The sequence below is a fragment of the Terrapene carolina genome, unplaced genomic scaffold (genome assembly GCF_002925995.2).
Source record: "Terrapene carolina triunguis isolate 2854851 unplaced genomic scaffold, T_m_triunguis-2.0 Scaffold18, whole genome shotgun sequence".
Taxonomy (NCBI): Eukaryota; Metazoa; Chordata; order Testudines; family Emydidae; genus Terrapene; species Terrapene triunguis.
The window spans coordinates 3,567,814-3,639,902 of NW_020664369.1; the positions used below are offsets into that span (position 1 = coordinate 3,567,814).

The 72,089-nt window shown below is 43.2% G+C and overlaps 1 protein-coding gene across 1 annotated transcript; it reads right to left on the bottom strand.

Moving 5' to 3' along the window:
* Positions 1-29,038: 29,038 nt before the first annotated feature.
* On the bottom strand, positions 29,039-50,518 carry LOC113406572 (tumor necrosis factor ligand superfamily member 11-like). The gene is made up of 5 exons (XM_026651940.1): positions 50,288-50,518; positions 43,673-43,840; positions 35,292-35,340; positions 35,112-35,210; positions 29,039-29,460 (listed from the first exon to the last, which is right to left on the bottom strand). Exons 1-5 carry the CDS (start codon positions 50,516-50,518, stop codon positions 29,039-29,041), a joined length of 969 nt encoding a protein of 322 aa, XP_026507725.1.
* Between the last annotated feature and the right edge of the window lie 21,571 nt (positions 50,519-72,089).

Consider the following 72,089-nt stretch of genomic DNA (forward strand, 5'->3'; position numbering starts at 1 on the left):
ACCAGCTGAGAGGCTGTGTCATTTAATGTAATTTAGCCTGTCAAGCAAGAGTGCTCCTCATCTGGGGGTGTTTAAAAGGGAATAAAGCTGCTTGTGATGAAGCAGCAAGGTCAGAGATTGCCCTCCCACTGTCTAAGCACTGGATGCAATTCCATTATGGACCCTGCTGTGACAAGGAAGCCTCAGAAAAAGCCAACAGTTGTGTAGGGCTGAGGTAGCCTTGTTGCAGAAGCGGAGACAGGGCATATGCCAACATGAAGAGTTTTATTTTCCCTAGGATAGCACCGAATTCATCAGATCTTAATACATTGCCAGCCAGAGTGGATACCTATGGCATGCAACTACTAAATTGGCTACTTTGGGAGATTTCGAAAGGCACAGTGGGAAGCTAGGGTGGGATCTATGAAGAGTTGGATCCACAAAGGTATTTAGGTATCTAAATCCCATTGAATTCACTAAGTCCCTGTGTGAATCTCACCCTAAATCATCTACTGCTGGAGATTGTGGGGGAGATTTTCAAAGGCACAACAGCTCCCACTGAAAGCTAATGGGAGTTGGGGACCTACGTCACTTTTATGCCTTTGAAAATCTTCTTCTAGAGATAGATATATGTGGTGTGGGGGAGAATCAAATCAGCCAGTGTTGTTAATTATACCACCAGTATGCAGCAAACCATGGGTACTACCTCTTTAAAAAACAGTAATTCAGAGGGGGAAATGCCCTCTTAAATTATGGTTCTATGTTTATAAAGTGGCATCATATTATTGCCCAGATCTACTGCCTGTGGGATAAGTTGTCAGTACAAACATAGTCATACAATTCCCATTACTGAAGAGTCTTGTGGCTATGTCTCTGCACATTACACTGAACATTTACTCTTATGTAGCTTCCAAGATGTATCGCCTCAGTTTACTGACACAATCAAATGTTTACTGCTTTCAACATGGCACAGCCCATATAGCTGCTGAACAGCAAGCTGTATTCTAATCTACCTTTTGCAGCAGCATCAAAATTGCAAGCTAAATTCTGATTTCAGATGCTTCATTATCGACAATGCAGATGTATAGAACCAAAAGAAGAAGGTTTGGTTTCCAGAGGCCGTCATTCCAAAAAATCATATTTTTTCTCAACTATAAATTGAGCACATTTCATCTAAAAGTCATTGACTAAACATGGAGCATCCTGGTGCACATTGGTCTGAATGATCAAAAACAGTCTCCAATACTGTGGGCACAATTAGTGGCAACTGTAATTCCAGGCAGTTAGATGCCCAACATCCTCATTGAGCCTACAAATCAGCTCGTTAGGCATCTTCCTGTGTGTGTAGTTACAAATACAAATGGTTATGTCCACAGTTTTATCTATGCATTTAATTATGGGTGCCGATTGTGCAACCAATATGGGGTAGGGTGGGGTGGGCTAGGTGAGGCCTGATTAAAAAATCAGATTTTCAGAAATACTAGTCTAAAGGTAGCCTCTTAAATACACATTTAGACACATAAATATTTAGCCTGCTTTTCACCAGCATTGAGCATTCAGCAGAGCCCAATAGAGCGGGCATGGCATGAGGAGAGAAAGCAGGAAAGACAAAGAAATGGACAATGGCCATCAGGAGCAAGAAGAAAGGGGGAAGGATAGAGAGGCGGATGGAGGGTAGGGAAGTTTCAGCTAGAAATGACGGACCAGGAGTGGGAATCAGAGTGAGTATGAACAGCCAGTCAGCAAAAGAAGGAGATCTGTGTGTATTCTCACACTTTACGCATGCGGTATATATACCTGAAACAGACACCAACACCAGCCAGCCATTCTGTGTTCCACACCTACCCATCAGTCTTTGCACTGCTAAACAGCTGACACATTCTGCCCCAGGGCTGGATGCGTATCAATGCTGGGTGAAGTGATTCCTGCATATGTTTTGAGAAGAGCTTTGGGATAATACAGTAGGATGTTATTATTTATTATACTGCATGCCATCCAGTTTCACAGACTTGGAAAAACATGATCATTGACAGGCAGATTAACACTGTCATTTGCTATGGTTACCAGCAAACATTGCATTAGATTCATTGCCGGGAGGTAAACCACATTACCACAGTTTCACTTGTTCTATGGCTATGAAATGCTATGTAGTAGGACTTCACATACTGGAAGTTAAAACAAACAGACCAAAAAAGTGGCCGGCTGATTAACTGTAGTTTGTCCATCATGGCATGTTGGGTGATTTTTCCACCACCTCAATACAGTTCTTAGTGATGGGCCAAAGAAATGAAGTTTAGATCCAGAAAACAACTTATCCAAAGTTTAAGGGGGTTCCCATTTAAGGTTCCAGTTCTGATCAAGCTCTAATTAATAATCCTTTCTGCCTACATATAAGTGATCCATATTATTCAGTTAACAGGTGAACAGAATAAGTTCAACTCTTCTAAAGAGAAAAATTTGTGTTGATAATATAAGGGCAACTGCATTCTGGTTATAACATTAAACAGTGTCATTATGTTAATCTTTCCAAAAATATTAGGCATTAAAGGTTCTGAAAAAGACCACACTGCAGCAACATTTTGATCTGTGACATCGCTAAGTACAATATGCTAGTCCTATCTTAATTGTGTTAGACAATATGCCAGCAAAGTACAGTGTGTGCAATTAAGAATGACAGAAGTACAAATAAACAGTGCCATCTTTTGGCCATTGCTCAAATGCCACATTTTAATATATAACCTATTTATATATATATTTATATATATATTCATTTAGGGCAGTGGTTCTTCACCAGGGGTACGTATACCCCTCGGGGTATGCAGAGGTCTTCCAGGGGGTACATCAACTCATTTGCCTCATTTTACAACAGGCTACATAAAAAGCACTAGCGAAGTCAGTCCAAACTAAAATTTCATACAGGCAATGACTTGTTTATACTGCTCTATATACTATACACTGAACTGCCAGTATAAGATTTACATTCCAGCTGATTTATGTTATAATTATATGATAAAAATGAGGAAGTCAGCCATTTTTCAGTAATAGTGTGCTGTAACACTTTTGTATTTCCATGTCTGATTTTGTAAGCAAGTAAGGAGTACAGTAGTCTGGAAAGGTTGACAGCCACTGTAGTAGGGTACTAACTTTATAGCCATGGACAGCCACTGTAGTAGGGTACTAACTTTATAGCCATGGAGAGGAAGGATCATAACTCACAGGAGGTATGAGCCAATGAGGATGAACACATAGAATCCACACATAGAATCATAGGGTTAACAGGGACTGCAAGGGTCATCTGTTCTAACTTGTTTACTTAGTTCCCAGTATTAGTATCTTTGTGTTTTGACCCATGAAAAGTATTAGAATAAAGCAGAAATGGGTCAGTGAGTTCATTTTTTGGCTGGCAAGGAGGTCCCCTCTGTTTAATAGAAGCCAGTGCAAGGAGGAACTGGATAAGTGTGTTGTCAAACTACTAACATTCTGGGTCAGACTTTTAGTGCAAGAAAGAGGTGTGCATGTGGGAGAGAGAGAGAAAGACCCTTCTGACAGACTGGATTTGCCCAGCGTGGTCCACTCTTTGTCACTGTCAGACCTGACTATTGTAACGTGCAAGAAGCTCCGGTTGGTTCAAAATGTGCCTGCTAAACAACAAAGAACAACAGAGGCAAATCACCACTGTGTTGCAGATACTGCACTAGCTCCCTAATGACTACTACATCAAATTCAAATATTTCTAAAGGGCCACCCCCACAGTATTTAGGTACCAATCTGAAAGCAGACTGAATCACACGTTACATTAGGGTGCCTTTTAAAATAGTTTCTAAAGGGTTAATGCTAATTAAAAGCTGTATAAGCATGTTACAGACATGAGTAGTGTATATGTGCACTGGATGGTTATAAGCACATCAACAGAAAGGTTATATAGAAGGTTCTATATCTATATAGAAGGTTATAAGCAATCTATCACTCCCCTAGATGCTAACACTTGATTAACCATTTAGAAAAATATCTATTAATCACTCATTAACCCTTTGTAAGCTATTTAGACATAGAACCTTACTGTTAAGTGATTATTCAGTATAGTTACTGAAGACTTGACCTAAATAAAGCTAAATGGACCGGGAAAAACACTGGCTTCCTATGCTGCGTTTTGTGCATTCAATTTCCAATGGCATAAAGCGACCTTATTTACTTATCAGGTCTTTGTAGCCTGAATCCTTTATAAAGGTTAGAAGTCAGAACCTTCAAAATTTCCCCATCTCTGCCCATAGTGCAATTATATTACCTCGCACAGAAGTGTGTGTGTATATATATCACTGCCACTGCAGGTTTCTTGCCCTGGGTTACACAAGTGGAAGCACTGACAGAAAGCTAGAACACTAAAAAAACAGTGGGAGATTAGGCATTAGATTCTGACAAACAGCATATGAAACTGAGGTGGAAGCAGAAAGGGACAATAGAAGGAAAGAAAGACAGAGAGTGAACCCTAGAGGCAGAAAATTGAAGGCAAGGGAGAGTGACCAGAGAGTTCTAACAGAAAAAAACAGCTGTATGTCTGCAAAATAATGTGTGTCTATTTTGCAGCCATAGCCTTGTCTATCAGATCTCTCAATGCTCCTATGGACATTGTCTCACTTTCTGTTTTCTTTTACGTAACTGCACTGGCCAGAGAGACAGGGGATGCATTGCTTCTTTACAGCCCCAGACAGCCTCTTCTGGTGAGCCCCAACAGCAAGTAAAGATGCCTTGTCCCAGGTATGACAGCTATTACAACCCTGTGCAGTATCTTTGAGGGTCATTTACTACATTTATTAATTGTTTGTGTATGATTGTGTTCTACTCCATGGGGGAGGATTAGCACAGCTCCTCCACAAATTCAAACCAATGAAGGGTGATGAAGGCTAAACAACTCTAACGAGGTACCATTTCTAAGAGAGGGATGCATATCCTGGTTCAAACTGGGTTTTCCAGAGACTCTAACAAAAAAGGGGCATTGAGTATAAAAAAGGCTAAGTTTGAACTGTCATCGGGCCTTCTTTCTACTCCAGCAGGACCCTCTGTCCACGGGAGGGCCACAACCCTTGTGGAAGGTTTGGAAGACTTTTGCTCACCTGGGGCCTCCTGAGACTAGTGGGTGATCTCTGGTAAGCCCTTAGGGTGACCAGATGTCCCGATTTTATAGGAACAGTCCTGATTTTTGGGTCTTTTTCTTATACAGGCTCTTATTACCCCCCCACCCTGTCCTGATTTTTCACACTTGCTGTCTGGTCACCCTATAAGCCCTTAGCGTGCGTATAGGAACATTTATTGTTTGTATGTTTCCGCTGTAATGCTTTTATCCTATGAATAAATGTATTTTGCTTTGTGAATGCCAGTCGGTAACTGGTAAACACTGCTGTAGCCCTGGAGAAAGTGTTAACCACAGCTGCTGGACGGCGGTCAGACCTGCTGGGGAAATAACAGTGAGGTGAAGAGGGACAGCAAGCCTAAGCCACTGGGGTGGAGGAGGAGAGAGATGCTGATTTCTGTCTGAAAGAGATGATGGCTGGGAGGCTGAAAACCTTAAGTGGGTGCCCTCAAGGAAGAGTGTGGGGAGAGGTGGGGTGTCAAAGGTGCAGTTAACCCTGAAACTGTGACACTGGGTAAGAGGAAATCACCTTGCAGTGCAGCATTTTCACTGGAGCAGGTGTTGTGAACTGAATCAACCTCCTTGAATGGCCAACACTGGTAGCAGAAACGGACAGTCTGACAGCACCTGAGTCACTCAACAAGCCTTTGCCTGAGATATAACCTGAGTGATGCTTTTCTCCGTGCTACCATGTTCTTAGAACTTCTTGCAGGACATTATGGCTGCCTAGCCTTCTCTAGCTAATACCATTCAGCATCCCCACACTCCCCTCCCCAAACCCTTTCTTTAATAGTCCCTTGTGGTTGGATTTTATATAGTTCCATAAGAATCCATTAAAATGTGAAGTCTGCTTGTACAAACTATTCTTTCAAATTTGTATGGTCCATTCCTTTAATTAGAATAATTTGGCAGCAACAACAACAGCCAAACTGTGCATGGTACACATTGCATGCACCAGAACACAGCCAACTTTCCTGCTCTTACCAAGCATATCACATGCCGCTTTGTGAACAATAGAAGGCTTGATTGGATGCAGATGCCCTGTGTCTGCCACCCCTGCTTTGAGCTCAAGCCGTTTCACTCAAGTCTCCATTAAAGGGCTGCTACATTCACAGTGGACCTTAGACGTGGTGATGCTCAGTGTCCCAACCCCTCACTTGTAGACGCCTCTGTCTTTGGCCCAATAATTCTTTCTTTATTTATCCACAGTGGAGCAGAGTCAATAGCAGAACAGAGAGACAGCAAGAAAAGAGAACGAGCAAGCCAGAGAATGACTTTGTAGCCTGGTAGTTCGTGTGCTCACCCTGCAGGTGGGAAACCCAGGATCCAATTGCTCTGCTACAATGACTTTTTAAAAAATAGTTATACAAAGTGGAGCAGCTTCAACAGGAGAGACTGAGGGAGCCCCACATCAGAATATACGATTTTCAGTGGCTGGCACATTCACATGTGAGATAGTTGACCCAAACTCAAATCCCTGCTCCCCCTCAGGTGGAAGGGGGACTTGCACAAGGGGGTCTCCCACACCCCAGATAAATACTCTAACCACTGGGCTACAGACTACAAGGGAGGGTCTTCTCCAGTCGGTGAGTTCTGAGCACGCTTACCAGATTGGGCCCCACAAGTGAGTTAGGTGGAGAAACACCTGTCTTCTCCCAGTTTGTACATCGCTCTGGGGGCCTAGTCATCCCGCTGCAGTGCCGCATGCTCAGAGGCAGAAACACAGGCACTGAGGGAGTTTTTACTGCAAAAATGTAGGTGCTGAGCAACTTATGGCGCAGAGCAACTTTGGGGAGTTGAGCAGAGGCTTTGTGAGTCCCAGTGGGGTCTGATTCTGGGATTTAGGTGCCTAAAGTGGCAGTTAGGTGCCTAAGTCCTTTGGTGAATCTAGCCCAAAGTGTAAATTAAAAAACACTGTGACGTTGTGCAGTCTATATGGTTTTATAAAAATGTAAGTGAATGTAATGTAATTGGGATATGCTTCATGCAAAAGGTCTCTTGTAAGGTATCATTACAAAGCTCATAATCTACTGAGTGTGATCATCCTATTTGTAGAAATGTACCACTCTTGTATCTAAAACTAGAAATATAAAACATAACTCTGAGGGCCTATTGTAATTATGTAAAGTGTGGTCCATTAATGATGGTTTGGAATCTTGATGACTCCCATTAACAAGGACCATTGTCTGCAGATGACTGTGTTTACCTGTGAGTCTTCCTGTATATGTGTGTGCTGGCAAGTGAGTAATGAAGTCTTGCAGTGACATGTGATCATGTCACCTGAACTGGAATCCATCTTTAACCTGGTGCTTTTCCAGTGAGGGGGGGTGGAAACCCAGAGGGACAAAGGATTCCCGCCTTATGCAAAAGATATATAAAGGGGTGGAACAGGAGAGACAGGAGAGGAGCCATCATGGAGAATCCCCTAGATAACACCTAAGCTGGAACAAGAGCTGTACCAGGGGAAAGAATTGTGCCCAGGCCTGGAAGGTGTCCAGTCTGAGAAAAACTTACTGAAGCATCTCTGAGGGTGAGATTATCTGTATTTAGTTTGATTAGGCATAGATTTGCGCATTTTATTTTATTTTGCTTGTGACTTACTTTGTTCTGACTGTTACTACTTTGAACTACTTAAATCCTACTGTCTGTATTTAATAAAATCACTTTTTATTTAATAATTTACTCAGAGTATATATTAATACCTGGGGGAGCAAACAACTGTCTGGGATTTAGGTGCCTAAAGTGGCAGTTAGGTGCCTAAGTCCTTTGGTGAATCTAGCCCAAAGTGTAAATTAAAAAACACATCAGTATCGTTTTCATCAGGAGACTCTTTGGATGCCATATACCCACAGATTCTTTTTGCTAAAACTTGTATTTGAACTTCTCCTCAATGGCAAACAGATCTGAAAGAAAACACCTTGGGTGGTTTTCCAATGACAATGAACCATTGGTTCGACATGTACTGCTTAGCTGTGCTTTCAGATTGCTCTGTCCTTTGGCATTGTTGTTTGTTAACCTGTTTAAAAGTTCCTCAGAGCAAGCCTGAGAACACAGGCCTCAGAATATTTTGATGGGCAATTCTCTCCTCAGCCTGAGGAGAACCCTTACCCTCAGGGGTCAGCACCATCTCTCCTCTCTTTCAATGGGGCCTCTAGAAAGAGTTGTGAGGTAGTACTGCTCTCTGCCAGCAACACACTGATGACATCCAACTTTCTCTCGCTTTTGCAGAAAATGTGATCGACACCATCGACATGACAAAGATGTCCTAAGCCCAGATCCTCAAGGTGCCTAACTCCCATTGAAATCAAGTCAGGCACCTAAAGACCCTAGTGCCTAGAAGGGTAATGAGAACCTGAATGAAGAGCAGCTGGTCCAAAAGCTGAAGTAATGCTAAGCAGGAAGAAAGAAAAACTCTAGCTTGCACAGAACTCTGCAGCCTGCCAGCGCACCACTCCTATTCTCCACCCCCTCCCTTGGCTCTAATTTCTTCTGGTGGTGATTCAAGCCCCTGATCTTAATCTTCAAGACCCACAATAGAAGCGATAACAGAGACTGCCTGACTAAATCATGACCTTCTGAGTCTGAGCCACTGGAAGATCCCCTGCACTGGAGTGATCATCCCATGGCTGATTGCAATGATGATGTAGTACAAATTAGCTGCCCTTCAGCACTGAATCTGGGCCAGAGAATATTCCAGACCAACAGTGCCTAAGTGTGCATATGGGGTTGCACATAGAAGGCAGAATCCAAGCAAATACAAACCCTTAGGTGATAAAATACCCTCTGGCTTTATAGATATAGCCATAGCTCTGAATAGCCACCTAATATCAGCAAACACTTCTACCGTCCTGTAACTCCCCAGCCACATTGAGTAGGCAGGCCTTCGTGGTGTGCCAGGAGTCACTGAAGTGATTCTGCAGCAATAATATAAGCTATTTCCGCATGGAAATATATCATTCAGATATCAGGTCACATCATGTTGCAGGCTTTAGCCAGATGCCTAATATCAGGTAAAATTCACCTTTCTGCAGAGAGACAGTATAAGACCTATGCACCTCCTAAGTCCCAATGGGTGTATTTCACACATCTTACATTTGAAAAGCACAGGGCAATATGGGCAGCCTGTATATACACTGTCATCACATAAGTCAGAGCAAAGGATATCCATGCCTATTTTATCTACCTAATCTATTTTAGCATTTTAGCTAGCCCCTAATGCTGTAGTATCTAAGCACTAATTTCGGTCTGGTATCTTACCAGCAAAAATGAAACCTTGCTTGTACCTTCCAGCACTTTGATTAACGGTTATACAGTGGTGAGCTGGAGCCGGTTTGCACCGGTTCGCAAGAACCGGTTGTTAGATTTAGAAGCCGGTGTAGAACCGGTTGTTAAAGGGGCCGGTGGGTGGGAAAACTCCATCCTGTCCGGCCCACCTGAGCTCCCATCTGAGGAGGCTCCCCCGGCCTCTCCCCCGCTTCCCCCACCTCTCGCAGAGCCCCAGTGCACTGCGCCACCATCGCCAGTGCTCTGGGCAGCTCTGCAGCTCCTGCCGCTTTGAGCAGCATGGTAAGGGGGCCAGGGCTGGGAGGAGGTGTTGGATAAGGGGCAGGGAGCGGTTGGAGGGGGTGGAGGTTCTGGAGGGGCGGTCAGGGGATGGGGGGGTTGGGTAGGCATGGGAGTTCTGGGGGTCTGTCAGGGTGGTGGTGGATGGGGTCAGGGCAGTCAGAGGACAGGGAGCGGGGCAAGTTGGGTAGGGGGTGGGGTCCTGGAGGGCAGTTAGGGTGGGGGGTCTTGGGAGGGGGTGGTCAGGGGACAAGGAGAAGGGTGGTTGATGGGTTGCAGGTTCTGAGGGGGGCAGTCGGGGGCAGGATGTGGGTTGGGGTCGGATGAGTTGGGAGGGGGGAGACAGGAACTTGGGGCTTGTACTCACCGCGCGGTTCCCTACCGGGTCTTCGGTAGCACTGTGGCGGCGGGGGACAGGGGGTGTCTTCACTCGCTCCGGGTGAAGGACCCGCCACCAAAATGCTGCCGAAAACCTGGAGCAAGTAAAGGCCCCCCGCCGCCGCCGAAGTGCCGCCGAGGACCCGGTAGGGAACCGGTTATTAGGATTTTGGGAGCTCATCACTGTGGTTATGCCTACGTTGTTGTGGTTCCAGGGGATGAAAGTTTAATGAGGAAAGTATCATATTTGCAATATAAATTAATTAATTAATTAATTAATTAAATAAAAGGGTAACATAGGCACAGTACTTACTTACATTCATGTTGGCTCTTGTTCATTTCAGCTGCCAGTTTAGATCTAAAAGTGGCATTTTGGAAAAAATGAGTTTAAGGTCTAGCAGGCTATTTAAGTCTAATACTGCTTTGATGGGACATTTTTTTAAATGAATCACAGATTGATTATTAGGAATGATTTAATTATTTCGGGCAATTACAGTTTTAGCTACTGAATTCTAGCATGTACTGCTGTTACTCCCTATGTCAGCATAACTTGAGACTTTGCCTGTTACTCCCTATGTCAGCATAACTTGAGACTTTGCCAGACACTCAGTTCTCTGTTTCTTTCATAGTGTATGCTGCTTAGAGCAAGGAGGAAATTGTACATAGTGCAGTGCAATGCATTAACAGTTATGCATTACACTGCTCCATATTACTGCTGTCTGGTGATGCCAATGAATTGCCAGGTGCAGTTTAGTGCTGTTGATGTTGACCTATAATGCCATCAATAGTTTGGATCCTGGCTAACTTGGAGACTTGCTCTACTCCCTTGTGATATGACAGCAATTGTGGCCAAGTAAAATACTCTAGATCTCAAGTTTACATGGTATGAAGAAGCTGCTAGGGCATTAGCAGTGAAGCGTCTTTAATTTTAGACTCTCTCCAACACCTTGGTCAACTAACTGAGGGGGCCATCATGCATATGTGAAGGGGGAGGTTTGAGTGGTTGGAGGGGATGGTTGCAAAACACATATTTGGTAGGGATTGGAAGGGTTTGGACATTGAAACAATGTATAGGAATTTTATACTATTATTTGTATTTGTAGGGGAGGAATGTTTTTTTTCAGGAGACAGGGCCCTGGGCTGGGAGCCAGGAGGCCTACTATTGTCTTTTCCACTGACCTGTTGTGTGACCGTGGGCAACTCACTTTACCTCCTTGTGCCTGAGCTTTCCCATCTGTAAAATGGAGATGATACCTACAGTGCTTTTTAAAGTGCTTTAAGATCTATGGATAACGGCTTAGTTTGAGCTTTTCCAAGCCAATTAGGAGATTTCACCGCACAACTCCCATTGAAATTAATGGGAGTTGTGTGGGAGTTGTGTGGCTAAATCCTCTAGCTGACTTCTTAAATCCTCAGCCCAATTATTCATCATTATTATTATTATTATTATTATTAATAATATTTTGTATGCTGAACTTTTGGCTGGGCACATTATTAACTATCATAAATAATGAATGCCCATGCGATTGTTTGCACTAACACATAGGCAGAACATTTCAAAAGCTACCCTCAAATATCAACAATTTCTTGTACCAAATCAATACTCACAGGTATCAGCACACAGATGTCAAAGTTTCAGACCCTTGAGTTTTAGTTAATTGTCTCAATGGATGTGGTGTGCAATTAACCCTACTTTTTCCATCAGTGAGTCTAAAGACTCTCTTGAGTAGCTTAGTTTCTCTTGAATAATAGCCTATAGCTGGCATCTTACACACCTCACAGGGTGGTGCTTATTTTCAGTGTTTGTTAGGCTAATTAGTTATCACTCTTACAAGATGAAGGTGTAAATTCCTCTCCCACCCATGCAAATCCGGTTGACTGCAGAATCTTGCCCAGAAAGCACTCTCTATATTGTGACAGGTTTCAGAGTGGTAGCCTTGTTAGTCTGTATCAGCAAAAACTATGAGGAGTACTTGTGGCACCTTAGAGACTAACTTGGTAAGGCAACTCCCATCTTTTCATGTACTGTGTATATATATACCTGTCTACTGTATTTTCTACTCCATGCATCTGATGAAGTGTGTTTTAGCCCACGAAAGCTTATGCCCAAATAAATTTGTTAGTCTCTAAGGTGCCACAAATACTCCTCGTTGTTTTTTCTCTATATTGTGCATTTTATATGAATGGACACAGAAAAGGCTGCATTAATTTTCCTGTTCACATAATGTTAAATGACTTGATGGCAGGTTAAACCACAAGCAACATAAATAAATGTTTGCACCATCAATTATTTTGAAAGGGAAATACATTTCCATTTTCATGAGACAGAGGAAGATAAAGTGATGTTTTGTCAGTTTCCTCTTATATGTCTAGCTGGCTTTGTGGAGTTTTTGGATAGCACTTTATCATTATTGGGGCTTTTCCAGGAAATGAACATTTACCAGATTTTGAAACATATACTCCCTCTACTAGTCAGTAAACATGACCTAGTTTAAGTTACAGTATGAAGATGTGACCTAGTTTAAAAAGAAACCTGTGTCCATTTTACTCAGCATAATATTCTAAAATTTGAGCTGTCTTGTTCCCTCAAAGTATGGATCTCCGACTTGTGTCACCACAGCTCTTGATCCTGTTTGTCTTGATGCCTGCATACCTGAAAAGAGACTTAGGCTACGTCTTCACTACGGGGGGGGTCGATTTAAGATACGCAAATTCAGCTACGCGAATAGCGTAGCTGAATTCGACGTATCGCAGCCGACTTACCCCGCTGTAGGGACGGTGGCAAAATCGACCTCTGTGGCTTCCTGTCGATGGCGCTTACTCCCACCTTCGCTGGTGGAGTAAGAGCGTCGATTCGGGGATCGATTGTCGCGTCCCGACGGGACGCGATAAATCGATCCCCGAGAGGTCGATTTCTACCCGCCGATTCAGGCGGGTAGTGTAGACCTAGCCTAATATATCTGCCAGAAAGCCCTGGGTGCTTCTTCTGTCTGTGACTGACAGGAGGAAAGCCTTTTGGGGACCATTGGTAGGACCACTTCAACCCTGAAGACATGGGTAGAAAATTGACAGATTCAGGAACTCTGGCATATTGAGAGGTGCTGCAAACAGGCAAGCAGCATGAAAGAAATACAAATTAACAATAGAAAAGTTGAATGTACCATGGTTTTTCTCATAGAAGCTTTGCAGCAATAGAGGGAAATTTTCTTTGCTTGCAACTCCTATACCCCAGCAATCCCATATTGCTCCCACCACACTTCTAGCAGAGGAATTCTGGGTAGACTTGCTTTTTAGAACCCATCTATGCCACCTTTTAACTATCTGGAGGATTAGGGCTAGATCAGCAAAGGGACCAAGCCTCAGTGTTGCAACACCTAACATTTAGGTACCCTGCCATCTACTGGAATCCACATCCTTGAGTTAGGTGCCCAGGCTTTCCATACAACGTGTGGGGAGAGTTAGGCACCTGAGGGTATCTCAACACTACAGGGGCTACAGCAGCACAGCTAAGGCACTGCATCTGTGCTGCCTTCACACTGTAGTGTAGACACTTCCTCCATCAATGGACGTGGTGTTTCCATTGATGTAGTCAACCCACCACTCCAAGAGGTGAACTAGGTCCATAGAGAATTCTACAGTCTACTGTGGGGATTGGGTGAACCTAGCTGCATCACACAGGGTGTAAAATTGTTCACAGCCATGAGTGAGGTAGCTAGGTCAACCTAAGTTTTAGGTCTAGACCAGGCCCAAGACTGGAATTCATAAAACTAGCCGGCAGGAAATGCTAAGGAGAGGAGTGTGGCTCAAGCCCTGCCCCTCAAAGGAAGTTGGGTGCCTAACTTTGGGCTGGTGGGAGACAACTCCCTCCACTCAGGATTCACAGCCATGAATCCATACCTGTATCCGGGTGCCTAAGCCAGATCAGCACTTTCTCACAAAAAAACAAGGAGCTGGTGATGGAGCTATTTCATCATGTATGAAATACTTAAATGTTCATTGGGCCAGAAAGAGAATGTAGAGAATGACTCTACTGCAGAGTGGTTAGGGCACTCAGCTGGGAGAGCCAGGCTCCAGTCCCTACTCCAATGTCTATTTAAGTATTTATACAAATCTGGGATAGGGCTCTCTCAGTCTCTCCAGTCTCAACAGGAGAGACTGAGAGAACCCTATCCCAGAATACCCTCCTGTGCCCAGTACATAGAGCACTCGCCTGTGAAGTGGGAGAACTGGACTCAAGTCCCTACTTCAAATCAGGCAGCACCAACACCTTGGCAGTGTTTTTTGTGGAGCCCAATCCAGTAGGCACTCTCTGAGCACATTACCAGATTGGGCCCTGCAGGTCAGATAGGCTGGGGCTCATTTGAGGATCCCGCCAAAACTTAAGCACCAAACAGCTCAGTAGTGTTATGACTTAGGTGGCTTTGCATGTGCTCAGCAGCATAAATTTAGGCACTTGGGGGCCTTTACTGGTGGACAAGTAGGCACTTAAAGAATTTAGGTGCCTACAGGGCTAGTCAGCAGCTGAGCAGGGGTTTTGTGAATGCCAGTGGTGTCTAAATGTTGAACTTGTGCCTAACTGCCCCTATAGGTGCCTCTCAGTCCCCTTTGTGAATCTAGCCCAGTGTGGCCCCCATTTCCCCCTTCCAGTTTCCTGATCAGATGCGGTGTTCAAAAGTTCTCATGTTACACCCAGACAAACAAACAGACAGCCACGCGGTGAAATGCCATGAAGTTGCGAGGAGGGCCTCACTTCACTCAGCCAGATAAAACATTGGTGGAATTAACATGGAGGTTCTTTCTTACCCCAAACTGAAGACTAACAAAAATCATGTTTATAATAACAATGGCTCTGGTGTAATGACCCACCCATCTAGTGAACAGCTCAGTACTCTAGTAGAAGGGCCACTGAAATGTGCTGTATTGTAATTCAGAAAAGGAAAGAATATACTTTCCAGAGCAATACAGAACTTGATCCTGGAGATGTGCATTAATAAGTTAAACAAACCAGGCTATTATTCTTACTAATGCAAAACAATTGATTAAAAACATGAGGGTAACAGGAAAGCGTGGTACTAATAATACATTGTCTCATTTCCACATACAAGAGATAATTCATTGAACGCAGCCATTCTAGGGTTACGTGCACCATTCAAATCTAGGTCACATTAAGAATTTCAGAGAAAACTTCTAAGTTTAATGATACATATTAAACAGGCGAAATGTTTCCGAGCATGGGGTAGTCACATTAATACGAGAAATGCCAGCATTTAATGCAGTGTAACCTTCTCTCGCTCAGCAGTTAGCACTGTGGTGAACTTTCAGGTAACGGTCATAAGGAGGAAGCAAACAAGTGCTCAAGGGTTTTACTGTAGCCTAATATTACTGCCTAGTAGTGGTTGAAGCAGCACTCTACTTACTATAACCTTCATTTCCATTTTGCTGTCTGTGAGCATCCTGTTGGTGTGTGCTAGTTCTGGTATTCAGCCCCAGGCACAAAAGGACAAACTTCAGTACAAAATAGTTCATTTGCAACAATTGGGCAGCACCAACTATCATTACTTCAAGAGGAGGAGCTGGTATTAAACCCATGGTACATTCTTGGTGTGGGTTCTTATTTTAGTGGCTCTTAGCATTTGTTGTTTTTTCCTCCCTCTAATGGCCAAGAGGGATGGGGAGATCCTGCACTGGCAGCAGTGACTTTCTCCAGCAGACTCTTTGGTAGCTGGCCCATTCCCATTGTTGATTCAGACTGTCTCATGTTGGTAGCCAACCCACATTCATATACTTTTGCTGAGAGAACTTAAATTGCTCTTAATTTAATGTGTCTCTAACCCATAATGGTCATAAAGCCCATCTGTGTTCTCAGACTTTTGTCTGAAGGGATGGGGACAAAGGATGCTGGGCATGGCTTCCCTCTGCCTAGCACCTTTTATGGTCAATTACACCCTGTGCAAAGTGGATACCAAAAACTACCACCAATGGGAAGTGAGGGGTGATTTCTGATTTGATCATGTTTTTCATCCACTTTGCACAGGTATACATACAAGGTGCAAGGCAGCAGAGGATCATATGCCTTATGTTTCCCATTTCAATCTGTTTAATTTCAGTTGATGCTAGATGATTAATTTTGTATTGTTCTTTATAAAACTGGCATAGGAGCCGAAACACAATTTGAATGGGTGTATTTTTAGAAACTTGCCTCATGAAAGATCTCCTGAGAGCATGATAGATAATATGTCATCACTTTTAGCAAACACCTTAGAACATGTACGTCCAATATTATCATCAATCACGTTTTACCACATAAATTTATAGAGGCAATTAGAGTAGCTCACACGGAACACCACTGTCACTTGATTTTTTTTTTAATCAGTTTAATGCAACACAGAGTAAACAGGTAGCAGCATAAACTATAAGGATCAACAACTATTTCAGAGAAATTGTCATATTTTTTTTTAAAATCTCATCTATATTCTATTGATATCAGTAAAAAAACTTCCTTTGATTTCAATGAGAAGGCTCAGGCACTATATTACAAGTGACACACTATATTATTAAAACTGATTTTTAAAATCACCAATATGTGTATTTTTCAGAGGGTTGGGGTTTTTTTTACAGTTAGCAAGTCTCACAGCTGAGTCAATGGACTAGGCAGTTACATGTTTTATTACCGCTGTTTTTTTCTAGTCAAATGTACATCCAGGTTCTCATACATCAGCAAAATATTGCAATGTACAGATTGTAAACACTGCAGAAGAAAATTTTTGTTTAAAAAATATTCTTTGGACTTTACTAAAACCTAAGCCCACTAGAAATTTTTTCATTTTTTTAAAGTTTTTGTTTTCATAAAATCATTAATTTGAACCACATTTGACCTTATGCCTCAAGCATAATAAAAGTGCTATTAATCCAAAGGCTGCAATGCTTTAAATTGGACGGATAGCTAAAACTGCTCATTTTTGATATTTTGTGGGTTGGGCAACGTCACTGACCCTGGTTAGTGCAGCACCCTCCTTCATTCAGGAAAAATGTAAGAAACGGTAGGGGCCTCAAATCAAAACACAGACACTGCCCAAAACAACGGCACATCTGAGTCAGCTCAGGAATTAGAACAATGTGAGCAGAGGGTTTTTCGCTGGGTATCATTCTCAGGGTGGTGTATGTGTGTGAGAGAAAGGGAGAGATGCCAGAGATGAGCAGGGAGAAGAGAGCAGAAAGCCAGACAAGACCTGAGCAAACAGAGAGTGGCCCTGAGGAAAGTCTAGAGAGAGAGTTTTTGTGCCAAGTAATGGCTGAAAGGGACTTGGATCTGTGAGCAAAGAAACTATCTCTTGTTTGATATCTTCCTGGGTTCAGGGAAACAGGACTTTGTAAATAAACAGGATTGTATCAAAGATACCTGAACTCCATCATTAATTTCCCCTCCTAGTGGAAACAACCTACAGGTCCCCAAACTTGGCTATTTGTTGGGTCAAAAGGGAAACAATGCAATACATATAGTAATACGAATCCATAGTTATTAGTTACAAATAAAATAACAGGAATTTTTTTCAAATTCACAGTGATCAAATAGGAGAAGTGGTTAATGTGCATTGAAAGAAGGGGGTTCAAACTGATCATGTAAACAGCAAGTTGAACCATAAACCATAAACATAAAGCAAACAAATGCATTCTAAATTGGTGGGATAGTTTAAAACCTCCTCTCTAGACCAGGTATTCCAGACTTGCCCACTTTCAAATTTCTTGTATCTTCTTCTTAAGTATAGGATTCTGGCCACTGGATACTGGAGTAGGTGAACCACTCTTCTGATTTGCTATGGCAATTCCTATCTTCCTACATTTGACATTACACAGAAGAAAAGTATTTAGTAGTGTTAACTTTACAAAATGTGACATAACTAATGAATCAGTCAAACTAACAGTGAAATTGTTCTGAATAATACAGAAAGTGTAATAAATGTGATGTTAACACAAAAATAACAGAACTTCTACATACGGTTGATAATTAGTGTAGATTCAATGGAATTATAACAGCAAGGAATTTGAAGGAAAACAGGTTCTGTATAGTTGCAAAAGAGTCTGAAGTCTAGAAATTTGGATACACAAACTATACTGTTTACTGTATTTCATTTCAGCTGGAGCTCCAAATGTGACAAAGGGAAGAGCATACTAGGGAAGGGAACCAAGTGGACAGAGCTGAAAGAGAACATAAACAGACTAAATCAAAAGCAGAAAGGTTAGAACAGTAAAAATGATTTTTTTTAATCTTTCAGCACATATGCATTGAATATAATTGGGATTATTTCAGATAGTCAAACCGTATGTAAGCTGATCCAAATTTTGTGATGTGATGTCTTGTGATCTGAACCAAAGAGGTGTGCCTGATACAATCTAGAGAAGATGACAGGAGGTGACTGGTGAAGTAGTTGGAATTCAGTGCATTCGACATGCAATAATTCCTAGACAAAAATCTTATTTAAAATGGAGTTAAGGCTGTGAGTACATATCAATAATTCTAGGATTTAAAAAACCCCAAACCCTTACACTACCATTGTAGCTACTGAAAATACATTAGTGGTCCAAGAAATGCAGAGTTAAGACTAAACTTAAAAAAAAAAAACATTTGAAAGTATGGGAAATCACAGAGACTCCAACAGCCTAATTCTGCCTTCATAGTGACACCAGCCTCCCATCTTCATCCTTTTCATACCTAGGTCTCAGTCCTAGAAACACACATTGTGTCCCCGCTTGCCCCCAACCAAAGAAGTTCCCTCTAACCTCCCCTTTTCAATTCTACCAAGCAGGAAAAAAACCCCAAAGATCTGAGCAATGAACAAATTCTTTGTCTCTCTAACTTTTGGGGATTGTGATTCTCAGCACTGGGACTCGAAGCCTTTCATTTATGTTGCTAGTTCAATTCTAGCTCGGGTTGGTAGTGAATAAAAGGTATTAAGCCAGCTGATATTTGTGTTTTAGACTTTATTTTGAACAGCTAATAGCTTTTAGACACAACGTACCATCAAAAACTGGCCCTGCTGTTGGCACTCTCAGAGGTCTACCTATATCGCTAGAGACTATCCTTTAGAACAGGTTTGATGCACAATGTCTGGGTGATGCAGGGGAAAAAATAATACTACTTCCAGAGCTGGAGGGAAATTTGCTCTTGTTTTGTTCTCTAAAAAGCCTTCAGTTCACACGTCTCATACCTCCCCCCACCCGGCTCAAGATTTATGGCCTTCCCCCGCCCTCATTTGTCAAACATGAATGTCATTCTGAAATTAACTAGAAAACAATTATGAACATTAGGTGCCTATTCAAAAGAGGACTTGAAGGGGAAGTGATTAGATCATCAAGGTTCCTGTTAGACTTATGAAACAATAAGTTATAGAACTACCTGAAAGCTAGTGAATTCAGTCACACTCATTGTATTGCATCTCTGCAATTGCATCCAACCACATAGGTTGGAAGTTTGCACTAAGCAGGAGGATGGCTGATCAATACATACCATGCTACACATGAGACTCTACAGAGAGGTACTAAATTTACAAAAGCAATTGAGGTTTCAAATGAATTTGACAGATTTCAGGTTGACGGCCCTCCTGTTACAGTCTTAGTGGAAATTTGACTTAATCTAATAAAGAAATGGAATCACTCAAATGGAATCACAAAGAGGTGAAAGGACAATTTGGAGAAGCTAAGTTATGGACCCTTTCCATCACTTTCCCCCATGACTGACCCAAATACAAGGACATAAATTGAGACTAGAATGGGAAGAAGAGCCTGAAAATGGTAGGGGGGAGTATAATACTGAGTTTGCTCCTTTTTGTTTGAGTAAATGAAGCTGAAGACCCATATTTCTACCCCCCAAATCTATGTTTATGAAGAAAATTCTGTCAGTATGTTGCATCAAAATCAAAATCATGGAAAATTAAATTCAGAATGTTATCAGTTTTAAAAAATACCTGTACTCCTGTCCAGTCAGCTCAGCAGTAATCAAGCACGCATTAAGCACATTTAGATAGGTTGAAATCATTAGTAGTCTAGGCACTGGAAAAAAAAGTTTGTAAAAGTGTAATGGAGGCTAAAGTTAGACCCAAAAGAGCGGTAGATCCAGTGAGTTGGACTGGGGACTCAACTATTGTGTTTTTATGTTGAGGAATAAAATGTTTTATGAAGTTAATCATACAGTATCTGTATGGCTTCATAAAACCACCTTGGGGTTGTGAGACGTGGGCGATGTCTCTCCCCCCCCAACGAGAACTTTTTTCCGAGATGGCGGGGGAGACAAAGAGGCAGGGGAATCACAGCAACCCTGACTACTGCTGTCAACGTTCTGTAAATTTCAACTACCGAGCTTATCTGATCCCCATCAGGAGCACTATTATTCGATCATGGACATTTTTAATGTTCATCACTGTAATATTTTAGCCAAACACAATTAAGATTGCATTATTTTGGCCATAATGGCCAAACTTTAGTTGGTGTTCCCTCTGCCCTTATTTAGACCTGATTCTTCTCTCACAGCTATTCAGAGTGGGTGTAAGTAAGTCCAGTTACTTCAGCAGAGATACTCCTGATTTATGTGTAAGTGAATGCAGATTTCAACCCATTAATCTCTTTTTCATCCCCTTTTAAATTTATCTCATTCCACAAAAACCATAAAACAAAGAATCCAGGAAACCAAACACCAACAGATATAATCGGTGTCTGAATAATAATGAAGTTCATGTTTCTATGTAATTCCCTAGAATGAGCTATACTACACACAGGTTGCATATTCCAGTAATGTGAACAAGATGGGGCGCTCAAGCCCCACACTGGTAAACTAAGAGTTAATGAGCAGCTCTGGGCCCAAAAGGTACCACCCAGCTGCACCTACTGGGCATGCTCAGAGGGGAGGCTGAGCTCAAAAGAGAGCAGCTCAGTTCAGTCTAGGCAGACCAGCCATGTGCTGCAAGCTCCCATAGAGAAGCTGCTGGAGCTCCATGTGGCTAGGATGAGGCACCCACCACCAAGTCACTGCAGCCCCTTCACCCACAGGGGCTGGAAATGATGGGCTATGACTGATAGAGGAGCATGATCGGAGAGGACTCCAGGAGCAATCCAGTTGCAGACCAGTGGAGGAACTGAAGCCAGGTTAGGAAGTGGCCTAGGGACCAGGTGCAGGGCCGCCCATCCCAGGGCCACACAGTTGAACTATTACTTACAGGCCCCTGGGTTGGAACCCAGTGGAACAGGGAGAGCTTGGGTTCCCCTAACTCGGCCAGTGATTCTCACCACTGGGCGACACGGACACTGACTCTCACACTAGGTGGTGTTGCCAGGTTTGGACTTCAGCCCTCTGACACGTGGTGGAGAATGTGGACAGCAACAAACTCCTGTTAAAAGGACAGCAGGTGTAACAGTTAACCCGACACAAGAGAAGCCATTGACGTGGAAAAGTTACTGAAGTGGATGGTGGAGAGCCAGCAACAGCAGGCAGCTCAGCAACAGCAGCAGCTACTCTGGGAACTGGCAACACCGCATCAGGTGCAAGAAGAGCAACTGATTCAGCAGATGGTGGCAGTTTTGCAGCCCCAGAGGGCATCTAATGCCATGTCACCTGCACCCTCCAGGGATGTCCCCCCCCACAGGTTGCCCATCAGGCTCATGAAAATTGGCCCCAGAGAGGACCCTGAAGCCTTCCTGGTCACCTTTGAATGGGTAGTCACAGTGGCAAGCTAGTCACAGGAGCATTGGGCCACCCTGACAGCCCCATATTTGAGGGGACCTGCACAAGACACGTCTTGGGGCTTGATCCGATAGAAGTGCTAGAGTACGCCAAGGAAAAGGCAGCCATCCTTGAGTACCTGGACATCAGCCCTGAGACATTCCACCAACAGTTCCGAAAAAAGAGAGACCTGCCAAGAGCCTGGCTCGGTTGATGGCCCAACGCCTGAAGGAACAGGGCTGGCACTGGTTGGACCCAGAGAAGCAGACCACAGTACAGGTGGCAGAGGCAATCGCATTAGAGCAGTTCATCCAGTTCTCCCAGCTGACAGGAAGAGGTGGGTGAAGTGTCATCAAACCTAGGAGAGGCTGTTACCTTAATGGAGAACTACGTGGCAGTTGATGGTCCAGCTTTGACAACATCTAAGACAGGGACCTCTGGAACAAGGATGCCAACCCCTTCTCAGGGCCATGCTAGGAGGGGCGGCTGAGGGTGGCTGAACAGGGCTTTCCCCCCTTTGGGTTGCTTCTGCCTAGAAGACAGGATCCAGACACCAAGGCAGAGTGGAGAGGAGACTGGGGTCACCGAGAGGAGTATGCCTCCCTAGGAGGCCCCATGGCCCTGAAAACAAGCCAGCCAACCATGACCCTGAAGGGGAGCTGCTTCAAGTGTGGGCAGGAAGTTGCATTTTAAGTGGGAGTGCATTTTAGGTGGACTGCAGCTATGGGTGGGCATGGACGGCAGTCACCAGAACCCATAAGTGAGGCCTGGCCAAGATGCTTCTGCCAGGACAGGTTATTAGCACTGAAGTGACGGGCCTGGTGGACTCCAGGTGTAGTCAAACCATTGTACAAGTAAGCTCTGTAGAGTCCACTAACTTGCTGGATGCCCCATCTACCTCCAGTGTATCCATGGGGAAGTACAACCCCCCCATGACAAAAGTGCAACTGAGAGTAGGAGGCCACACTGAAACTTCCTGGTCTGCTTAGCAGCCACCCTGGCCTACCCAGTAATTTTAGAGCAGGACTGAAGATGGTTTGGGGAACTCCTGAAGCAGTTGAGCAGAGCCCCCCCACCCCCAATGGAAACTAACCCAGGCCCAAAAATGAGGGGGCTTGTGGGCCAAGACAAGATGGAAGACCCTGGAAAGGGCCCATCCAGACAGCCAGAAACACTAACCTGGCAATCTGCTAGCCCTAGGACATCTGAAGAAGTAAGCCACAGGGAGCTATCTGAAGATGAGGACTTCATGTGGTAACAACAAGAGGACCAGACTTTGAGCCAGGCATGGGAGCAAATAGCTGTTGCCGATGGGAAAGAGGGTGAAACCCAACGGTTAAAGCAATGGCCTCACTTCTAGTTCCAGAATGAGCAATTCTACTGAGTGACACAGTAGACCCCAATCCCAAGAAATAAAAGTTCCATCAGAGTTTTCTCTACCTAACCCACTCTGTCATCTGCTGGGCACTTGGGGAGAGAAAAGACAGTAGACAGAGTGGCCCTTTGGTACTTCTGGATGGAGATCCACTCAGAAGTTCACAATTTCTGTACCTTGTGCCCAGAATGCCAGCTAGCAGGGCCCAAAGGGATGCCAAAGGCCTCACTGGTTCTACTCCCACTAGTAGGCATACCCTTTGCACAGATAAGAATTAATCTAGTGCCCCTCAAGAAGAGCATATCAGGGTACCATCACATATTAGTGATAGTGGACTCTGCGACATGGTACCCGCAAAGCCTTCCTGCTATCCATGACAAATGCACCCACCATAGCAAACGAACTCATGAAGGTCTTTGCGAGGGTCAGAATACTAAGCGAAATACTTACAGACCAGAAAATCCAACATCTCATCCAAACTTATTCAGGAATTGTGCAAATTGCTGAGGATCAAAGTACTCAAGACGTCCCCCTGCCATCCGCAGACAGATGGACTGGTTCAATGGGACCCTGAAGGCCATGTTGAGGAAATTTGTCAACACAGACCCACAGAAACGGGAGCAACTGCTATCAACATTGCTATTCACCATACAGAAGCGTCCCTCAGGCCTCCACAGGGTCCTGGCCCTTTGCACTTTTATATAGGAGACATCCCTGGGGGATTTTGGACCTCCTCTCGGAAGCCTGGGAGGAACAGGATCATGGGCTTCTTTCACTACATGCTCCAACTACAGGAACGGCTGAAGATGCTAGAGAGCTACGCTAAGGAAAACCTTTTGAAAGCCCAGCAAGTCCAGGAATGTACCTACAACAATGGAGCACAGCTGTGAATGTTTGAACTGGGTCATTGGTGGTGGTGTTACTCTCAACGCCAGAGTCAAAATTATTGGCCTGGTGGCAGGGGCCGTTTGAAGTGGTAAGGAGGGTTGGGCCAGTTGACTATGAAATCTGACAGCTCAGGAAAGAGAAGGAGATGCAAATTTATCATGTCAAACTCCTGAAGGCCTGAAAGAGCCTTCCAATAGCCATGTACCTTTCCCCAAACTAAAACCCATAACATTCCTGGGCCCAACCCCCATGTCAATGGGATTGGAGCTCAGCCCAACATAGCAACCCCAAATACTGCAGCTGACTCAGGCCTTCCCTACTGTGTCCTCAGCCCTCCCAGGGAGGATGTACCTCACTCACCACCACATCACAGTGACACCTGGACAGAGGGTAAGCTAGAATCACCAACCCCTGCTGAAAAAGATGTGAGAGACAGTTTGTGAAGAGCTCCAAGCTATGTTGACCTTGGTTATCATCAGAGTCCCACAGTGAGTAGGGCTCTATCATGCTGGTGCCAAAAACCAACTGCTCGATGAGGTTCTGCATAGACTTTAGAAAGGCCAACATGATGTCAAGGTTCAATGTTTTACCTGCTATTAGTGAGACTGGGCAACACTGATTACATCTCCATACTGGATTTAATCAAAGGATACCGATAAATCCCCCAATGAGGGCATCCTGGGAAGACAGACTTCCCTACTCCATTCAGCCCCTATCAATTTGTAACAATGCCCTTGTGCCTATATGGGGCAGCTGTCATCTTTCACTGACTGATGAACCAGATGCTGCGGCCCCATGACTAATACAGCCATCTATATTGACGACCACTTACAGCACATCACTGCAGTCACCCAAGCCCTAGAGAAGGTGGGGCTTACTACAAATCCTGCCAACCGCCATACCTTGGATACACCTTGGGGCAAGGCCAGCTACACCCCCTGGGGTGGATAAGGTCCAGGCACTCACTGATTGCCCAATCCCATCAACCAAGAAGTAGGTGTGGTGTTTCCTAGGCCTGGACAGCTCTTATGGACAGTTTGTACCTGACTTTGCCACAATAGTCATCATCCTCCCCCCACCTCCTGACCTGGTGAGAGGTACTTGTTCCAGGAAGGTGCAATGGACCAAGGCATGCAACAAGGCCTTCAAGAACTTTGAATAACTAGCTAACCCAGGCGCCAGTCCTTTTCCACCCCAACTTTTCAACACCTTTCATTCTTCAAATGGACACAGCCAAAGTGGGTCTCAGGAATGTGTTATCCCAAGAGGTAGAAGACGAAGAACATCTGATATATCTGAGTAGAAACCTGTTCCCACAGGAGGTGAACTATTCAATGAGCAAGGAGGCATCCCTGGCTGTGAAATGGGCCATAGAGACCCTAGCTAGGAGTAGTTTATTTTTTGTCAAGATCCAAATGTCTTGGTCAAGATATAATCAAGGGCCAATGTTTCCAGAGAAACATTATTGAACAGGGACACTTAGTGTGAACACACACATTACACAACATTGTACCCAGCCAATTGCCTATATTTTGAGTGAATTAAATGAAAAATAAAATCAAACCATTACTTAAAAATAACCTCCAAGAAAAATGTAATAAATCTAAGACTTTGAGAAAGTACTTAAAATGTCAAATATATGCAAATATTAGCATTAAAACACTTTCAGAAAAACTATTTTAAGTTTTGAATTTGTTTTGAGTTTACAAAGAATATCAACTTTGGTTTTGTCAAATAAAATGATTGTAGGCATATAACCCTCCTCCCTCAGTCACCCAGCCAGAGAGTAGGGTGACCACATTTCCCTAAATTGAAAAAGGGACACAGGGCTGACCTGAGCCACCTGGCATTGCCATTCACTTCCCCCCCTTTCTCCCCCCCGCAAAAAAATGTTCCCCCATGCCCCCAATTGAGCCAAGTAGCAGAGATGGGGCAGGAGAAATTGATATGGGCTGGGATCTGGGCAGCCAAGCAGGGTGAGTGTGAGTACTTTTGAGCTCAGAGCCAGGAGGTGAAGCTATTGGACTACGATCCAGCTAGCAATGCAATGCCCCTTTGGCAGCTGAGATAGCAGAGGGGCAGGAAGGAGACTCCAAATAGCAGCCCTTTGGAGGTGCGGGGAGGCCGGGATGTGGCAGAAGCAGGTGAATGAGGCAGACTGGGGAGTGAAAGAGGTCAGTTGGGACCGGGGGGGCTGGAGAGGGCTCCAAGGAGGGGCTCCCCCAAGGATGAGGACATGAGGCTGGGGTGGGGAGCTCCAGGAACAACTGAAGGGCAGAGGGCACAAGGCCAGGGAAGGTCTGGGGCGGCTGCACCAGCCCAAGTGCCCCAGCCCAAATGGATGCTGGAGGACGCAGTCGAACAGTTACCAGCCAGATTGCCTAGTCACAGCTCCATGGTGCAGCTAGCCCTGCGATCTCCACAGAACACAGAGAAGAATTTGAATTAGGGCCCCTACAGTACTGCCCTCTGATTGGGCTGCAGAGTGAGCATGTGATACCTCATCACTCCCTGATTGGAGGGGCAGGGTGTAGCAGACATTAGGCTGTCTGCAAGGTAGGGGTGTGGGGCACGCTGCTGTAGCTACGCAAGCAGCCGCCCAGGGACACAATAGTGCCCTACAGCCTGGCCCAGCCGCAGCAGCCTTGCGCTGGGGAGCATGGCTCTGCAGAGTTCCAGCTCTGGCTCAGCTTCAGCCTGTGCAGGCCATTGAAAAGCATCTGGCAATCCAGATTTGGCCCACAGCCCACTTATTAACTACCCCTGCCCTGTGCTATTACCAACTAGGGAATTCCTCCTTACTCATTATGGACCACACCCTTCTTCATAGAGTTTAGCCAACTGAGGACACCAATGCCCAGATCATGAGACAGTACCTCGCTCTGCAGTCTTACTGCCACCACCACATGCAAATGCCCATTCCCCCCCCTCAGAATAGAGGAGGAAGACCCACTACTGGGTCCTAGCCTGAGAGGGAGGGTGTGTGATGGTGAACTAAGGGTTAATGAGCAGCTCTGAGCCTGAAGGACTTGCCTAGCTGTACCTGTTGAGCATGCTAACAGTGGAGGCTGAGCTCAAAAGGGAGCAGCTCAGCTCAGTCTCTAGGCAGACAGAGCAGGAGAGCAGTCGTGCTAAAAGCTCCAGCAGACACGCCGCTGGGGCTAAATGTGGCCAGGACCAGGCCCCACCACCAAGCCACCACAGGCCCTTCGCCCATGAGGGACAGGAATGATGGACCACAACTGACTGATTGCTCTCCAGAGGGTTTTCCTCTGAGGGGATGCTGGGGACATTCAGATGCAGACCAGTGGCACTAATGGAGGAACTGAAGCCACAATAGGAAGTGACCCAGGGAGAGGCAGAGGAGTGCTGCCCCCCGGAGGCACTCTTGAACTACGGTATTACTCACAGGGCCCTGAGTTGGAAACCAGTGGAGCAGGGAGGGCTTGGGTTCCTCTACCCCCAGCCACTGCCACTTACCAGGTTCAGACTTCAATTACTCACAGAAGCACAAAAAGGAAAAAAAGAGGGGAAAAAAATAAGCCACACAGTCTCTTTTCTTTAGAAATGTATTTTGTAACAAAATATTAACATTCAAAAGAAATGTGTATTGTACAATATAAAATAATTGCTACTGAATTCAGCTTGGTTGCTTCAGTAAATAAACCTCTGAGGAGGTGTAAAAACATGTTTGGTATTATACAAAAATTCTACTACAGGATTTACAAATTGTAGGAAAAAATGCATGTTCAATAATTACATAAATACTCTTGACAGATTTCTATGTCCCATTATGTACTCTTTTTACCTTCCCGGTTTGAAAGGGATCTGGTGACCAACCTTCTGGTCTAATTATTCATGACAGTTTGATTTTCTATAATACTGAAAAGTTTAACAGAAATCTATTAAGTTAAAAAGAAAGAATATATTACATTTGCTAATTGCAAACAATCTTTTAGCTGCAATTTTCCCATTGGGATTAACAAAGTGCACCAGTTAAACATACATTAAAAACAGTTTAAAAACATTAAATATACAACAGCAAGAGATTTTAAATATTTTGTATCAAACACTATAGGACAAATATAATTTACAATTTTTTTGCACAAAACATTACATCTGAAATATAACTTTAGATATTACAGACTATAAAAATACATATTTTGCCTCTTAAAAAAGTATTTGCAGGTTCTGGCACAATGTAACAGTTCAAAGGAATTTAACACTTCAGATTTCTTCATATGTAATTGGATGTGCAATGATAATTAATCAGACTTGCAATTAGTCATCTATAACTGCAAGTAAACTGTAAAGTCAGATTCCCTAAAAGAGCCCTTTCTAAATAATCCAAATGTAGTACCTGATTAGCTACAACACATATGGTGTGAACTAGGGGTCATTCCTGTAAGGACTGACCACTCTAGCCCCAATTCAACAAAAGCAAGCAAGCACATGCTTCACTTTAAGTATCCGTATAGCCCCACTCGCTTAAATGGGACTAGTTACATACTTAAGTTTACAACAAACTCAATTATTTTGCTAGATCAGGGACAGAGCACTCAGCACCTTGTAAGACTGAGCCCTTAATGAATTCTATGGCCACATTCTGCCCCGTCCCATATTTACACTGAAGTCAATAGGGTAACAGCATGTCAGTCAGGGTGGAATTTAGAACTAGCAGTTCAAAGACAAGTACATCAGGCCAGATTTGGATTTCAGTTACGTCAGTGTAAAATCAGTGGAGCCAGTAGAGTTACACAGGCATGAAACTGGTGTAAGATCAGAATCAGGCCCATTGTGTAATTTTACCCTAATGTGTTTTTCTGGGGATCTCTCTGAAGCAATCCTAGGGCAAAATTCAACCTGAAGAGTTATATTCTGCCTACAGTTACTGCAACTGGGCCCTAAAGATTTTTTTCAATCATGTCTCCCAGTAGTCTCTGGCCCAGCTATATAACCATCAAACTTAAAAAAAGTCCTAAAAAAATACATATTAATTTACAGGCAATATCAAGAATCAGTCTAGATCCCTTACTTTAAATGCCCCAAAATAAGTTGCTTCTTGAGATGAATCCAGTAATGATGGGTTTGATACCTGGATACTTATTACTTCTCCAGACTTTAGTTTAAAAAATCCTCCTATGTTTACAGAATAAAAATGAAATTCTGAATTTCCTGACCAATATTTGGTGCTTCCTCCCTTCATTAGGACATCAGAGCGTCTTATTTTAAGGTTTGTTTTAATCATGTACACCATCAGCTGAAGCCCTCTTCTAGTTAGGTCTCCTGAAGTTTCATGGTGTCTAAAACAAATGTTGGCATACAAGTAGTAAAACCCATCTTGATTGACTATTAGTTTTCCATCACGGAAGGTCATATTCGATAAGTTTGCCTGCCCTTTGTCATGATGCCAGGATGTAAGGTTCACTTTGCGTGTGCCTAGGGAAAAAGAGGTTAGCAGAACGTTACTTTTGTTCACAAACATTTTCTACAAAGTTAAGAGAGATACCATGACTGGATTTTTAGTGTCAGTAACAAAGGTAGCTATATAAACTAAGGTAAAGGGTAAAAGTGAAGGAGAGAGAGACACTGTAGCCAAAAGGCTAAGATAAGGTCAAATAAGTCTCCGGCTTTAGAATATAAGCCAATTGCCACAAAGGACAGGAAGAAGTTTCCTCTCCCCTTGTGAATACAACTAACTAGCTGTTCCTACCCACCCTTACTCTGGAGCATCAGCTATTAGTATGAATCAGGATATGAGGTTTGTTTCACCAATAATCCGATCTTGGCAAATCCTATATGGAATCAATTGCTAAAAATGGTCCCAATTAAAAAACATGTTTATTTAACATACTTCAGAGTGGATTTTGCACTAGCCAAGGAAAAACACTTGCTCTCCTTAACTATTTATTCTTAAATGCTTTGGTTAGTATTAATATAATGTATAGTTATCTGATATAATCAGGGTAACCACTGTCTTGATAACTAATCAGGACTTTACCAAGTACTGCTCTCCATCACCACATAATTTGTTTCAATATTACTCACCACTAACCCAAGCGTGTACTCATTTCAAGACTGACTCACTCAGCTTTTCTACAGAACTCAACTGCTTCATCTCTCCCCCTCTCATCATCTGTTGATTCCACCTCCAACTCCACACACACTTCTGTACCCACTCCCACAGTGGCTGTCCCACCAAACGATAACCTTGTCTTCTCTCATCTCCATGCTCTCCCCTCCCCCTTTCTTCAGAGGTGCTTTGCAGCATGAGAACAGGAAAGTCCACAATGACTTTGTACTTTCAGGTACAAAGTTTCTCCCTCCTTCACCTCTGCCTTTTACCTTGCTAAATAAATCTACTTCTTGAGACTCCTGCACTGCAGCCCTCATGACTAATAATTTCCCTGTCTCTCCTCAGCTGAGATTCTCAAAATATCTTGAAAGCCAAAACAGATGTTCTCTGAACAAAGCCGGCTTTCTCTGCCCCTCCCAGTCTTCCCTTCCTCTTCCTAATTTCAGAGAGATTTCTCGTAGTATCCAAACTAATCCCAAATCCTGACTTTTCTTGCTCCATGCCATATCTTCTTCCTCACCCTTATGGTCAACCTTTCTCTAATCTAGGACCTCTTCTTCAGCTTTTGTTTGGACCAGTAGCTACTACTTATCTCCCTCAATCCTGTGTCTCCGAACAGTGGCCACCCCCACTCCCTGCAAGACAAACCCCGAGCCCCGGCAGGCGCACCCCAGCTCTTGAACTTTTGACAGTAAGTTTGGCCACCGCATCCTAGAATGTGCTTTCCCACATACACGGTCTCAACTTTCTTTCCTCCAACTCCCCTAAAGTTGGCTTGCCATCTCTCCACTCCATTAAAGCCACTATAAAGTCACCAATGGCCTCTTCCTGGCCAAGTCTATGGTCCTCTTGTCTGTTCTTAATCTCTCAGCTGATTTTGACATTGTCAATGACTCCCAACCACCTCTGTTTGATGCTCTACCTGCACTTGCCTAACTTTATGCTTATCTATTTCTCCTACTAATCCAGATAGATGGAGGCGCAAATAATACATCTGTGTAACACACACTGCATAGGCTGGCAGTAAACTTCTGTATATAATTCAAGGTCTAGTTAACAATTAACAGACAGTGAGCTCCTTGGTGGAGGGATTTTTTTTATTTTAAAAAGCCACGCATACTTATGGCACTGAATAAATAAAAAATGGTTACCACCCACAAAGCCCTACTGTCCTGCCAACCAGCCGTCTCCGATGACCTCTCCCTCTGACCCACTAGTGTCCCATATGAACACAGGCAACTGTCCCAAAGTGGAGGTTCACAGGAACCATTCTCCAAACCAGGGCCCTATTAGTGGTACTGCAGTAGCACCAGGAGGCTACAGTAAGGCTCCTTTGTTTGCACAGTGCCTAGTACATGTAGTTAAAGAAGACCATCCCTGCCCAGAAAAGCTTATCTTGGTCAACACGATGCAACGGGTGGATGAAACAAAAATGGGTGGAGGATGGAGGGAGGGAAAGAAATACAAATATGTTTTTACATGGACTATGTGTAGACCTGCCTAATTTAATCAGCTGGTAATGTGTGTCAAATCACATAGAGGGGGAGAGATTTCCTCTTTGCCAATGGAATTCACTACTATTGGAAATACACATAAACCTAAGCTTGGGCCTATTCATAAACTGGTGTAAGATGAACCTTTTGTCCTGACTTATCAATTTTCTTATTTGGCTTACTAGTCTTCTTCATCAATGCATTTTAACATTGTGGGCAACATGGGATATTAGCTCCTTGTACATAAAGTGTCTACCATGTAAACGCAGCCAGATTATGGTGTTGGGAACCATATGAATGTTTGTAGTAAATAGACTACAGTATCTGAAAACTAAATCTGGAAAGTTCAGTAGCAGGTTCCCTTTCTCCCCTGCATGACAGCTTCATATTTCTTCCACATTTAATTTATTGGGCACAGCAAATTTCATAGAAACACAGGCAATAAAAAGTAAACATAGCTTTAGCTTGAGATAAAGGAAAACTTAAAAAAAATCAACGTAACTGTGCATTTTTGCTATAGCATAACAACGTATATTGTACTTGAGGTACATAAAATAAGCAAGTGGGAAAATACTCCAAATACTTATGTAACAGAAAAGCCTTTACATACAAAATTATCTGCTTATAGGCTTAACTCAAAGCTTGAATGAATACAAGACTCTAGGGTATGGCTTAGTCACGTAGACTTGGTGATTCATACATCGTTCTAGCTCTGTAATAACTGTACAGGAACAAGATCCTTATATTTCTAGGTGGTCCAATTAGTGGAGCTCTCAGGCCAAGAGTTTCAAGAGGGCTCGAATTCTGGGGTCCTCAACTTGAGATACCCTCTTAAATTGGACCCTTTAAAGGTAAGTATTCAGCACTGTGTGAAAATTAGGCCCTTTTAAGTTCTCATATTGGGGACCCACAAACTAAGACACCCAAAATCCTTGCTCCCCCATTCCTCCCATGGAGGCTGATATACTTGGGAATCAAAACAGGATACAATGGAAGGTGAATAATTTAGGGGTGTTAGTAGAGGTGATCAAGGTCATAAGTTATTCCAAAGTGGTTATAGGTAAATATAGGTTGTTTAAAGTGTGTGTAAACTGGCAGATTCTGGGTACGGCTTTTGTGCATAACTGTTAAGGTGGCAGCTTCCAGGTAAGGAACCTCAATGCTTTGTAAGGGTGATTTAAAAAAAAAAAAAAATGAGGGAATAGTTGATAGCATGGAAGGAATTTTTGGAATAGTTTTAGGGGGTATCATTCTGGTGATCCCATTGGATGCTAGGTTACAAATACAATGAGATGTGTCAGATGTAGTTGGACTTAGAACATATGACTGAAGGACTTGGTGTGCACAGAGATGGCCTGAGGATAGGTTAGAAAGAAGTATACTGAGATCTGTTTTTGGACTTTCTTCCAGTATTGGTAGCAGTCACCATTGAGGTGAAGAATTTAGTAACCAATAGGTTCATTTTTGGTGGGACAACCTGGCAGTGGTCCACCGCATTAACAGAGTCTGCAAGGTTGCCATGGGCAATGCAGCTAAAGACATCTGTGTTGTGTTGAAAAATATTCTGATGTTCAACAAAGAACATGTTCCCAGTATTGACAATAGTATGGATTCACGGAGTTAGCAGCATTCACCAAAGACCCATTGCCAGTGATTTATTTTTTTCTAGAGCCATGGCTCCTAACATTGCTAGGACTGACAGAAAATTCCATTGCCTCACTGACATTCAGCATCCATTTCAGGTGACTAGATATACAGAGTTGTTCGTACACAACGGACTGGCAGCATCCACCACATCAGGTAATCTCCCTGACCTGTCATTTCATTGCAGGCTGGTGAGATTTGCTGATCTGTTAGAGGATTCTTGGTCAAGAAGCTCTGGGAAGGCTGGTCCAAATGTGAAGGATTAATAGAAGATGCCAGGCAACAGATAACTATACAGATCTTTTAGGTCAGTTGAGGCTTTGCCTCCAGAGTATGTTCGTGGCGGGGAAGAGGCATTGCTCTAAGCGTTCGTAGTGTTTAGTGTTGGCCAGGTCATGTCTGGGAAACCAAGGGACGGTTCCAGACATGAACTGGACAGGCAGAGGGGCAGGTGAAATAAGGGTCGACGGCTGAACAAGCAGAAGTGGGGATCCATAACAGAGCTAAGAGAATGCCCAGATGAACAAGTATGTCCAATGAAAGCCATAGAAACATTTCTGGCCCTGCACAAGAGCCAGATATTGTATTGCACATGGCAATGGCAGCTACCTTACCAGATATCCATTTGCTGCAATATTGAGAAAGGTTTTAGTCTGTGTATAAGGTGCAGTCCAGCAAACTTTGGCATGCATTCCTTTATGACCTGTGCAGCAACATTCGAGGCATTTGATTATCTGAAGGATCCAGGTGGCTGGACTCGTGATTGAAATGTTCTAGCCTACGCCTTCCCTACAATGGGAACAAGGGCAGATGTCTGGATTTACAGACACCTGATAGTGCATTGAGCCCACAAGAGGGAAGGAAAACAGCAGGCAAGTCACAGATGGGCTTTCAGGGCAGAGTTGTCGGTCTCTAATGATTTAGGAGGAGCAGCATGTTGTAGGCCAAGCGCATGCCTCTTCTGTGCTCCCTGATGGGCAAATTATCTATGTCTTGAATATTCACTGAAGGGAAAATGATCTTGGGTTTTAGATGGGGGTGGATTTGAGACTCGGGAGCTAACAGGAACATCAGCCAGAGTACCCAGCTGTTGCTGGTCGCCAACCATGGTTGTACTGAAATGCTCACAAGGTGGGTCTGACTGGAGCAATCAACCCTGCTTCTGTGGATTGGGCCTGGAAGAGTGTGAACCAAAAGGTCACCAGAGTCTTTGTGAACACTGATGGCACAGAGATCACACGCAGAAGATTCAGGGGTGGCGTTCCTGAGCATTACAGGGAAAATGGGCATGTTTATCAGACACAGGGACTGATGTGGTTGGGAGAACTTACAGACTGGATTGATGGGAGGCAGGTACCCTGAAGTGTGGTGTGGGCAAGCTATCTGCTGGCACCACCATATCTGAGGTCTAGTGCAAGTGAGAGGCTCAAAGAGGCCAGTTCCCAGGAGTAAACATAATACCCAGAATGGTGGCCCCAATTAGCCTGGAGGAGGAAGAGGAGACCTTAAGCCTTCACAGACTGAGGTGCCCTTCAGATGTACCCTCATTCCCCCTTGAGGGGAAAAGCAAGAAAATCCAGAGGAGTGCTGAGTCCTAAGGATTAGATTCAAACCTGGATATTGGCACAGAGGCCATTTAGCATCACACTGCACTCCAATGTCTGGTATTTGGGTGTGGGGGATAAGACCTCCATTCAAGTTAACAAAATTACAGCCTTCCAATTTAAAATCCATCCCTTCGTTTGTATTTCATTCTCCTGCTAGTCCTGATCATCAGCCACTTTTGAAAGTCTTTGTCCCAGGGCTTTATGTATTGTTCAAAACTGTGTAATGCAGCCAAAATGTTCTTACAGAAATATCTGATTAAAAGAACTTACCAGCTGGAATATTTTTATCATCAATAATGAGATGTGCAAAGGGCTGCTTCTCAGGTTTGTTTCTCTTGGACAGATCAAACCATGGTGCTTCCATTATAGCTAGAGATAAAAGAAGTTACATTAACTCAAAAGAAACAAATTTAGTAGGATTTCAAATACTTATTATAAGCCACTTATTACCTTTTCCTGATCTTGGTGGCTCTCTTCCAGCAATGATGCGCTGTATCTCCTAAAATGAAAAAGAGCTATTACTCTATACTGTCATGTCCCCAATAATGTACTGTACTGCAGATAATGTTGAAATAATTTTTCATCACTGTGTATTCAGGTGTCTGGAAGGTTGAAAACATATATTCCAGGATGTAAAACGTGACCACAAGGGTCAACAAGAATCAGCCCCTTTCTATAATGGGGGCACTATGTCCAATACTTCCAAAAAAGGAAAACAGGAATGATGGTGTTTATAATTACTTCACAATATCTTCGACTATACAATTATCAGGGTACTGTCTGAAAGCTGAAGATCATGCTGAAAGGATGGCTACAACCTTTTAATGTCACTGTGCTTAGAGTAAATGCATTTCTTTAAGTGTAAATGGTCAGAACCACCAAGTATTGAGCAAAGTAAAGTAAATATTTGTCACACTGAACATTGTGCAATATGGAGTAATTTAGATACCTGGGGCAGGACTGTGCCATACAGGGGCAGCATGCAGTCACATTCACAAGAATTCAGGGAGGCTGAGCATGTTGACTGCATCACCCTTTATGGGTGCTTAGGAGGCTGCAGAGAATTCTCTCCTTCACAACCAGCCATTTACGGAGGCTGTTGCAGAAGGACAATGATGCTTCTTCCTTTGGGATGGGGCTTGTGCCCTAGAGATCAGCAGGCAGCTGTCCCTGCACACAAATGAGTGAAGGGATTGCAAGTGTGCCTGGCCCTTTGTAGAGTATGCAAGAATGAGATGGGTAAGGCACCTTGCACATTCATACAAGGCCCAAGCACAGCCTGGACAAGTGTTAATTAAAATTGTAAGTGAATTTCAATGTTAATGAAAACAAGCTATGTATTGGTAGAGCCAGGCATAGCAAAACCAAGAGATATTTAAGCTGCCACATATGCACCTCTGCTCCTGAACAGTCACTCCCCAACATTCCAGTCCTGATCTACTTCCGCCCGGATCTTTTTCGCAAGTAGATACTGAAATTGTAACTTTAATGAGTGGAAGCAGTGTTTTGTGGGTAAGCCACAAAACTGGGACTCAGGAGTTCCAGGTACAGTTCCCAGCTCTGCCCCAGGCTTCACAAACTTGGACAAGTCAAACTCTCAGTGCCTCAGTTCCCCATCTAAAATGGAGGTAAAACTTTCCTTCTCCTACCGCATGTCTTGTGTAATTATATTGCACACTCTTCGGGGCAGAGATTGCCATACTGGTTTTGTACAGTGCCTAGCCCAAAGGAACTCCAACCTTAGTTGGCCTCCAGATAGTATGATAATACAAATAAATAATGATCAGAGGTTTTATGATGCAGATGACAATCAATCCCTCATCTCAGATTTTTCAATGTGTCCCTGTTTTCTGTAGGTTTATCCTTTAGTCTAAATTCTTTGGGACAGGGACTATCAAAATAAATGAACCAAGTGCGTTTTGTAATGCATTATTATTTCTTTTACTGTTTGTTCTCTTGCCAATTCTCAATATTATTTGCAACAGAGCTCCTAGATATTCATCTAAATTTGCAATAATCTATTGTATTCTGAATTACTGCCATCTTGTGGAGTTTGATATGTAACACCAATTCTAAATATCAAGGAAATGTTGCTTTTATGTAACTTTGTAACCACAATTAAATGAAGGTGCTCTGTGTGTAGATATCTGCTGAAAGGGGAAAGTGAGCATAATTCAGTAGGCGTCTAAATGCTAAACCAAAATGGAAAGCCACAGCAGCATGAAAGTCATAGTATGACTATCAAAGTAAAGTAGCTCTGCTGAAATGCTGATGAGTTTATAGATAAGATACTTTCTGCTGTACAGCTGAGCAAAGAAGCAGATGAATTTTATTTTTGTTGAAGTTGCAAAGCGTTCCCTCCCCAATGTTGGTGGGAAAGTTGTAATTCAGCCCCCTTCCCCTCACTGGTTCTTCTGCTTTCATGCCAGTTATTAGAATATGTGGGTCAGCACAAGCTGCGGTTTAGTCACACACAAGACTGGACGTAAGCAAAGATCTACTGTGCCAATATGAACTACAGCACCAACCGCTTATCCACCCACACGGACCTTGTTACCTCACTTGAAGGGGTAAGAGCAACAACGGTGGGCACTGAATATTCCCTTGTGCCAATAGCTACAAGGTCCCTGAAGAGGACATGCCACCATGAGGGGGAAGATCTAGAGACCATAATGATGGACAGGCCCTCTGCGAGGACACCCTTTATTTCAGAGCATCCATGAGATTAGTACCCTTTGGTTCCAGCCCAGACCCACCCATCCCCCGGCCAGCCCCCAGCCTCCTTCCCTAGAGGGGATAATCCCTTCTTTATTGTGTTGCTTCAGAGCCATGGAAGTATTTGCTTGGTAATTTTCCCATTCTGTGTAATTTGGGGACATGATTATTTAGTCCTAGATTTGTTTGAAGGGATTAGTTAACTGTCCAGTTGATTAGGAAGTATATTTACTGCAAATTACATCCTTCTTGAGAGACCACACAAAGACTAATTGCTTTCATTGTACAGCAAACTATAGTACAGCACTCATGAAGTTGCACTCTTCTACAATCCCAGCAGTGGTTTCAGGGGAATCTGACACAGGAGACTAATCCCTTTTTGGCACAATGCCAGGCAGGGATCATCTACCCAAGTGATACTCAGTGTGGTTCATGAGCCGCAAGTGGCTCTTTAATGTGTCTCCTGCAAATGTTTACAGCACATGGTATTAAAACACTGTGTGATTTAATAATTAACCAATCTAAGTTAACAACCTATCAGTATGCTTCTACTATATTAACCAATTGTAGTTAATAAAATACTTGATCAGTCATTTTGCTGTGAGATTCTCTTATAATATATATATAAAAAAATAAAAGAGAGAGAGATCGATCAGAGGTCAGCAACCTCTGGCACGCGACTCGCAGGTGAGGGATGTGCTGCCCACGGCTTCCTGCCACTCCTACTGGCCTGGGACAGCGAACCGCGGCCAGTGGGAGCCACGATTGGCCGAACCTGCCAAAGTGGCAGGTAAACAAACTGGCCCGGCCCACCAGGGTGCTTACCCTGGCGAGCCACGTGCCAGAGGTTCCGACCCCGATATGGATAATAAAAATTAAAATAAATATTTCCCGTCATACTGTTTAAATATGACTATATAGTACTACAGTAAATGAAACAATGAATTCACACAACTGTGGGTCATTTGGGTAACACTGATCTCTAATTTGGTTCCGGAACCACTGAGATCTGAGTATCACTGATGTACCCTGTCACAGATGTATTCACTTTATGATTCTACCTCACTAACATTTACAGCAAACTGAGTACAATTAGGATTTGCACAAAGCAGGAATAGAACACAGCTAACACCCCAAATTACTCCCAGTTATAGGTTAATTTTCAGGTCATAGTCACATACTTCAGTCTTACTCTGTATACTTAAACCCGGATATAAACAATGTTCCAAATCTTAATAGTTTATTATAATTTCTTTTTAAAACTACAATGCACCGTATTTTGATTTTTGCAGGCAGTCAGTTACCTATTCAAACTTTCTAAGGCCCTGATCCTTCAAACGCTGACCCACGTCTACATTTTCAATGGGCCTACTCACAGTAGTAAAATTAAGCATGTGCATGTTTGTAGGATTGGGCTTACTATAATCATGTAGTAACCACCACAATTATAGGCCAGAAATTCAACTCAGACTGCTCTACAGCAAGTATTAAATGGCCCCAAAATCTTCAGTGCTAACCAGGCAAGCATTTCAAAACCAAATGAATCTGCAGTTTAGTGAATTTTTTTAACATGTGATGCATTTACAAAGGTCTTATTTTCATAAAACAGAAAAAAGCCTTTGCTGAGACTATCCTGGTATATTATGATTTTTTTTTTTTTTTACACTTTATTTTATTTATTAAACAGAATGTCTATTTCAGTAAAGGTCCCCTTGGGTTTTCACACAACCCAGCAGAAAAACATCAGAGCAGAACAGCAATTTTAGCTTTTATAAAAGCAGGCCTTTTTAAGGGGTTTACATCCGGTTTGCTAGTCTAACATTTCACAAGCCATCAAGGGGTAGGGTGTTTTATATTCCTGGAGAGTTGGGAATTCTACTTACCAAAAGGATGCAACACTTTACCTCCCGGTAGATAGCTAGGTATCAGACCTAAAATTACAAGTAAAACTTTCAAAAGCACCTAACTGACATAGAAGCCTAAGTCTAATTGTACTTATGAAATTGTACTTATTTGTATCTAATATTACTATTTTTAGAAAAGCTATTTTAAATTAATTTATGAATTCTAGAGCTTAGTATAATTTTATTCTCTTAGGCTTTGTGCAATTTCCCTTCCCGCAGTCTCGAACAAAGGGATGAAAATATGTTTGAAAAAGCCTTCAGGCTTTTGAAACCTAAGTGGACCCTTTTGACATTCAGCTATATTTCAGTAATCCCTTATGGCGCTATATTTAATGCTACTACCTCTGGTCATTTAAAACTAATTGATACCAGGAAGAGATTCTGATCATCTTGCAGGAAATTCAGCGGTTTGAAGAATTCTCCAGAAACTACATTAAAGACACCAATCCTGTAACTCTTAATATCAGTATTCCCAGTATCTGTTACAGAAGAGGTTGCAGGATCACGATCACAAATATTGGACAACTTGTAACTCTGAAACCTTGCCTCTGAAGCACTTTGTTAATAACCACATGTGCTTAGAATGTTTGTTAAGCACATAGAAGTCTTTATAAGGGCCATCCTGGAGGTCTAGCAGTGAAGTGTTTTGTTGCCATGCGGGAGGCTAGTTTAGGCCTGAAGCTGCCAGGGTCCAGGAGCACTGCCAAAAAAGTGTTACTTCATAAATTGACCCCAGCTATGTGTTTGTCCTTCTCTCTTTACTGCCAGACTTATGGTAGTCTTTTTAAAAAGTGTGGTCACTGTGTTTGGACTGCCAAAGGGCTTTTAGGGTTACATGAAAGAAAAAAAGCAGCCAAGCCAAGCCATGCAACCACAAACAAGAAAATTATGGTATATTACTTGTCTACCTAAAGCTGAGACCATGTTCTGATCTCAGCTACATCAGTGTAAATCTAAAGTAACTCCACTGATGACGACAAAGTTACTCCAGATGTGCACAGGTACTTGAGATCAGAATCTGGTCTGTGATGAGAAAACACCACACCAAGGATGAACAACCCCATAATACATTATTGATACTTGTAAAACAATAATAGTTTAAATGTGCTGCCCCTGAACATGCTGCTCTCTAAGCAACATTTCCATCACCCAAAAACATGTCAAGTAATATCGGCATAAATATTAGATTTAGTTAGAAAATGCTTTAATGAGTTTTTTTTTTTTTTTTTTTTTTTTTAAAAAGGGGGAAATGTTTTGGGCCCCATCCTGCAATGAAACACCCAATGACTTTAGTGGGAGCACTAAAATACTTCCAGATTAGTCCCTGTTGTGGATGTAAACACTAATCTATACATATGCAAGGAACATATGCAGATACGTACCAGTGCACAGAAAACTAGAAAATGCAGCCTGCTACATAGAACATGAAACTGATTAGTCTATTTTCATTGGACAAACTGAGTGAAGTGCAAAAAGTAAAAAATCATAAATGACAAGAAGTTAATTAGATTTTAAAGTGTTGCATTTCAGTAGCTTATTGTATAATTAGTATTGCAAATAAAGAAGTGTATATTTTAAAAACATACATGTGGTAATATTCTGATAGGAAAGGAACGCTTTCCCATGTTCCCGGTATGCCCCTTATACCAGGGGCTAGAACAAAGAGAGAGATCCAGCCAATTTCCAGCCACTTTGCATTGTCGGAGCAGTGAAGATGGAGATGGTGCAAGCCACAGAATCCAAACCATGATTTTTACCTTGACATTGGCCCTTTAACAGCTGGGATATAGGCTCGTTCAGCTGAAGAGATGCACGTGAGGCTAAGTTAGCATTTATTTCTCTTATTTTGACTTCCCTCCTTCAGTGTCAACACATAGGGCCAAATGAACTAGGATGCAGATCTGGTTACCCAGTGTCTCATATACATTCTCTTTTACTGTGTTCAAATAAATTCAAAATCGGATTATTTTGGTGAGAGAAATTTTACTGTTCTCTTAAACTAATAGCCATCAACCAAAATAAACATCAGTCAGGATGACAGGACATGCAGCTTCCACTAAAGCCAACGCCTTTGTTGATTAACCAGCAGTGAATGACCAGCAGATAGTGCTTACCATTCACTTACTGAAACTACACACTCCATCCACAGAGCTCCCTGGAAGAATAATGCACTATATGCACACAGAATACAAATATGCACACTTGCCATTAACTCCTTTTCCTCCCCTCTAAAGTATATGGTGGATGATTTCAGCAAATATTAGGAGAACACCAACAGCTGAGTCCAAATTTTCCTGACAGTCTTTGAAGGAGACAGGCTGGACGGAAGGAAGGGGCAAAATATCTGAAATCTTAGGAATGTACAGGAGTTCATATAACTGAGGGAGTTACTATAATTATCCTCAGACAAAACTAGTCTGTACCATTCATGTAACCTATGGTATAATCCATGGTACAGATGAAGACAGCAAAGAAGTAATGGACCAAGGGATTCTGACACATGAGACTATTATAAAACAAAAGTCAAGGATTTAGCACTCTCAGCAATGTAATAATTCTTTATTAGATGGCAATTAGGTTGAAATAGCACAAAATACTCATATGAATGTGCTAGGAGATCAAAAGCATAAATTGCCCTTAGGAACCTGGGTGATTGTGACAGGTACACCAAATTTGTCCAGTTTCCGCTCTCCCCCCACATCCCCATTATGGCTAATGACTTTATCTGACTAATTTCCCCATTCAGGCTTGTCTACCCTAGCACTTTACAGTGCTGCAACTTTCTCCCTCGGGGGTGTGAAAAAACACCCCCCTGAGCACTGCAAGTTTCAGCGCTGTAACGTGCCAGTGTAGACAGTGCACCAGCTCCGGGATCCACGCTCCCAGCACTGGTAGCTACGCCCCTCGTGGAGGTGGGTTTTTTTAGAGCACTGGGAGAGCTCTCTCCCAGCGCTGTGCCACGACTACACAAGCCACATTAAAGTGCTGACGTGGCAGTGAAGATGTGCCCTTAGTGTTTGGGAGTAAGCTGTAACTCTGAAATGCCAAGCAGGAGCTACCTAGTTATCATGCTAATCAAGACTTCCTTATTACATTGTTCAGACTCATTAACACAAAGGATCTGCTAATGGGTATGTGTGCAACTCCATGTGTACAATGCAACTGTTGTAAAATTATATTAAAAGGTGTGTTGTCTAGTTTTAGCCCCTTTCTACCAGATACATAGGCTTTGTCTACACTGGAAACTGAACAAAACTTTTGTTGTTGAGGTGTGAAAAAAACGCACCCCCAAACGTAGCGGCACAGCTGTGTCACTAAAAGGTACATAGGGTAGACAACCATATTCTCAGCTATCGTAAAGTAAGAGGACTGCTATGTATCTTGAATTATTTCAAACTATCTTGTGTTTGTCCTCATTATCCTACTATCCCACTGCTGTAAGATTATCCTGCACTCTGCTCAGTGGTGTCAGCTCCCTCACTGGGCCTACAGAGTTCTCATTCTCCCTCAGGAGGAACGGTCCCCACACAACAGAGAGAACTGGCATGTGGGAGACTGAGTTCTCTGTGCAAAGAACAGGAGCAGTTATCTCTCACACATGGCGGAGTGTCACTCCTGGAATCCCACTCCATGCACGGAGGGCAAAGGGGGAAAAAAGGAGAGATGTATTTTGCTTGCCCACCACCTTCCCTCTGCTTGGGAATCTTGTTTGGCAAAAGAATGATGTCCCATCCAACTCACCAGGGACACAATCAGAAAGATTGGAGGTTAAAAAAAAAAAAAAAAAAAGATACTCTAACTCTCTCAAAACCAAAATGCTGATAAGTCTATACAAATACTGGGATAAATTACTACCATTTGGACTAGCCTGAGTGACAAATTGGCCAATCAACTAACCACAAACATTGTTTTTCCTCCTAGTGTGAATCCAAACTTTCTCCTCTTTAAACAAAATAAATAAATAAATAAAAAGAGAAAAATGCTAGTCAAAGCACCATTAGTCTGCATACAGACATGGTGAACCACTACCAAGGGGTTCATGAACAAATGCAACAAAATACCAAAGATGTTAAAGATTACAGTGCAACCACTAGTTCTATGTGAAGTAATAGGAAACAGGTTTTTTCCCCCCCTAAAAACTTCTCTCTCTCTCCAGGTTTTCAGAAGCTCACGTAAGTTTAAATATTAGTTTAATTCTCAGGGTGCACTCACCTTCTGCATAACTCCTTGCAAAGCCTGTTTTATTCTCCAGCATGATTCGGAGATTAATTTTGCGTCCTGATTTTCCAGTGTTGTCTCTTGCAAATCTGTGCTTTCTTGAAGTCTTAAAAGTGCTGTGAAACAGCGAGTGTCTTCTTTTGTAATTCTGTTAGGGTCCATCTGAAATAGGTTTAAGAACATCCATAATCTAAGTTTGTCCAATAGACCTTAACTCTGTATAACCAAAAGGTACACTTGTAAGCCACTCAATGCAATGTCATACTAATCTTATCTCTTACTGCTATAAAATATATTCTCAACACACAAAACTTCTATTCACGCAAAATAAGTAAATGGTAAGCAAAAACAGATGTCTTATATTAAAGTAAAATCACACCAGATAAACTCATAAGGACTTTCAGATATAGTAGGAGCATGAAAAAAGTTTCTTTTAATATGCATTATGCTTTGCTGATTAAGTGCTGGACTTAGAGTTATTTTAACTTACTCATCCTTTTTTCCCCAAATTTCCTAGGGATATATAACTGTAGGACATGGGATAACAGGACAGAGTATTTCCATGAAATCTTAAAAGGGACTCTATATTTTGCCTGTGCAGCAAATGGAACAGAGATCATGAAAATTAATAAGTTTGGAATGAATCAAACAAATGATCAGTAAATTTGGAACCTGATCACATGAAGAAGGATTTTGCACCAACTGTAACCACTGGGTAATTACATAAAAAATGGATTAATCAAGCTTAGAAGATGCCAGTACATGGATCAGTGTCTTTATGTCAAACAGCTTTAAAAGATGAACAACATTTTGTAGTGGTAAAGTCAATTTTCTCTCTGCTTGGTCTGTGACAAGGAAAAACTGCCTTCAACTCTGTACACCACACTACATGATATTTATTGACAAACTGAAGCAGTTCAGGACAGCACTGCAAAAATTATCAGTAGCTTTGAGGCATTTATAAGGAAAGATGTTAAATACATATAAGCATGGCTAGGTGATAACCAAGTGTGTGGAGAAAACGTAATAGCCTACAAAACTTGAAGGGTGAAAACCTCATGAAGGGAGAGGAATTACTGAACATGGTACAAGGAGGTTATAACAACTAGAAATGCAATGAAATGAACAAAGAGAAAACTTAGGCCAAATATCAGGGAAAACATCTCAATAGCCAGACATACTGGTCTGTGGAACAGCCACCTGAGGGATGTGGTAGAAGCCCAATACTTGGAACTTTCAAACTCAGCTAGAAAACCCACTATAAAATGTACCATGGAGAATACTCCTACATTAGCAGAGGGATGGACTGAAGATTTAAAAAGTACTGTTAGGCTCTAACTTCTGTGATTGAATCAAATATGTTAAGATTTAGAAGCATAGGCTTAGAATCTATTGCCATCCAATTTGAAGCAGCTCTTTTTCTACATTATTTTAAAGAGTGACTGCAATTTAAAATATTGTAAGCACTGTGTCTTAGAGTTGAATCATAAAACCATTTATTTCACATACTGAAGAAAAGAAAATAAAGCAGCCTTCTCTCAGGAGCCCAAGCAAAAATAAATATGTATCATTTGTACTCAAGAAGACAGAACACAGGGCCATGCAAATGTAATGTGTGATCAATGGAAAGCATGTTAAAGAAAGTATTGAACTTAATGGAATACCAGAGGTAAGGTTAGCTGATACAGAATTGCTAGCCAAAAAACCCCAAATGAATTCCTTTATATGCATTCTAAAGCATGAGAATGAAAAAGATTCAAGCTAGCCTAAAATAAAAAAAACCAAAACTTCTGATCAAGAGTGAATTTTAGAACACAGTGATCACCATTTAAAACAAATTAATATTTACTAATAGATGCCAAACTGCAGTGAATAATAAATGTAGGCTGGAATTATCAAAGGGACCTGAGGGATTAGGGCTATTCACCAGGAGTTGGGTTTCTAACTCATGTAGCCCCCCCCCTTGAAATTCTTATCTACAATATAGTAACTTCAAGTATATGTTTACTTTTCAGTGGCAACCACTACTGCCAAGAGGTTACTACTGCAGTTTTGAATGTAATCAAAATAAACGCTTCTGAAAAAAAGCTGACATGGGTGTTGTAACACAAACAGAAGATCAAACTTTGTAGGGGCCAGATCCGGTATATAGCAAGTCAAGCTCATCTGCAGCATAGCTTCAAAGACATCATCAATAGGCAATAAATCATGTGCATCAAATGGAATGTTGCTTGAACAAGATCAACAGTGGATTGTATTAAAGTATTTATCTGGATTATCTCTAATTTAGTACCTCATTTACTAAATGCTATTGGACAATACCCTGGAGAACATCTTTATGAATGTACTTAGAAAGGTTGATGGGGATATACTGCGAAATTTATGTGATTACTGATGGCTCTGAAAAGATGTGCAGGATTAGTTTAAATAATTCTGGTGAAGTTAGAAAACTATAGGGCTCCAGGGAGAACATTTGATTTGTGGTGGTCAGTTAACCTAGTTGATTGCTGCAGTCTTTCAAGGGATACTCACCCACCCACTGCCATTCCCATACTGTTTTTATTGTTTTTGAAAATTAGCTTGCCTGAGTAAAATTCTAAACAGAAGTTTATAGGAATCCACAATATTAATCAGAGGAACATTATAAAAGTTAGTCACCAAATTCCCATAGCATCAAATAGACATTACACACAGTTGTGGCACGGGGGAGAGAAAGAGAGAGATAAAGCTGCAGGCAAAACTTTTTTTTAGGAAAGGCATTGGGAATTAATCTCACACATAAAATCAAAATCAAATATCAAAATAGTTTCCAAGAAGTTTGTTGATATTCAGGTCAAAAGAACACCATTACAATATTTTCAGTATTATTTTCTATGCTATCTGTTACATATTTTAACAGTTAGCTTGCCTTTTTTTTTTTTACACTATCACTGCACAATGAGTTGAGGTTTTCATTAAGCTCTCCACAGTATCAAATTGTCACTTTTTGTGAGCGGTTACACAATGTAGAATCTACAAACATGTATGAATAGTTCATACTTTTTTTCTGATATACATTACCATGCATTTGTCAAGACTAAATTTCACCTGCCAACATGTGGCCCATCATTCTAGTACATTATGCCCCACTGAAGTGCCTCAGTCTTTTCCAGTTTTGATTAACCTACATATTATCTCATTGGTAAAGTCTGTCACCCTACTGAACCTCCCCCACCCCACAGAGTCCAAAGGAATACATTTATTTATAGAGCTGGTAAAAAATGGTTAAGTTTGTTTCATTAAAAATTTCAAGTTTTCTGGAAAAAAATGAAAACTTCATTTTGGACTCCTTCTCTCCCCTCTTCTAGTGGCCAAAAGGAAAAGAGGGGAAAGGGAGAGAAGGGGGAACAAACAAAACCCAAAACATTTTCCATGAAAATTGGAAAAAGTTTTAGTTTTATAATTGAAAAAAATCCAAACACTTTCAAAAAAACATTTTTTATTTCCAAAGATGTCAGTTTCATTGAAAAAGGTTTTAAATAAAATATTTCCATCAGCTTTGTTTATTAAACATCTACCCTTGTATGGAACCATCATTAACCTTTTCTCACATTGAAAACTGACCATTTATTCCTGCTGCTGTTCTGCCTTTTAGCCAGCTTCCAATTTATCAAAGAACTTCAACTCTCACTACTTGCTTTCCCTAACAGCCTCTTCTGTGGCACTTTCAAAAAGGCTTTTTGAAAGTTCAAATAACTTACACAAGCCAGTTCTCATTTATCCACTAGTTGGTTGGCATACTCACAGAATAGTAACAGAAATCTGAAAGACTTGGTATATGAAAAAAGCTTGTGAAATGGTCTTGTGTTAAAAGGTATATTTTTCCAAATGTTCAGTAAAGCCTTTCTAATTCACACTTGGTTAATCCACACACCACTACCAGCTGAGTAGCTCAGCAGCTTTGAGAGGAGTGCTCTGAAGACTCCTACTGCTACGCTGTCATTACCTTAACAAAATATACTAAAAGGTGCGTAAGTATACTATGAAGTACATCAGCATCAAAAATAGTTAAGCTATACTTGTCAAAAGTCATGCTCCAATTCACAGTGAAGTCAATGGAAGTCTTTTCATTGATCTCATGGAGTTGAATCAGGTGCTGCATGATTAAGTGCATTTTGTCAGGCAGCATAATTTCTGTTTGTTTCCCTTTCTGACTATATCAAAATTTCTGAAAATCTGGAATAGGTTACCATTCAATAGTGTGAATTAATGACGTTCTCTTGTATTTTATGTGAACTATTCTATTTCTCCGTACAGATAGAGATGACATTAAAAAATACTGAAGTCTCATTGTGTCTACAAATTGTAGAGAAATACTTTATGCAAATCTAGTATCAAGTTGGGTCATTCAGATATTTTGGAACTAGTTCAGAATTACAAATAAAGGACTCAATCCTTTATAAGTCAATAGGAGTTTCAGATCAGTTAGAGGATCAGGTTCTAAGTGTAGAATTATATTTATATTGCTGCTTTTACATTATGCAGACTAAACAATAATGTATATGCCATGGGAATAATTCTGCCCTTTGTTACACCTGTATAACCTCACAGACTTCACATTGTTTACTTCAAAAAGAGGCAAAAAAAAGTCAAGGATTCTATATGACTAAATGTATTTTGTTTATTTTGCCAAGTAAGTTTAGTTGCAATGACTTCATAGCATACTAATTAACATACTATTGGGTGTTTTCTATAAGTTAAGATGTCTTAATGGAGATGTTTCAATGGGTTTGTAATGGAGAGAATACTTTTTCACCCTACAAGCTGAGTTACTTAGTCTAAATACATTAGTCTATTGCGCTGCCAAAAAAACAGGTAATTCTAACCTACTTTACAATAAGTACCATAAATGAACTGTCACTCTGCTAAGGTATAGTCAATTAAGTATGTATAAGCTTGGAACAGGTCATACATATCTTTTAAAGGTAACTAATAAACACAAAGCATTTGGCAATAATTGAAAATAGAAAGGAATGAATAAGTAGGTGCGAGTAAAAATATAAACATTATAATAAATTTGGAACTGTCACTTTTTTTATTTCAATCACTTATTTAAATGTGCATGCATTTGTACTGCATCCAATCTGTAGGTGGTCTAGATTTAGAGTACATTTTGTTGTTAATGTATCCAGTCTGTCCTGGGCCCAAGAACAATTCTGTCTACCTAAAGTATGACCTGAAAGAAAAATAGATTTCCACTTCTTCACGGACTTCAAATGAAAAGAAAGGCACCATTTCTATGAAGACAGACTAGTGTTTGTACTATACATATAAAAACTTCTTAACACCCTAATTAAAACTCATATCTCCAGTTTTTGGACAGTAAAACTTATATCAGATTCTACAGCATCTTTAGTTCACCTATTCTGAACTAGTAATCTCCTTTTTTTGCAAACTTGAAAGAGACCCATCTTTTGTTTTACCCCTGAGAAAGAGCAAACGTCAGCCCCCCACTTCCTTTGAGAAAGTTTGCAGTACCAGGCAAAAAAAAATACGTAAGTGAATCCAACCAATGCAGTGTAATTTCCAAGAACAAAAAATAATCTCTAACAGTTTAAACCACTAGAAAGCATAACACTGTAGCCTGACCCCTCCCATCCTATCTCCGTGCAGCTCAGAACGAATGTGCATAGCATTGCTCAATCGAAAACGTTACTTTGCCATATTTTTGTGGCCTAGTAGGGCAGTCTAATTCTCCTCTCCTGGGAAATAAGCTAACAAGTTACAGAAGGTATCTTTTCCCTGTGCCAGCCATTACACACCAAGTTCCACAGTGAAGAGCAGCAGCATCAAATTCACAAGGAAGGTTGTCTCTAAAGACAATCCTGGGACAATTCTTGTAGTAGTTTGCAAGTAGTTATTCTCCAAAAGGGAGCCAATGAGAACTTAAATAAAATGCAGACTTCAGCCTAGGGGCCCTATTTGTTCTGTGCCACAGGAAAACTTATTTGTTAGGGTCATACATACATACAAACCTAGTTTAGATTTGTTCAAATTATTCCCTTTATTTTCTGAATTCTCGTTTACCTGTATGTTTTTGGATGTCCTGGAAACAGTCATCATCATAGTATGATGCCTATTTCTAAACTTTCCCACCCCTGGGCGAAACTAAGCATCCGGGTGTAGCGTACATGGACCAAGCATGGCAGATGGCCCCTTTAATCAGCAGGGCAGTGGTAAGAAACAGAAGTGGGTAAAACTAACTTGTCCTGAACTAGACTCCGTTTTCCCCCAAGTGAGAAGTGAATAAACTCAGTTTGCTCCGCTCACCCCCAGGGCACGACTCCCTTGATTGGAGCCCACCTTCTTCCAACCCTCCTCCCCCGCCTCTCAGATCAAGAGCCCCTGGAGAGTAAGCAAGAGATGAAGAAGCAGCCCGTGTCTCATAACCCAACCCCTGCAGTGAGCAGATCCCCCGGGCGCTCGAGTGCACGCGCCCCTGGGTTACTCCGCAGGCACTGGGGTCCGTGCACCTGACCTCCGCCTCTGCCCAGCCCGAGAGGCACCCGGCACTCACGTCCTCCCCTCCCGCCTTCTGTACCCAGGGCTGCTCAGGCGCCGCGACACTACCTGGGCTCTGAAGCAGAAGAACAACGCAACGCTGCAGACCACCTGCCCCAGCCCGAGCAGCACCAGCGGGACCAGCAGGGCCCTGGCAGTGGCGGAGGCTAGAGGCGGCGGCGGGTGCGGATGGGCCGGCGGCACCGACTGCGGCTGCTGCGAGCCCTCTTGGGGGGCGCTGCCGCCCAGCTCCTCGGAGCCGCGCAGATACTTGGTGTAGTCTCGGCTGGCGCGCCGCATGGCGCTTCGGCAATCTCCGGGCGGCGCGGGCAGGCTCCCAGGCTCGGCAGCGCCCGGCGCCCGCGGCCGGCGGCTCTTATAAGCTGGGGCCGGGCTCTTCAGCCAATCAGGCGGCAGCCACGAGGCTCGTTCTGCCCCGCCCGCCTCTCTCTTAGCACCCGCCCTGCCCGCCGCGGAAAGGTGCGGCTGAATCCTGTAGCCGTGTCCCGGCGCCGCGCTGGAGCCGCCCGCAGGTAGCGAGGCTGGCCCCTGAGCGAAGCTCAACCCCCAAAGCCCAGATCCAGCCGCTGGATCCTGGCCGGGCTTTCCAGTGTGGGGACCCGAGAAATAGGAAATCAGTTTAGCTGCCTTTCAACAAGTTACATCCCGACACCCCCCTCCTTGAAGCGCAACAGCACTTGTGAAACTTTGGCCGCAAACCCAGGAACCGTGCCATTAAAATAGACAGCTATCGTTGCCACCAAAAAATAAAATGACATCAGTGCATCCTCTTGCAAGAAAACTCCAAAATGTGTAATATTGTGCCTGCATCCGGCTGGATCTGGCTAAATTTTTATAGTCAAACTCAACCCTACTTTGCCATCTAAATTTAATACATAGGCAGTTCCTCCTAGTCCACTGAAATATTGCAGATGATGGAAATCCTAATTTGTGCTGCTCAGCAGGGATCCTTTCAGAAAGGATCAAATTTATCGGTTAATTTGCTATTCAAAATTATAACCTACCCCCTCCAAAACAACTCAGACATTTAAAGAGCATCCAGCTAGTATAACAATAAAATAAGAATGAACAAATAAAAACAATTTATAGTAGCTTTCCATTCCCTGAACACTGTAAAAGTTGTTATAGATTTATTAGGTTGTTACACTTTATCCAGTTTATCCACATCTATCCTAAAGTACAGGGACCAGAGTTGGACACAGGACTCCAGCTGAGGCCTTACCAGTGCCAAGTGGAGTAAGGCAATTACCTCCTGTGTCTTCATACAACACTCCTGTTAATACACCCCAGAATGATATTAGCCTTTTTTGCAGCTGCATCACATTGTTGACTCATATTCAATTTGTGGTCCTTTGTAACCCCCAGATCCTTTTCAGCAGTACTGCCACCTAACTAGTTAATCCCCATCTTATACTTGTGCATTTGATTTTTCCTTCCTAAGCAAACTATGTTGCCTTGTTTTTATTGAATTTCATGTTGTTGATTTAAGACCAATTTTCCAATTTGTCAAGATCATTTTGCATTCTAATCCTGTCCTCCAAAGTGCTTGCAAACTCACCCAGCTTGATATCATCTGCAAATTGTATAAGTATCTTCTCTTCTCTATTATCCAAGTCATTAAAGGAACAGTCACAAGAGTGAAATGCCTGCAAGCTGCACGGAAACTTTTAAAAAACACGTAATAGTAGTTCAAACTATATGTATACCCCAAATAAAAAAAACAGTAAGAGGACCCAAAAAATGCCAGCATGGCTAATCAGAGTAAAAGAGACAGTTGAAGACAAAAGTCATCTTTTAAAAATTCAAAGTCAAATCCTACTGAGGAAAATAGAAAGGAACATAAACTCTGGCAACTCAAGTGTAAAAGTATAATTAAGCAGGAAGGCTGCCAAACAATCAGTGGGGCCACTGGACGATCATTGTGCTAAAGGAGCACTTAAAGAAGACAAGGCCTTTGCAGAGAAGCTAAATGAATTCTTTAAATTGGTCTTTACTGCAGACAATGTGAAGGAGATTTCCACACCTGAGCCATTCTTTTAGATGACAAATATAACAAACTGTCCCAGATTGAGGTGTCAGTAGAGGAGGTTTTCAAGCAAATTGATAAATTAAACAGTAATAAGTCACCAGGACCAGATGGTATTCACCCCAGAGTTCTGAAGGAACTCAAATATGAAATTGCAGAACTACTAATTGTGGTATGTAATCTGTCGCTTAAATCGCCCTCTGTTCCAGATGCCTGGTGGACAGCAAATGTAATGCTGATTTTTTAAAAAGGCTCCAGAGGCGATACTGGTAATTATAGGCCACTAAACCTAATTTCAGTACCAGGAAATTGGTTGAAACTATAGTAAAGAACAGAATTATCACACACATAGATGAACACGGTATGTTGGGGAAGAGTCTACATGGCTTTTGTAATAGGCAATCATGCCTCATAAATCTCTTAGAAATCTTTGAGAGGGTCAACAAACATGTGGACAAGAGTGATCCACTGGACATAGTGTACTTAGACTTCCAGAAAGCCTTTGATAATGTCCCTCACCAAAGGCTCTTAAGCAAAATAAGCAATCATGGAAAAAGAGAGAAGGTCCTCTCATGGATCAGTAACCGGTTAAAAGATGGGAAACAAAGGGTAGGAATAAATGATCAGTTTTCACAGTGGAGAGAGGTAAATAGGGGGGTTCCTCGAGGATCTGTACTGGGACCAATGATGTTCAATATATTCATAAATGATCTGGAAAAGAATAAACAGTGGCTAAGTTTGCATATGACATAAAATTACTCAAGCTAGTTAAGTCCAAAGCTGACTGTGAAGAGTTACAAAGGGATCTCATTAAACTGGGTGACTGGGCAACAAAATGGCAGATGAAATTCATTGTTGATTAATGCAAAATAGTGCACATTGGAAAACATAATCCCAACTATACATACAAAATGATGGGGTTTAAATTAGCTGTTACCGTGAAAGAAAGAGATGTTTGAGTCATTGTGGATAGTTCTCTGAATACGTCTGTTCAGTGTGCAGCAGCAGTCAAAAAAGTGAACAATTTAGGAACCATTATGAAAGGGATAGATAATAAGACAGAAAATATCATAATGTCACTATGTAAATCCATGGTACTCCCACATCTTGAATACTGCATGCAGTTCTGGTCTTCCCACTCTCAAAAAGATAGAATTGGAAAAAGTACAGAGAAGGGCACCAAAAATGAGTAGGGAGATGGAACAATTTCCATATGAGGAAAGATTTATAAGACTGGGACTGTTCAGTTTAGGAAAGAGACAACTAAGTAGAGATATGATAGAGGTGTATACAATCATGAATGGTGTAGAGAACTTGAATAAGGAAGTGTTATTTGCCTCTTCACATAACACAAGAACCAGGAGTCACCCAATGAAATTAATAGGCAGCAGGTTTAAAACAAACATAAGGAAGTATTTCTTCACAAAGCGCACAGCCAACCTGCAGAACTCATTGCCATGGGATATTGTGAAGGCCAAAAGTATAACTGGGTTCAAAAAAGAATTAGATATGTTCATGGAGGATAGGTTCATCAATAATTATTAGCCAATATGTAGGGCCCTACCAAACTCATGGTCCATTTTAGTCAATTTCACTGTCAAAGGATTTTAAAAATAGTAAATTTCATGATTTCAGCTATTTAAATCTGAAATTTCACAGTGTTGTAATTGTAGGGGCCCTAACCCAAAAAGGAGTTGTGAGGAGGTCGCAAGGTTATTGTAGGTGGGGTTGCGGTACTACTACCCTTACTTCTGCGCTGCTGCTGGCGGTTGGCGCTGCCTTCAGAGCTGGAGATTGGTGGCTGCAGGCCGGGAGCCCAGCTCTGAAGGCAGCGCCACCCCCAGCAGCAGCGCAGAAGTAAGTGTGGGATGGTCTGGTATTGCTACCCTTACTTCTGCACTGCTGCTTGCAGAGCTGGGCCCTCAATCAGTAGCCACCATTCTCTGGCCATCCAGCTCTGAAGGCAGCAATGCAGAGTAAGGGTGGCATGGTATGGTATTGCCACCTTTACTTCTGCACTGCTGATGGCAGGGCGCTGCCTTCAGAGCTGGGTGCCTGGCCAACAACTGCCACTCTCTGGCAGCCCAGCTCTGAAGGCAGTGCAAAAGTAAGGGTGGCAATACCACAACCCCCCGAAAATAACCTTGTGACCCTCCCAAAACTCCCTTTTGGGTCAAGACCCCCAATGTGAGAAACGCTGGTCTCCCTTGTGAAATCTGTATAGTATAGGGTAAAAGCACATAAAAGACGAGATTTCATGGTGGGGAAGACCAGATTTCATGGTCCGGGACATGTTTTTCATGGCCGGGAATTTGGTAGGGCCCTACCAATATGGTCAGGGACACAACCCCATGCTCTGGGTATCCCTTTACCTCTTCCTGCCAGAAGCTGGGACTGGACAACAGGAGATGGATCACTTAATAAACTGGTCTGTTCATTCCCTCTGGAGCATTTGGCACCAGCCACTGTTGGAAGCCAGGATATTGGTCTGACCCAGTATGGCCAGTCTTATATTCTTCTATTCTACTAGATACATCCTCCCTGTTTGACAGCGAACCATTGATAACTACTCTTTGAGTATGGTTTTTCAATCAGTTGTGCGCCCAACTTAGAGTAATTTCATCTAGACCACTTTCCTTCATTTCTTTCTGAGAATGTCATGTGGGACTGGATCTAAAGCCTTACTAAAATCAAGATGTATCACATCTACTGCTTCCCCACATCCACTAGGCCAGTAATCCTATCAAAGAAGGAAATCAAGTTGGTTTGGCATGACAAATCCATGCTGGCTATTGCTCATAACCTTATTATACTGTAGATACTTACAAACTGATTGTTTAATAATTGGTACCAGTATCTTCCAGGTATCGTAGTTAGGCTGGCTGGTCTATAATTACCTGGGTCCTCTTTGTTCCTCTTTTTAAAGATAGGTCCATGTTTTCCCTTTTCCAGTCCTCTGGGACCTCGCCCATCCTCCATGAGTTCTCTAAGGCCTTGTCTACACTACAAAGTTTTGTCAGCAAAGTTATGCCTCCTTAATTAAAACTGCTGGTGCACGTCCACACTGTGCATCTTGTGTCAGTAGAGTGCATCCACACTAGCAGCTCTTGCATCAATACAGAGAGCAGTGCACTGGGGTAGCTATCCCACTGTGCAACTGTCCTCAGGGTGCTTTGAAAGGGTTTGCAATGCCACATGGGGCAGGTACAGTGTCACATGATGCAGTTTTCTCAATCCCATCCTTCTATGGGCATCCTAGTAGACTGTCAGCTGCTTTTCAACTGAAGAGGGGGGGAGGGAGAGGAAGAGTGGAGTGTCTGGGGTGGGGGAGACAGCAGGCTGACCGACCTATCCTGAGGCATGGGGGGGAGACATCACCCCACATCAGCTCCTGGCTCTGCTCCACACAGCAGTCTCTTCCGCCCCTCCCACCCCAGCAGAAGCAGCCTGCTCTGCCTGCCTGCCTATGGTTCTGTGATTCCCTCCGAGTTCTCCCACAGCCTCCTCAGCTGCGCGGAGCAGCATCCTGAGCAGTTCTGTGAGCTCTTGGTGCTGAGGAATGTCAACGCAGCACAGCAGTGTTCTGTCCCGTCCCATCCTGTCCCGTCCCGTCCCCCACTCCCAACACACACACACTCTCTCTCTCTCTCTCTCTGCAGCAGCAGTCTGCCTGCTGCTGTGTTCCTAGTGGAGTGGAGAACAGGAGCATTCCACACTAATTATTTGCTCAGCTGTCAGATACTTCACAGAGTTTTGAAAGGGGAGGGGCGCATGTCTGCAGGGCAGCTGAGATCAAAACAGTGAGCAGAGCGGTCACAGCAGGCATTGTGGGATACTGGTGGAAGCCAGTTATGTCGACAAAACAAACAGCAGCGTCTACACTGATGTTTTGTCACTTTAACTTTGCCACAGAAAGCTTTATGTCTCTCATCAAGATGGTTTTATTTTGTCGGCAAAACAGCAGAGTTTTACCGCCAAAAGTAGATTTGTAGCGTGTACACCTCCACTGTTTTGTCGGCAAAATAATTGCAAAATAATTGCTAATAGTTTCAAGATTGCTTCAGCCAGTTCCTTCAGTACCTTAGGATGACTTTCATTAGCCCTGATGACTTGAATACATCCAACTTATCTAAATATTCTTAAACCTGTTCTTTCCCTATTTTGGCTTCTGTTCTTTTCTCCCTTGTTGTTAATCTTAATTGTGCTGAGTATCTGGTCACCATTTTACTGAGGCAAAATAGACATTCAGTACCTCAGCCATCTAGGGTGAGCAGACGTCCCGATTTTAAGAGTTTTGTCCTGCGTCCTGACCGCACATCGGTCGGGATGCCCTTTGTCCCGATATCGGGGACGGCTCCCGGCACGCATCTGAGGTCCCAGGGCTGGTGGCACTTCCTGGGGCGGCTCCCGGCACCCGCCTGCCAGCAGGAGCCTGCAGTGCAGCCCCTAGGCACAGAGGCAGCGAGGGGGTCTCCGCATGCTGCACCAGCTCCGTCCTGCCCAATCAGAGCTGCGGGGAGGGGGGCCTTGCAGGCGCCGGCAGCGGGCAGAGAGCCCTCTGCCCCGCCCCAACCCAACCCGACCCGACTCGACCCTAGGAGCCAGAGGGACCTGCCGGTAAGCACCATTGGGACTCCCCACCTCGCCCCCCGGCAGGTCCCTCTGGCTCTTAAGGTGGGGTAGGGGGCTCTCTGCGCGCTGCCGGTGCCTGCAAGCCCTGCTCCGCGGCTCCGGCAGCTCCCATTGGCACTTTTCCCAGCCAATGGGAGCCACGGAGCTCGCGCTTGTGGCAGGCGCAGCACGTGGAAACCCCTCGGCTGCCCCTGATCCTAGGAGCCAGAGGGACCTGCCAGATCCTTCCCGGGAGACACCCCAGGTAGGCACCGCCGGGACCCCCCACCTCCGGCAGGTCCCTCTGGCTCTTAGGGTTGGGGGGGGGGCAAGGAGCTCTGTGGGCTGCTCCCGCCTGCAGGGCCCGCTGCGTGGCTCCGACAGCTCCCATTGGCGCTTTTCCCAGCCAATGGGAGCCACCGATCTTGCGCATGTAGCAGGCGCAGCACATGGAGAGTCTGGAGACGCCCTCCCCCGCTCCCCCGCCGCTCTGACCCTAGGAGCCAGAGACCTCGCAGCCAGGGCCGGCTTTAGGAAGTGTGGGGCCCGATTCGAACAGTTTCGACGGGGCCCCGACAGGGATGACTAAAAAAAAACCAACACGTAAAAAAAACACGTGGGGCTTGTACTCACTGGGCCGTGCTCCTAGTCTTTGGCGGTGGGTCCTTCACTTGCTCCGGGTCTTCGGTGGCACTGAAGGACCCGCCGCCAAAGTGCCACCAAAGACCCGGAACGCCGCTGGGTGAGTAAAAATTAAAAAGGCGCCTCTAGCCAAGGAAGGGATTCTCTGCCACTTGCCCCCCACTCTGGGTGGCCCTGCCACTGGGCGCGGGGCCCTCTTAGGCGCGGGGCCCGATTCGGGGGAATTGGTGGAATTGGCCTAAAGCCGGCCCTGCTCGCAGCAGGGCTGGTGAGAAGGGCCAGGGAATGAGGCAAGGTGTGATGGAGTGAGTGTCTGGGAGGTGTGTGGGGGGTGCTGGGCTGTGAGGGTGTGGAGGGCACTGGGCAGTGGGGGAGGTTTGTGTGTTTTGGGGTGCTAGGCACTGGGAGCCTGTTGGGGCGTGCTGGGCAGTGGGGGGGTTCTGTGTGTGTCAGGGCACTGGGGGTCTGTGTGGGGCATTGTTTAGTTTTTGTGATGGGGTTGTGAGGAAGGGCACTGGGAGGGAGGGAGGAGAAATCTGTGTGTATTGGGAAAGTAGCGAGTGGGGGGTTCTGTGTGGGGTACTGGGCAGCTGTGGTGGGGCTGTGGGTGGGGGGGTGCTGGGCAGGGGTGGTGGTGTGCACAGCACTGTGCATTTGTGGTGGAAGGGTTGTGGGAGGGCTCTGGGCATAGTGGTTTCAGGGGGTGCAGGGCATAGTGGATCCAGGGGGCGCTGGGCAGGGGAGCTGTGTGGTGCAGCATGGGCCCACCCCCAACAGAAAGGGGCATGCTGGTAGCTCAGGGCCAGGTGGACCAGTGTACCCCATTGTCCCTGGCCGGCCCCGCCCTTCCTGCTGCTCACCTCCTCAATTGAAGGTGGGGTAGGGGGTGCAGGGGTGCATCCTGGCAGTGCTTACCTGGGACGGCTCCCGGGAAGCGGCCGGTAGGTCCCCGAGGTGACTGTCAGCTGGGCTGAGCCAGCAGTGTGGCCCGGGCCAGTCCCGGGGCAGGGAATCACTCTTGGGAGCAGCATGATCAGCCAGGCCAGGGCCTGCCCCTTCCAGGCTTCTTCAGGACCCACTTGCCTGGAGGGGCCCAGCCAAGCCCCCACACACACTCACCTCCCCCCACTGGCTGAGTCTGGCCCCACTTCTGCACCGCTTCCAGGCGGCTCGGCTCTGAGGAGACAGGCAGGGCCCTAGAGGTGGCCGGCACGAGACTGTCTAGAACTGGAGCTGGACTTTGATCCGGCCAGGGCAGGGGGCGGAGAGGAGCCAGCGGGCTTGGTGGGATCTGGGGGCACAGCACAAATGGAGCGGGCCATGCCAGGGCCCCTTCTGAGTGTGGGCATGGCGCCACTGAGTCACCATTGTAAACCCGGTACTGAAAAGACTGCCCTTTCCTTGAGGCTGGGAACAAAAGTCACACTTCAATTCAGCTGTCACCTGCCAGCTCTTTGTGACCAGGCTTAGCGCTGCACCAGATCCAAACCCGCTCTTGGCGAATGAGCTTTGGGATCCAACCGATCCAAAGTGAACTGAAGTCGCCCATTTATTTTAAGGGGCAGGGGCAGCACCCCCAGAAAGCTCTGCTGTCCGGGAGACTCACTCTGGCCTCTGCAGCGACAACAGAGGAAAACCCACCCCAACCAATTGAGCCCGGGTGGCTGCTGACCTCCGGTCCAGCCCCAGGGCTGGAGTGTTCCAATGGCTCTCAGCACCCAGGGCTGAGTGACAGCCCTGGAGCGGAACCACTCTGCACTCAGGGTGCCCCTAAGGAGGGCTGGGCAGCTCATCTCACAGGAAGCCCTGGCTTGCAGAGCCAAGCGGGGAGTCCCCTGCAACCAGCTCCGTGGATGCAGCGGAAGGGCTAGAACTGCTGGCTCTGAAATGAGATGTGGCTCTGTGCTCGATGGGGGAGGCTGCTAGAATCAGAGAGTTACCATTTCAAAGCTTTTCTTTCACCACCTGTTTTTGCCTGAGGGAGGCAGGGGCAGGTGCCCCACAGAGGTAATAGCTGCATGCTCCCCCCAGCAGAGTGTGTGCAGACCGGTCCACCTAGCTCATGGCAGAGCCAAGGAAAGGAGGCACCTGCCTCTGCACATGCTGATTCCACCCAGGGCAGGCTGGGGCTGAGCACTGCTAAGCTGCTGCCCAGTTCACTTACCCACATTGGCAAGCAGGGATTGCACCTGGCAGCGTACATCTGCTTGATGTACAGTCGGGACGCCATTTGTCCCGATAGTCAGGTAAAATTTAAAATTTGGTAGTGAAATAGAAAATTAGTCGATTGGAATGTCCCATTAAACCCGATTGTGATCTGTTATCTACTGACAATTTTGGTTTTTCAGGTTGTTTTCAGGTGTAACGCAATTTATAGTAGGGATATGTAGTTGACAGTTCTAAACCACGGTGCATACCATAGGACAAACTACAGTGGGCACGTAATAACACATAAGAAGCACAGAGACTGTGTGGTTCTTTTCAGTGGCTAGCTATCTAGCCAACTATCTTCCGCCAAAAACCCCACCCGAAATGGCAACGGCAAGGGAGGAGCCAACTACCAAAAAACAAAAAAGACAGTGCAGATATAGGACAGAATGGGAAGCCACTTACACCTGGATTCAGAAATCCTATGAGTGTGATTCAAAAGCCTTTTGTAAAGCATGCAGGAAGGAATTTAGCATTTGCCATGGCAGTGAGTCTGATGTTAAGCATCATGCTGATTCAAAAAATCATGAACAAAACACCCAGACTCACAAGAGCAATACCCTGGTCTCACATTTTTTCAGCGGGCCAAATGAATCCTTCAATAACAAGGTTATCGCTGTTGAGCTAACTCAAGTTTACCACACAGTAGTCCATCAACACTCCTATCGCTCATGTGACTGTGAACTTAAACTGGTGCCTACCTTGTATCCAGATTCAACAATTGTGAGGCATGTCAGCTGTGGCTGGACTAAAGAGGAGGCATTGATCAAAGATGTGCTGTCACCATTCTCAACAGAATTTTTAAAAGACCTCAGCAAGCCAGACGGTCCCTATTTCTCAGTTGCCACAGATGCATCTAACAAGGGCAATGTGAAAACTTTCCCCTTATTGCTGAGATACTGGACACCCGAACATGGGGTCCAAGATAAACTGTTAGACTTCTATGAGCAAAGCAAAGAGACTGCAGAGGCAATAAGCAACACATTACTTGAAAAACTTGCGACACACAAACTAGACCTAAACAAAGTGTCTTCCTACTGTGCTGATAATGCAAACGTGAATTATGGAAAGCGACAATCAGTGTACCAGAATTTTAAAAAAACAAAACAAAAATATCTTGCCTGCAAACTGCCCTGCCCATGTTGTGCACAATGCCATGAAACATGCTAGCAATACCCTACAAGTTGACATTGAGACTCTGGTGATTAAGACGTTCAATCATTTCAGCAGTTCTTCTAAGAGAGTAGCAGCATTGAAGGATATGTTTGATTTTGTGGATATGGAGTATGCCACTTTACTGTGCGACGTTCCGACATGCTGATTGAGTCTTTTCTCAGCTGTAAACAGGCTTGTAAATACGTGGCAGGCTGTTAAGTGCTACTTTTTGTTTCTCAGGGCAGTGAGAAGTGCCCAAAATCTCTATGGATGCTGTTCTTGGACATGGGAAACAGTGACCAAGGTGAGGGGCCTAGCAAAGTTGAGGTTCATCTGTTTTTCCTCCAGAACGTCCTGAAAATCTTCAATGATACTGTGCTCTGTTTGGAAAATGAGAGTATGACAGCATGTGAAGTATATGCCATAATGAATACTCTGAGAATTAAACTTCAGCAATGGCTCCAAAGTTGAAAGTGCATTAACTGAGATGCTGCCTGTCACTGCTGCATGTCTCCAGAAAGTCTTCATGTCTTCATGAAATTTTATGATGTGTCGCTCCTATATTTGGAGAAATGGATTGATTTTTCAACAACTGGCTACTTGTTCAATACCCAGTGCTTGAACATCAAAGTTAATAGGGCATTCGAATACAAGGATCTGTCTGTGGCCGTGACAGCTGTAAACCTCCAGAAAAGAGTGGATCTTGATCAGCTTTATGATGAGTACTGTATCATCAAAGACATCAACTCCAAGTTGGAGCCTGGAAACTACTCAGTTGAGGAACTCTGGTATCAAGTGCTGAGAAACAAGGACGGTAGCACTGAATTCCTGAACATGACAAAGCTGGTGTCATATGTGCTCAGTATACCAATAAGCAACGCATACACAGAACGTTTATTTTCAAACATGAAAGGTGCATGGACTGATGTCCGGAATCGAAGCAGCATAGACTTGGTGCAGAGTGAAACCTTTGTCAAAATGAATTTCCGGATGAGTTGCAAGGACTTCTACAGCTTTGTGATTGCCCAGAAGCAAGTCATGACCTATGGCAAAGTCATCCAAGAAGTACTAGACTTCTGGCATGTCTGAGAGGTATGCAAATTGGGAAGTTGATTTATTGACTGAATAAAACACCCGGCCCTTTACCCCTGTTGTTTGTTTAGTGTACAAATAAATCTGTATGTTTAAATATGGATTACAACTAAGTCTATAATTTAGTTCTTTAGTTCTAGGGGGCCATGACACTCACTGATTCCAGACCTCTGTGACTTTGTTTGCTTCAGCTGTCAGTGGCTGAAGCTGGGGCTGAAGGCAGGACTGCGGGCCTCCCCTCTGTCAGTGCGGCTGGGGCTGGAGCCAGGGCTAGAAATTGTACCCTTCGCTCCCCTGCCCTGCAACTGGGTCTGACTTTGCAGCCAGGATCCTGTGCCCCGTCCTGTGGCTTCAGCCAGGAGCTGGAGCTGGAGCCCTGTGCCCCTGGCCCCGTGGTTTCTGCTGGGGGCTGGAGCTGGGGCCATGAGTCATTGCCCCGTGGCTTGTGGTGCGGGCTGCAGCAGGGGACGTACACCCCTCTTGCAGCTTCCTCGGGCTGTGCGCCTCCTCTCATGGCTCCATTTGAGGCTGTGCACCTGTGGCTCTCTTAAGCATTTTCTGAACTTCAAGCATATGCTTAAGTCCATCCCTATTTAGCAATTTACTTAAGGACATGCTTAACTGTAGGCACTTGCTTCAGTCCCATTGAAGTCAATGGGACATAGCCACATGGCTGAATTTAAGCACATGCTTAAGTACATTTCTGAAGAGGGATGGATTTAAGCATGTACATAACTCCTTTGCCGAATGGAGGCTTGAATGCATGCACAAACTCACACCCAAGCATGGATATTTTCAGCCCCAAAGGTGTAAGAAACTTACAAAAAACTGAAAAGAGCAGTCAGAATGCAAAGTTCTTCCTTCTCAGACTTAACCATAGTGTTCACTTATTGTGAACCTTGCAAGAGAGAGAATATATGGAACAAAGGATGGGCAAGCTGTTTAAATTATGAGGTTTTGCAGCCTTGTTGAACTATATTTTGGGGTTTGTAAAACTAGTATGAATTTCTGAACTTTTTTCTCCCTGTAATTTAAATCAGTTTTTTTCCCACAAGTCTAATCCAGTTTAAAAAATAAAACCACCACAAAAAACAACCACCACTAAACCCCCTCGTGTTTTACTAGCTGAAGTGAAGTCTTAGGAACACTCCTCCAAAAGCTAGCAAAAAAGTGGCCCCTGTTTTATAAGCAGAGGGTCACATCCTCAGCTGGTGTAAATTATCATCATTCAGTTGCCTTCAAAAGAAAAACATTTGCCCAGAATCTGTAGCTATACTTATAGCTAGGGTTGCTCAAATATTTTCATTTTAAATGGCCCCTTTCAATTTCTCATAACTTTCTTAAAAATTTACTTTTTTTAGCTGAAATTTGGACCATTACCAAAGTGAAATTTTTCTGAAAGTTTAAGCAAAACTGATTCAGGCATTTTCAAGCACAGAGAGTGAAAACATACACGTTTTCAGTTACCAAAAATGTTGTTTTTTAATAACATTAAAGTGTATCAGTGAGACATGATGGAAACTTGACTTTTGGCAGAGACATAGTCCTTAGTTTATACATATGTATGCTGATAATCCAGTGAACATCAGTTTTGATTTGGCCATTTTACAAGAATGTTTACAATGTGTTTTATGCTTGTACACTGACTATATTTCTACAGCTATACAATGACAGTGTTCCATTGACACTGCACATTAAATAGAAAATCTTTCAGTAATCAATCTGTGCATAAAAAGGTTGAGTGGAATTCAGACGTATTATGTAAAACTTGTTAAATAAATAGTATTTGACAGTTTGTGTGAGAGCAGAAAAGGTCAGAGCCCTGGCCCTTGCCTCTTGGAAGAAATAGCCTTCTATAGCTGCACAGTTCTTCATCATTTCTCTTTTTTGAAAAAGAAATGCACATAAAAATCTTCATTAAAAGAAGGTTCTGGTTGTAAAGTGGAGCTCGCAAAAGCTTGAAAATGACAACGTTAGGGTTGCCTGCACCTCCTGAGGGCGGAGCTTTAGAAAGAACCACAACATTTTTTTTTCCAATTTGATGCCTATTAAACAATGAGAATCCAAGTAAATATAAAAAGCTGCCTCATTTCTCCCTCACCATCCAACCTTCACACGTCATGAGGCAGCATTCATTAAGATCCACGAGATCCATGTAGGCAGCTGAATTAAACCTTTATTGAATTAAGATAAATTGGTATAAGTAAGGTTTACATCTATTTAAGAGCATCCACTTTAGGTGTTTGTATTGGTTTAACCACATCTGTTTCTAAATCAATATATATAACATTCAAAAACCAGTCGGAGAACACTTCAACCTCCCTGGTCACTCAATTACAGATGTTCAACAAAACTTCAAAAACAGACTCCAATGAGAAACTGCAGAATTGGAATTAATTTGCAACCCCATAAAGATTCTGATGATCTGTGCCTGTGCCTTGCCCAAGTGCCTATTTGCACCATTCCCCAGAACTGACCCTCAGATGGGACACAGATAAAATGGATTTGGCAGCAGCTCAATGTATGTTGGGAGGGATGGAGAATGAGACATAGAGAACAGGGACTAAGACCCTTAGACCCAGAGTTTACTGAATATCTCTGCTTGTCTATTTTTGTAAAATGAGGCTACTCCTGCATATGTAACCAGCTAGTTCAGTGTTACATATCTTGTGCTAATGGCTGGTCCACAGTGGTTAACTCTGTTGGCTACTTCTAGCTAATATAGTCAGGTTTTCAGTTAAGTATGGAAGGGTCAGGGTTCAAACCCTGCTGATGATGTGGAAGAGCAATTGGTATAGTTGTCCAAAACAGGCTTTTTTTACTTCTCCTCTTTTGAAAATACTTACAAAGTTATGTACAAAAAACTGTGTTAAAAGAAGATTATTTTATTTAGGTTGCAAAGTGAAGTATGTGACAGTAAAGAAACCTTAATTCTGTCTTCTTGTGTGCATATTTAGAAAAGAGACGACTCAACTTAGAAAAGAGATGACTCGGGGGATATGATAGAGATCTATAAATCTTGACTGGTGTGGAGAAAGTGAATAAGGAAGTGTTATTCACTCCCTTCACATAACACAAGAACCAAGGGTCAGAAGACAATGATAGGCAGCAGGTTTAAAACAAACATAAAGAAGTACTTTTTCATACAATGCACTATCAACTGCGGAACTTGTTGCCAGGGGATGTTGTGAAGGCCAAAAGTATAACTGGTTCAAAAAAAGACTTTGATGAGTTCATGGAGAATAGGTCCAGCAATGGCTATTAACCAAGATGGGCAGGGATGCAATCATTTCTCAGGGAGTCCCTAAGCCTCTGACTGCCAGAAGCTGGATGATGGGCGTGGGGGTGTGGATCACTCAATAATTGCATTATTCTGTTCATTCCCTGTGAAGCATCTGGGACTGATCACTGTTGGAATACAGAATATTGGGCTGGAGGGACCCTTGGCCGTTCTTATGCATTATGAAACAATCTTTAATTACATGAGCACTTTTTTTTTTTTTCCACACACAAGACTCTCTTGCCTCATTCAGTGAACGGGATGAAACATTCTCATGGAATAAGTCAGCTGTTCAACATTTCTTTTTATTCTCAATGTGTGGTCCCCGGCTTATTTACTGAACAGCGTGTAAAGCCTTTATTGTATACAGAATTGTTAATAGCCTCATGGTTGGCTTTTTTCCTACCCTCTCTTTTTTAAACATCAAAGTGAGTAAATATTACTTTCTCCATTTTACAGATGGGGAAACAGAGAGAAAGACAAAGTGACTTACCCACGGCTACACACTGAGACAATGACAGAGCCACAATTAGAACTCAAGTATCAGAGGGGTAGCCGTGTTAGTCTGCATCTGTAAAAAGCGACAAAGAGTCCTGTGGCACCTTATAGACTAACAGATGTATTGGAGCATAAGCTTTTGTGGGTGAATACCCACTTTGTCAGATGCATGTTGATGTGCATCCGATGAAGTGGGTATTCACCCCTAAAAGCTTATGCTCTAATATGTCTGTTAGTCTATAAGGTGCCACAGGACTCTTTGTCAGTTAGAACTCAGGATCACCCACTTCCTACTCATGTGCTGGTTTCTCCAAACTATACTACCTTTATAGCTACAGCTATTGAGAGTATCTACAGCTCCTTAATATATATCAGATATACCTATCTCATAGAACTGGAAGGGACCCTGAAAGATCATTGAGTCCAGCCCCCTGCCTTCACTAGCAGAACCAACTACTGATTTTGCCCCAGATCCCTAAGTGGCCCTCTTAAGGATTGAACTCACAACTCTGGGTTTAGCAGGCCAATACTCAAACCACTGAGCTAGCCGTCCCTCCTCCTATTGATTTCTATTGGAGTTGGACATGCTCAGCATTTTTGAATGTCAGTTCGCAGGTGTATCAAGTTGGGCCCTCAGAAAATGAGGCATACACAGTTAGTGGGCAACAGAAAACATTCCAGTTTAAGTGACTTGCCTAGCATAACATAGGAACTCTGTGACAGAGGCAGAGATAGAATCCAATTCTCCAGGGCAGCATTCAACTGCCTTAACCACAAGACCAATCTTTTGTTTCCTGTAGTTCCCCAGCTTCATTCTCTACCCACCTTCCAATTTCTACAGCACAAGGGGCTGAGGATACACACACAATTTGACACAATAGCCTCATTCACTACTCAGCTGTGATTCAGTCTCTGAGCACTATCCATCTTGTACTGAATGAGACAAGGGTCCTGTGGAAACAGGGTGGATCGATTTAAATCAAGGTGATTTAATTCTACCAAGTGCAAAGCCATAATTATCTATTTTTATTGACTTTTCCATTTGTACTTTAATTATTTTCTAAAAAACAGTGCATTCTCACTGGTTGATATAACCATTAAAATATGTTGATTTACAACTAAATAAAGACTTTACACTAGATTTGGTACATCTTTTTGCTACCTAGGAGTATGCATTATAACTATATACTTTTATTTAAGCAATTATGTAGCTTAATATTTTCAAGTTCTTATTAATTGTACATTTTTAGTATGCTAGAAAATGGTGAATGGTATATTGCTTATTTACTAGATAATTAACTTTTTGCTCACAATTTGTGTCAACCTGCATTTGGATGGTAACTGGAATTTAATCAAACACACAAAACAGCATATAAATTTTTTTTTAATCTTAAATATTTTGGATACATGAACTTTTTTTATCAAAATGTTTCACGTTTACAACTAAATTATAAATTTGGGCCTTAGTATGTTTTATATTAAAGTCAGATTTCATTTTAAACAGTTTTATTTTTAAAAATCAAAAAATATAATTTAAATAACAAAATCAACAAAATCTGATTTTTTTTATTTTTTGAAAAAACTCATCAACTTTTATCCACCCTGTGTGTAAAGAACAGTATGTTATTATGTAATTAAAGACTGTATCATAATGCAAATGCACAAGGCAGAAGAATTAAGTTTCCACAAGTCACCTTAATTCTGGCATTTCCTTACTTTTGAGCACTTGACTTTGCAGCATAATTTTTTAACATACCAAGTATGGGGCTTATTGTATATAGTAACATAAAGAATTTAGTTGGACTGACTTACTCTCTCAAGGAGACGCCCAATGAATGAAGAGCAACAAATTTAAAAGTAATTTTATAAAAGCATCTGGTACTAGCCAGTGTTATATATAGGTTGTTGAACTGATGGATTGTCCATTTAATATGGTATTGTAACTCCTGTGCTCCTATGAATAAGGACTATAAGATAAGGCATATTATAGCTAATATTTGAATATTAATAGTAATCTAGATTGGACTAGAGATATATTTAAATCAGTAAAATGTAAAAAACTAAAAAAGCCTATGTTCATTTAAAAAATAGAGTAACATGGGAAAATAATTTACTGTGAAAATAAAATGTTCATCAAAATGTGAAGTAAAAAACAGAGGTAAAGAACAGGTTTGCAGTTATAAAATAATTCTGAAAAATGAATGAGCTGAATACATCCTTCATGTAACTGACTGAAGTCAGTGGAGTTATACCAAGTATTAACTTGTGCTACATATGAGTCTTTTCCAATTTAGATTGTAGTTAGTCTGCTCCTATTGTAGTAAATGGGTAGAAAATCAGGCACAAAGCTCCAACAGTCCTAAGGGCAGGTAACTTGTAACTTTGCATAGCTGATACATTTAAACGGTCAGAACATTGTCTGTCCCGAGTAGAATTTTTTCACCTAACTGAACAGGAAAATGTATTTGGTGTTATCACCACCCCACCCCAACCCCAGGCTACCCATATCACAGAATAGTACTAGCTAAACACACAGATAAAAGGGCAGGAAAATGTAAAACTAAAAAATACCAAAGCATATATAAAACAATGAGGGGTAGGTGGGCACAGAAGGAGGCCTTTTGAAGTGCATGTTATGCAAGACATAACAAAGAAGTTTCATGATACAGAAACAAAAAATCCCACCCACATACAGGATGCTTAACTTTCCTTTTCTTTCTCTCTCTCGGCCTAAAAAACAAACAAATCAGCTCTCCCAAAATTGTTGTGCCATAGACCTGCGCCTCATTGGGCATGGTGGCAAATATGGCCCTATGTTCGTTCCCTTTCCTAGGCAGCTTTACCTAGGTCAGGCAACAGTGAGCACTGAGTAGCAGGCCATGCGCCTAATGCCAGCTGCTGCTGTTGCTTTTTTTCCCCCTTCAGTACTCTTACCTGGTACCCTGAAATACTGAGCACAAATGCTGAAGTCTCTTGGGGCATGTCTAAACCTTAAGGCTGGAGGTGTAAATTCCAGCTCAAGGAGACCTACCCATGCTAGTTCTCATTGAACTAGCATGCTGGAAATAGAGCGTAGCCATGGCGGCACAATTAGGGATGGAAGTGGGGGGGGGCGCTCGGCCTTTCTCAGTGTACATTTAGGGTCTTGGACAGGATTGTACTTGGGGCAGCTAGCCCTCCCACTGCTGCAACTACACTCTGGTTTTAGCCTGTAGTTTGATCGGAGCTAGCATGGGTATGTCTTCCCCTCAAGATAGAATTTTCACCTCCAGTTCGAAGTGTAGACATACCCTTAGGCAGCTCTTTTTGTTGATCTAATCCCAACTTCAGTGCAAGTTCACTCTCCTCCACAGTGACTTGAACACTAATCTTGTACAGTCAGAGTAGCCTACTTCAATGGGCCTCCAACGTCCTCTGCCCAAGTTCACCAAACGCCAACATATGGTTAAAATAAATACCATCAAGAAATCTTCCATGCAACTGCCCAAAGGACCCCCATTCAACAACACATGCCAGACTTAGGGTCTGCAGAATAAGGCCCCAAAACTGTCATGTTGTGGTACAGGCAGGAGCAAGGAGCACAGACAGGAACATGTGGTTACAACACAGGTAATATAACCTTTTATTAGTAATAACCTGTAAGTACACAGGTAGGCAGCAATACTTCCAGTTGTAATGAGACTATAGGCTTAGCTGTTTAAGTGCCTTTCAGCAAAAACAAAATACAGAAATACGATATGATACTCATAAACAAACACCTGCATAATAATCAGACCACAGAGTGCATCAGAATATAAACATATAATAAAAATATAATAAAAAATTGAACGAAGGAAAAGAACAGAATGAATGGACATATGGTTTACACAGGAGCAGTTGCACGTGAGGTATTCAAAAACAGATCAACCCAGGGTCTTTGGTGATGCTAAGAGGATGCTGTCATCAGATGTTCGGCTGCATGTGTGTTCTCCCTGTGTGCTGTTTCAGCTCTGCACAGATAGCTGGCACAGTAGATGTCGAGTGAACCGCCCAATGACCACAAAATCTGTTAAGGTGCAAAGGCGCTTGGTCAGGTTTATTGTCAGCAAAGCACGGTCCTAGCTCCCCGGATCAATGTCTACAGTTACGCTAGCACATGTGTGCCCGTGACAATGGACGCAGCTCAGTCAGTGGCGGGACTTTCCACTGCCCCCTCGTCTGGACAAAGGCACTCCCTCTGAGATACATTTTTATACACCGATACAAACAAGTTATGTATTACCCTTGACGTATCAGGGTGCCACCTTCTGACGTATTTGGGCGCCACCCATTGCCTTGTACCTGTAGGTTCAATCAAAACATCTCTATTCATCATGCTGTCATCCTGACCTTATCCTTAAGATGGGTCAGCGTGTTCCTGTCATCTTTGGGGTATGTGTTTGGTATCAGGGTGTTCTGGTACCACCCTTCTGGACTGTGCTTGTGTGAGTGCTTTGTGCCTAACAACTCTTAGGAATATATGTTTTTGCAATATCAGCCCTATGCTTGCCAAATTCTGTGAGCAGGGCCTGCCTCTAGCTCACAGCTTAACTTTGCTTTATATCAGCAAAGTTTTGACTACTTTAGCTCAGGCCTCAGGCCTCATAGCACACCTCTGATACATGGGCTTACGTTTCAGGCTCTCTTCCTACTACAGATGCTTGGATGAACACCTGTGGCCTGTAAAAACACTCAAAGCTTTTCTAGCCATACAGAACCCACAAACCAGATCCACTATTTGTACATGGGGATGTCAGAAACCTGACCAGTTATCAATTTGATGCAGCAGTGAAGACGGCATTAGCCTACTTAAGGCTCAATACAGCTAACTTTGGCACACATTCCTTCAGGATTGAGGCAGCAATGCCTGCAGCCTCAGAGGGTTTGACTCCCAGAGGAGCTAGGCAACAGGGTGCTGGAAAATGACCTGTTGCAAGACCTAACCTCGGGAAATGTTACTGGGGTAGACAAGGAGAGTAACTAACCTGCCTATGATTGCAGGAGATATCCCAAACAAGGCAGATGTCTCAACTCACGGGCACTCTATAGTGCATTGGGCTAACAAGAAGGCAGCTAGGTTGGTGAGTGGATGGCAGGTGAGCTTCAGTGTTGAGATCTGCATTCAGTGGTTTGGCGGGAGAGGCATACTGTGGGATCAGCTAATGCCTCTTCTGCACTTATTGATAGGAGAATTACAACCGACCATCAAGAGTGCCCAACCTATGGCCCACAGGCCATACATGGCCCACTAGAGCATTTCATAAGCTTGTGGCCTGCTTCAACACAATATACCAATGGCCGATTCATTACGGGTTTGTCATCAAATTTTATGCACTCATTTCTTTATTTGTTTTTAAATAGACAATACTGTACATAGGTTGTTTCTATCTAAATGCATACGAAACAAGATGAACTTAAAATATAAATCAATACAGGTGACTTTAAATCTTATTAAAATATGTAGAATCTGTTTGGCCCACACAAGATTGTGCTTAGGTTTACACAGCCCTCCTGTGTAAAAAGGTTGGGCACCACTGATCTAATATCCTGGTTATTCACCTTGATGAAAATGATCTTGGGACCTACATTGGAGGCAGGGATAGGGTTTGGAGGGATGCGGGATTGATTTCATACACATGGTTGAATGTTGGTTTGGTCAGAAATGATCAAATGAAATGATTGGAAGCGGGCGGGGAGCCGCTGAACCATCCCACATAGATTGAGCATGAAAGAATCGGCGGAGGCGGCTATCCCTTGATCCTTGATATGAGGATGATGTCTGCCTGGGGAAAAGTCATTGATGAGACTTAAGATGGCTGAGGAGTCCAATTTGTGCTTTACAGGTTTTTCCACATGTGTGACAAGTGATTGCTTGGAAAGAGCACAACTGCTGGCCGGGATGTTGTGCCCTTTCCTTCCTCCTCTACCATTTCTCAGCCTCTTGAGCAAGGCAATGTCTTCAAAACGGGCTGAGGCTTGATATGTGATGCAACACCATTGAAGTCCATTGCCAGCCAGCTCTTCCCAATTTGTGGGGTCAATGCCTCCCTTCTTACTATATACTCTCAGGATTTCTCTGATTTCCCCACAGGTCCTCTTACCATGACTAAGTTGAGAAAAGAGGACATGCTTCAAAAGACAAGTATCAGCCATCCGCACACAATGACCAGCACAGTGAAGTTGATGTTTCATAATTTTCGCCTCAACACTGGTAATGTTAGCTGCAGAGAGAACGCTGGCATTGGTGCGATGGTCTTCCCAGCTGATACAGAGAATCTTCCTATGGCAGCGCTGTTAGTACCACTCCAGACACTTAAGAG

Bases quoted from the DNA above. Each gene is read 5' to 3' on its own strand.
- LOC113406572 (XM_026651940.1), bottom strand. From the start codon at position 50,518: ATGCGGCGCGCCAGCCGAGACTACACCAAGTATCTGCGCGGCTCCGAG. The intron at 43,841-50,287 runs GTAGTGTCGCGG...AACCTATTTCAG, and splicing joins TCTTCTGCTTCAGAGCCCAG to ATGGACCCTAACAGAATTAC. The intron at 29,461-35,111 runs GTAAGTTCTTTT...CTTTTTCCCTAG, and splicing joins TGATAAAAATATTCCAGCTG to GCACACGCAAAGTGAACCTT.